Source organism: Suricata suricatta, chromosome 5, assembly GCF_006229205.1.
Source record: "Suricata suricatta isolate VVHF042 chromosome 5, meerkat_22Aug2017_6uvM2_HiC, whole genome shotgun sequence".
Lineage (NCBI taxonomy): Eukaryota > Metazoa > Chordata > Mammalia > Carnivora > Herpestidae > Suricata > Suricata suricatta.
Window position 1 is genome coordinate 111388539 of NC_043704.1, and position 72089 is coordinate 111460627.

At 40.2% G+C, this 72089-nt stretch overlaps 2 protein-coding genes and 1 long non-coding RNA gene across 3 annotated transcripts in view; 1 reads left to right on the forward strand and 2 right to left on the reverse strand.

The window, feature by feature from the left end:
- The first annotated feature begins 3667 nt into the window (after nucleotides 1–3667).
- On the forward strand, nucleotides 3668–35197 carry ERICH6 (glutamate rich 6). The gene is made up of 14 exons (XM_029940051.1): nucleotides 3668–4072; nucleotides 5180–5237; nucleotides 10778–10872; nucleotides 13745–13807; nucleotides 14087–14142; nucleotides 14232–14348; nucleotides 16962–17075; nucleotides 18018–18175; nucleotides 19089–19186; nucleotides 20280–20425; nucleotides 22897–22982; nucleotides 25241–25396; nucleotides 28596–28824; nucleotides 34926–35197. The coding sequence occupies exons 1-14, from the start codon at nucleotides 3724–3726 to the stop codon at nucleotides 35187–35189; spliced, it is 1989 nt and encodes a 662-aa protein (XP_029795911.1). The 5' UTR covers nucleotides 3668–3723; the 3' UTR covers nucleotides 35190–35197.
- On the reverse strand, nucleotides 4532–44071 carry LOC115292128. Its single transcript, XR_003908816.1, has 3 exons — nucleotides 43646–44071; nucleotides 10758–10851; nucleotides 4532–4621 (listed from the first exon to the last, which is right to left on the reverse strand). It is a non-coding gene; the product is annotated as an uncharacterized LOC115292128 (long non-coding RNA).
- An 11931-nt stretch (nucleotides 44072–56002) lies between these two features.
- The window catches only part of SELENOT (selenoprotein T), a 20167-nt gene continuing 4080 nt past the window's right edge, over nucleotides 56003–72089 (reverse strand). Inside the window, exons 2-6 of the mRNA XM_029940052.1 lie at nucleotides 63568–63678; nucleotides 62862–62988; nucleotides 60772–60859; nucleotides 59087–59240; nucleotides 56003–58573 (exon numbers count right to left, since the gene is read on the reverse strand). Coding sequence (XP_029795912.1) covers nucleotides 59116–59240; nucleotides 60772–60859; nucleotides 62862–62988; nucleotides 63568–63678 — 451 coding nt within the window. The 3' untranslated portion in view covers nucleotides 56003–58573; nucleotides 59087–59115. The remainder of the gene's footprint in view (nucleotides 58574–59086; nucleotides 59241–60771; nucleotides 60860–62861; nucleotides 62989–63567; nucleotides 63679–72089) is intronic.

The window sequence follows — 72089 nt, forward strand, 5'->3', positions numbered from 1 at the left end:
GCCACTAATGCAGCCCGGCTCATTCTTCATCAGCCCTGACCAAGGCTGTGGTTCTTTGCTATTGTTCCTTCACTGTGAATGAGCATTGCTTACCCAAAGCTTTCTGAAGAGACCCTGTGCTTTCTCTCTGAACTGAGAGCTATCTATCAAAGATTCTGCATGCAAATATTGTTTGCACTGGGCAAAAATTCTTCCTCTTGCCTTCCTCAGAGTGGATGTATTCATGGCAGTCTTCGGGGAGACAATGGTAAATAGAAAGTGAAATAATACACCAATAATTAGTGACAACAGAGAACAATTACATAGAACTCTATACTTCTGATAGGAAAAAAAAAGTTTTAAATCAACTCAGCATTGGAAGCACCTAAAACGTTTTACAGATTATAAAAGTGACAGTAGTTTCTAAACAAAACTATGGGGGTCCAGAGGTAAAATACAAGATTAGTCCTTAATAAGAAAACAATTTTAATAACATATGTATAACATAAAAAAATAACAAATTTTATCTCAGAGTAGCCCCATGAATAAGGCAGATCAGAAATCTCAGATCTCGGGGCGCCTGGCTGGCTCAGTAGGTTAAGCGGCTGACTTCGGCTCAGGTCATGATCTTGCAGTTCATGAGATCGAGCCCCATGTCAGGCTCCGTGCTGACAGTTCAGAGCCTGGAGCCTGCTTTAGAGTCTGTATCTCCTTCTCTCTCTGCCCTTCCCCAATTCACACTCTGTCTCCCTTTCAAAAATAAACAAACATTAAAAAATATAAAAAAAAAAAAGAAATCTCAGACAGAGGCTTAATAAGCTGAGTCAGTTAGCGAGGAGTGGTGCCTGCGTCTCAAATCCAGTGACCACTGGGGAAAAGGGGAAGGGGTGGCAGGGAACAAGAACGGCCTAGTGTCATCTTGTCTCTGACTGGCCAAAAGAGAGAATGATGTTCCATTAAGGAAAATAAATTATTCTTAGATGAGTAAGTGGATCCAAGGGAAGGGGTTCCTAAGACCTTCAGAATGGCCTTAACAGAGGGTCTAAATAAAGCTTCCTTAAAAATGAATTCACTACACAATTGCGAAGATGCTGTAGCAGCCACAGAACCAAGCCAGGGGGGCGGGGGGGCGGCAGTCAACTCAGAACCAAGCTGGGGGGGGGGGGCGGCAGGCAACTCATAGTAACTGCAAGCGTTTTTACCCTCTCAGCCCCTGAGCCACACCCACATCCTGATTTCCATTCTGCTCTCTGAGGACCCTGGGGACAAACAAGCTTGCTTCTTCTAGAACAAGTCACTTCCCCATGTACAAGTAGCTGGTCAATTTCATGACCTCTAAGGTCCCTTCCAGCATCAAAATGCTTTTATTGCTCAGAAAAGGGTTGGGCTTTTTTTTTTTTTAATACCACTTATCTTATTTGTACCTCGACCTCTCTACCGCATCTCCCTGTGCTGGCTCTCTTTCCCTGCCCTGAACCTGGCTGGAATGTTTTTGAATGCTTTTCCAACCACATTTTACCCTTCCTTCCGGAGCAGCTTGACTGTCTTCTCTCTGTACCAACTGCTCTGCTAGCCTATGAGATCTATCCTTCTTCTGACAATATTCTGTGTATTTTCTGACTCTCTGGAATACATGGCCGGTTTTGTGCCTTCACTGGCCCTGCTCCATCCCAGTGCCCCATAGCTTGCCAGACTCCTGCTACATCCACAGGTGCCCCAAGAGGTTGTGAGGGACCATGCCTCTCCTATTCACTGCTGTGGCGCAGAGGGCTAACTCATAGTGCTTGTTAAATACTGGACAGTCACAAAATATTGCTTAGTGATTCCAGACACCTAACTTCTCACTTCCTGCTTCCTGAGAGCCCTGTGAGTACAAGTCTCCTGGGCTGGAAAGCTCATACATGCAAGTCCCCGATGCCAGGAATTGACCTAATATTCACAGCTCGATCTCATTATTATTACAAACTGGTCTGACACAGCCAGGCCATTTGATTCTCTTGTTGGACAGAACCATTCTTGAAGAATCAACCTTGGACAAGATGCTATAGTCTGCACGTGTCCTCCTAAAATTCTTATGCTAAACCTCATTTACACTGTGATGGTATTTGGAGGTGGGCCTTTGGGAGGTGATTCGGTCAAATGGGGAGAGTCCTCATGAATGGGATTAGTGCTTATATAATAGAGGCCCTAGGAGTTCCCTTGTTCCTTCCGCCACATGAGGACAGAGCCAAAAGACAGAGGTGTATGAACGAGGACAAAGATTCTCACCAGACATAAAGTCTGCCTGATCCTGTTCTTCCCAGGTTCTAGAACTGTGAGAACAAATTTCTGTTGTTTGTAAGCCACCTCACTGATGGCTGCTATCCGGCCCAAACTAAGTAAGACACAGTTTACATAACACCATAAGATGAAACAAAGCCACTTCATAATTTTGTCTAAGCATAAAGATAAGATCACGGTGCCACCACCAAATACTGCATCAGAGAATTGCCCTGCTCTGACAGCATCCAATTTAGAGCCAAACCCTGCTTGCTTAGACCATCTCCCAAATCATGTAGCCAAAGCCCAAACCTGTCAGGTTCTTTCTACCATTCTCTCACTAAGAAACCTTGCTGTCAGAGGTGATAACTTATTTAACTACATGTGTGTTCCTGGTGGTGTTTGGCTGAAATGCATTGACAGTTGTAGGCTGTCATTGCACATTCACAGGTATCCACAAGCAAGTTAGGGGTAAAGTATTACTGTTCCCAATTTACACAGAGGGAAACTGAAGCTGAAAGAAGTTAGGTGATTTAAGAGCTCATACAAGGAGATTTTTAGGCCTAATACTGTTCACTTAATATAAGAATCAGTCCAGGCTCTTTTTACAACACCCTGAAATCCTCAGCTACAGAGAATCTTTGCTTTCTTTCCCTTAGAGGTGAAGCCAAACAGCACTAACACAATCCCTCCCGCCAGGAACATTTCTCAGTCTTGGGATGCCTTTGAAAAAAAGCTGAACTCTGCAATGAAGATGTACGTTCCAGTTTGGGTAGTAAGTAAACAGATGTCCATTATATATTATACTGTATTCCTCTTTGTGTGTATACAAATATTTTTACAAAATACAATGAACTGAAAACAAAGACCCAGATCGACATAGGTGTTACCTAGGTAGCCAGATGTCACAGACCTTGCAACAAGCTCACTGGGTTTAGAGGGAGACACCCATCTGGGGCATAGAATTTAAGGGGCATCAAAAATCTCATTAATCAAGATAAATATTTAAGGCAATATTAAAAAAATCAAATCAGCAAACTATACTGGTTTTGTAATAAGATTTTATTGTTAAGTTCCAAGAAAGATGTGTCTACTGAAAAACCAAAGTCCAGCATCCGCAATACCAAGTGGCCTAACAGGGTCCTTCTCTAGTAGCCCCTCCCCCTACCCACTCAAGCAAACAAACAAAAACGCTCCAAAGGAGCTAAGAGGAAAGGGAGATCAGTTCGCCACATGCTATTAGGGGTCTCTGTGACCCCAGAAAGGAGGTGAGAAAGAAGCAAGCAGAGGGCCTGGCTCCTTAGCAGCTCTCCGCCTCTTCCCACACCTCGGGTTCCGTCCTGCCGCTTTAAGTCCCCCGGGGTTGGCAGCGCGCGGCGGGCCGTTGCCCCGGGAGACAGACGCGCGGCTTGGAGCTCGGCGTCAGACTTGGTCTGGCCGCTGCACCTGCCACTGCGCTAGCGGCGACCCCGCTTCCCGCCAGCCATGGCCAACTCGCACCCGCGTCGTGGCTCCAGACAGCCAGCGAAGGAGGAAGGCCCGGAGGAAAAGGAGGAGGAAGAAGAGTTGTCGGTGGAGGAAGAGGAAGCGGAGGAGAAGACAGGGGACGCGGAGAAGACGCAGGTCCCGGGGACTTTCAGCGAAGAGTACTTCTGGAAGAGTTTGGACATCGGTGACATCAATGATGAAAACTCAAAGACCTTTCTTGCCCGATTAACCAGTGTCTCCAGCCCCAGTCTGAGCCCGACCCGGACGACGTTCAGCCAGACGTCGAGCCTGTCTTGCAGGGAGACACCTAACTTGAGCTCACACTCGAGCGTCTCCTCCCAGAAAAGTACAGCCCCTGCCTGCCCCTTCCTCTAAGGCTTCCCTGGCCCAAGGGACCGCTGGTCCCGCGACGCCGGAGCGTTGATCTACCCGGGTGTCTGATTTCTAAATACATGCACCACTCCACACACAACCCAGTCCATCTCGGTCCCTTTATTCAGAGGCACTAGAATCTTGGCAGAGCCGTTCTGTTGGCTCCCATTTAGGACATCGGTGTAACGCTTGGTGAGACTGGAAACTTGTGCTGTGCCTCACGGAGCACATTTGTAATACTTCTATGCGCATTCAGACCGTGATCGTGTTCACGCCCTCCTCTCCCCCTCTCTCCCTCCCTCCCTCCTCTCTCCTTCTCTCTCTCCCCGCTTCCCGTCTCCTCTCTCTGTCTAGTCCTCTCTCACCCCTCCCTCTCCTTGTGTCTACCTCTCTCTTCCTCTCTCTCCCTACCCGCACCCCTCCCCTTCCCTGTCCCTCTTTCTCTCTTCCTCAGAAACACACACTGGAACATGCCACTCCTGGAAGAACAGCGCCTTCAGGGTGTTGTGCTACCAAGACAGCCCTGTAAAAAACAAAACAAAACAAAACACCCTCATTTTTGTGTTTAAGTTCCTATGCTAAAACCACTTCAGTCACTTCCTTAAAAAGACAGAGCACTTATTTAGAGTATGGACATTTCTGTCAGGACCATCCTTTGTTGAGCAGACGGTGGGAGGGGGCTGCCCTGGCATTATAGGGTGTTTACCAGCATTTCTGGCCTCAAGCCCTGGCTAGGCCATGAGTTCCCTCCCCCCTCCACTCTGATTTGGGACAATCAAAAATGTCTTTGGGGTGCCTGGGCACCTCCATCAGTTAAGCGTCTGAATTCGGCTCAGGTCACTTGAGGCCCCACATAGGGCTCTTTGCTGTCAGTGCAGAGCCCACTTCCAATCTTCTGTCCACCCCCCTCCCTGTCCCTCCCGGCTCACGCTTGTGCTCTCTCTCAAAAATAAATAACCATGAAAAAGATAAGAAAAAAGTCTTCAGAGTTGCCAAATGTCTCCTGTGGGGCAGAAAGTGTACTTTTGAGAACCACTGATTTAGAAAGAGTGGCTAAATTTTTTTATGTTTCATTCAACAGGTTTTCCTAAAATATTTCAGACATTTAGGAAAGACATATCTGAAGTAAATTTAGATAGGTAAGAAAATGTTTTTTTCATATAATTTTTTAAAGTTGATGATGTTTACTTTTACCTCTTGGATAAATATGTCTGGAATAGAGTAAAAATAATTCAGGGCACTTACAATCAATTTATTAAAAAAGATTTTTAAAAACTTATACTGTTAAACACTTTGAGGATAGAGACATAGTCCCTGCCCGTCTACAGCTTATTATCTACCTACAGAGAAGCCATGGCCACTTGATAGAACATGAAATAATAAGCACGTGTGCAATAGCAAATGCCCTGAACGTTTAGGACATAGCCCTCTATTGGCGAAATGAGACAATGATTAGACACACTTCCTGTGAAGTAAAGTGAAAATTATGGTCTTATTTTTTCCCCCTCTCTCCTTTTCTTGTTGTTATTGCTATTGGCCTCCAAGAACAGAAAGACACGCAAGAAATATTTTCTGGAACATCTTTATAAATCTTTAAAAACCTGAGTCCACGTTCTTGAATTACTGTTCACCTAAGCATTGCTTTTACAAGCAACGTTTAAATTCCTAACCATAAGGAGGACTGTTCTGTCTCACTCTCCTGTTCTTATTTATCCTTTTAATTCCATGTTTTAATAAAAATAATATACGTACATGGTTAGGATATTAAAGTATACAAAGGTATAAAATTTTTTAAAATTCCATGCCCTTCTTCACCCCCACACTCCCACCCACCAGGGCTAACATATTGTTAGCAGTTTACTTTGTTTCTAATTTTATTTTTATTTATTTATCTTAAAGATTTGATTTGATTTGATTTTTTAATGTTTTTTATTTATTTTTGAGAGACAGAGAGACAGCGCGCGCAAGCAGGGGAGGGTCAGAGAGAGAAGGAGACACAGAATCTGAAGCAGGCTCCAGGCTCTGATCTAGCTGTCAGCACAGAGCCCGTCGTGGGGCTCAAACCCATGAACAGTGAGATCACGACCTGAGCTGAAGCCAGACGCTTAACCAGCTGAGCCACCCAGACGCCTCTAAAGATTTTATTTTTAAGTAATTTCTACACCCAACGTGGGGTTCAAACTCACAACCCCAAGATCAAGAGTTGCATGCTCTACTGACTGAGCCAGCTAGGCACCCCTCCAATATAATTTTAAGTAGCATATTTTTTTTATTTTTTAGCATATTTTAATTCCCCAATTTATCAATTTTTGACATAATTATGAAAGATGAGGAACATAACACACTATTTCCTTCTTCATTTTTGGTCATTATGTTATTTTTAGTTTTTCTAGCCTTTAGGACTTCAAAGTATTTAAACCTCTACCATCTCATTTATCAAGTTTAGTAACTCATATTAACTATATCATGAAGAAATAACACATTAATGCACTCCTCCTTCCCTCTATCTCTCCTCTCATCCTTCTTTGCCCAATTAACAGCAAATGATGTGCATTTTATAACAAACTATATGAATATATAATGTATATTCCTACGAAGTCATATTACTTTGCCAAGTTTATGTTTGTATTAAGTTTTATAATCACAACTCAGTACAGGTTAATTCTGAAAATGAAAACCAATCAACAATACTCACAATTTTATGCTAAGAACCCAATAATGTGATTGGATTCTGTGCAAAACCCCCAGAATCCTATGTCTGTAAAACTTGGCTCCTAAAAGGAGAACTTTTCAACTCTCAGTTTTTAATTGTCTTCAGCTCTCCTGAGTTGGGTTAAATGGCCACACTTTCCTGATTCCCATATTACTTCCTTTCTTTTATTCCTTTTCTCTTTGCTGGAGAAACTCCTCAGGTAATTATTTCATGTAGATCTCAGGGGTAGTCAGATTTCTTAGTTCTCGACTGTCTGGAGATTTCTTCATTTTTACCCTCATACTTAATCAATAACATAACCCAGCATAAAATACATTTGAAACCATCTTCCTCAGGGTCCTGGGGTGGCTCAGTCGGTTGAGTGTCCGGCTTTGGCTCAGGTCATGATCTCATGTTTCAGGGGTTCAAGCCCCGTGTCGGGCTCTGTGCTGACAGCTAGCTCAGAGCCTGGAGCCTGCTTCAGATTCTGTGTCTCCCTCTCTCTCTGACCCTCCCCTGCTCATGCTGTCTCTCTCTGTCTCTCAAAAATAAATTAAAAAATTTTTTTTTTAAAAACCATATTCCTCAAAGCTATGCAGACATTGCTTCTTTGCCTTTAGTATCTAGCATTGCTGGTCAATCTGATTCTCAAATACTTCTGATATTTATTTCCTCCCCTTCATGTGTCTTCTTTTCTTTAGAACTCCTACTAGATGGCTATTGGCCCTCTTGGATATCAAGATTTTTTTGTATTTATATAATCATATGCAGCCCTTCTACAAAAGTTTTTGTTTTGGTATTCATATTTGTAATTCCAAGAACTCGTTCTTGTTCTCAGATTGTTGCTGTTCAAATAGTTGTTTTTTTAAATCTCTTTTAAAGGTACTCTTATACTAATGTTTTTTTGTTGTTGTTCTTTGAAGTCTTTTTTTTTTCCCCAGAATTAGTTCTGTTTATCTTGGTCTTTCTCTTCTATACTATTGATTGCCCTTAAGCAACTGGTAATCCTTGGTTATCAATTTGTATTTATAAATGAATGAGCCGGTAGGTAACCAGAATGGAGTCCTTCTGCAGCTGAGCACAGGGCTTGCCTGGCAGGTTGGCTGTGAGCCCTATGCGGGTGGAGGAGGGATGGCAGAGGCGGCCGCTTGCGGAGCGTGGGTAGGAGCAGGCAAGCTGGCTACCCCACTGTTACTAGAGTTTGGATAAGGACACTTCGCTGTGTAGTTGGAGTTCTTCACGCGTTCCCCTTCTGAGTGGGGTGTCCCTTCCTCCTTTCTCACCAAGCCTACTGGGCAGCTTCTGTGCAACCTCATACTGTGCTCTGCTTCTCTTTCAGACCGACCACTTCCCAAGACAGAATACTCTTTGCAGGAAGCAGTTTAGGGGGCTTTATCTGAAAATAAAAAGAACAGCTGCCTGGCCAGCTGCTCTGAGGTGACTCCTTGAACTCGCCTGATGGCAGGCAGCCCCCTCCTCTCTGCTTTGGTTGAGTCTGAGGGAGGGACTCTGCTCTGGTTTTCCATCACACTAAAGCCATTTATTGTCGTTCTTGAGGGGCTTCAATATTACTTGTCTACCGATGACACTTTTCTTATTTTCCAGGGCTATTTTGTATTTGTTTGTTTTTGTTATTTCAGTAAGAGCTTAGAAAGGAAGGGAAGGAGAACTGGGTGCTCAACCGCCATCTTGACCTGGACTTCCTATTATATGGGAGCCTCCTTTTACTCCTCATAAATCTTCCTAAGAAGATGCTTCTTTTATATTTCAAAGCATTCTCATGGGGCACCTGGGTGGCTCAGTCGGTTGAGGGTCTGACTTCAGCCTCAGGTCATGATTTTGTGGTCCATGAGTTCCAGGCCCACATCAGGCTCTGTGCTGTCAGCTCAATGCCTGAAGCCTGCTTCAGAGTCTGTGTCTCCCACTCTCTCTGCCCCTCCCCTACTCATGCTCTGTCTCTCTCACTCTTAAAAATGAATAAATGGTAAAAAAAAAAAAATTTTAAGGATTCTCTGGTGAATTTGGTGAGGTTGTGTTTTTAAGGAAATCTGTCCTTAAAAGTCATAAAATGCAATCAATATTGGCTCACCTTCAAAGTTTTACTGCCCTATTACTATTCTGGTTGAAAATGGGGCCAACTATATGTGGCAGATAAATGCAGAGAAACACAGGTTTTAAAGCCAAACGGGTCCAGGCCCCATGTGCATCTACCACAATACAATTCTTCTAGGTTCCCTAGAGCCTCAGTGTCCTTGCCTGTAGAGGAGAGAATAGTGATACATGCCTTGATTAGTCTTTGTTAATATCAATAAAATCATGCGACTAAAGCAACCACTATGAATGTACCACTACATAGTCAGTCCTCAGTAGATGTTAATTTTGTTAGCCTCGGCCATCTGCCATCTTTCCGCAGAATTTCAGCAACAACCTTTGGTGTTGGTATAAGGAAGGCAGAGAGACCCAGATGAAAAATGTAGGTCTGATTTTGTTAACCACTGAATTGGAAAAAATGCCAAATGCTAAACATTGCCTAGGCTTGCTTCTTAATATTCTTCTTTATCCTCGGTCTTTAACTTGTTTCCCTGGGAGGTTAGACAAAAAGGACTCCCCCAGAGACCCACACAAGTGGCTTTGGTGGAGTCGTTCTTCACTTCTTACAAGATACAGTCACTTTGGAATTTAAAAAAAAATTTTTAATGTTTTATTTATTTTTTGAGAGAGAGCGTGAGCAGGGGAGAGTCAGAGAGAGAGGGAGACACAGAATCTGAAGCAGACTCCAGGCTCTGAGCTAGCTGTCAGCACAGAGCCAGACACGGGGCTTGAACCCACAAACTGTGAGATCATGACCTGAGCTGAAGTCGGACGCTTAAGGGACTGAGCCACCCAGGCGCCCCCATTTTGGAATTAAAGCACCCGACTGATGCAATGTGCTGAGGAACAAAGCATCAGAAAAGGAAGGTGGAGACAGAACTAAGAAAGGTGAAAAAGTGACAACCCTAAAATCGACTCAATCATTTGAAAAAAGATGATAATTTTAGAAGATGTCGCAAATTATTACAAAAAAATTGAAATTCAAAGAGGCAAAGTAAATTGAAGCACTAGTTATTACTGTTGCCAGTAACAGTCATTTTAACTAGTAAAAGTCAATACATATCTGCCTTCCTATCAGGTCAATGATAACTCAAGTAACTGATTGAACTACTTTTAGAAAGAATACAAATACTACAAATTGTTTGATTACAATGCATTTAACTTCAATCCTTTTAAAAAAATTTGGGGTTATTTTTTATTTCATTGGGTCACCTGGCTAGTTTAGTTGGAGGAACATAGAGCTCTTGAACTCGAGGTTGTGAGTTTGAGCACCACTTTGGGTATAGAGATCACTTAAATAAATAAAACTTAAAATGAACATAAAATGAATACTATGTCTCATTTAAATACAGGTAAGTGTTTTGGGGCACCTGGGTGGCTCAGTTGGTTAAGCATCCAGCTTTGGCTCAGGTCATGATCTCACAGTTCATGGGTTCGAACCCCACGTCGGGCTCTGTGCTGACAGCTCAGAGCCTGGAGCCTGCTTCAGATTCTGTGTCTCCCTCTCTCTCTGACCTTCCCCTGCTCACACTGTCTTTCTCTGTTTCTCAAAAATAAATAAAAAAACATTAAAAAAATTTTTAAATACAGGTAAGTGTTTAAACACACACCATCACCACCACCAGCAGCACACATGCACAGATAACTGTGGTAGTAATTTATTTGCTGGGGAGAAAAATATGGCATTGGGAGCCTCTGGGACTTAGAAAGGAGTATTTTCTTTGGGCTGCAAATAAACTATGCCTGACTTTACTGAGAGAGAAGAATGTAAGAAAATATTTCAAAGAAAATAGAATCTTCTATGGATGTACGTTAACTTGATTGTTAGATGTTCTGTATCTGGAAGTCATGCTAACAGCTAAATAGGCATACTCACAACATTTTGTCTAACTTCAGGACCACGTATCATGGTTTACATCCCGGAATCCCAAGGTCAGTACAAACAGAAGAAAGCTGGCTTCAAGAATTATCTGGCAAAAGAGAGAAGCCAAGTGAGTAGTTTGATTTCTTAGCTTTTGCTCGGAGATGGGATGGCACATTGGGAAGAGCATAGCTGGAGGAGCCGGGAAGAGGCAAGTTTGAATCCCAGACCCACCCAAACTGACACAGAGATGATGGCCTCCAGAATCTCAGGTTCTTCCCGTATCGGTAATAATAATAACAATAACAATAATAATAATAATACTTCTGTCACAGAATTGTTATGAAGAGCAAAATGAGATTAAATATCTAAACTCTTTGGCCCTTCGTCTGTAATAAATACTAATGTCTATGTTCACATAAAAAAAAAAGCTGCCATTCTATTTTGATACCTATCTTTTTTTTTATCAAAGTGGTAACATGCGCACTGTAGCCTAAATGGCAACCTTTGAGACAGAAAATACAAAAATTAAAATTTTACTTTATCTCAGTATAAGTAATTATGAATAGCCTTTCCTGTTAACTTTTATATTTGCTTTATGTCACTTATTCATCAGATGCTTACTGAGCACCTGTCACATGCCAAGCACCCATGTGCCAGTCTCTGTGATCTGATATTAAAGTATGGAAGGTGGAGGTGATGGTGAGAGTGAAAATAAGTAATAAGGAAAATAAGGAAATATATATTACATATAATTAGGTGATAATATATGTATTATATATACATTACATGTAATACACTAAGTGCGAAGGAGGAAAAACAGAAGAAAGGATGGAAAATGTTGGGTGGGGGGGATGCAAGTTTACACAGGGTGCTCAGGGAAATCTTCACTGAGAAGCTAAAATGTTTGCACAAAGACCTCAAGGACATGAGTGAGCCAGGATGATCTTGGGGAAAGATTATTCCAGGCACTCCGACTAGCAGGTGCCTCCTCCTAGAACAAGGAGACAGTCCATGCGGCTGCAGTAAAATAATCAGGAGGAGAATCTGAGGGGGTGTAAGGTCAAAGGAACAGCTGAGGACCAAATCTTTTTCAATGAAGTAGAAAGACCCCGAGGATTTGCACAGAAGAGTGACAAAATCCAGCATAAAAATGGACCAAATATCAAGAAGATGTTACGAATTCCCAAATTTGTCTACACAGTCAGTAGAATTCTGATGGGATGTTTCAGTGGAATTTGACAAGTTCATTTGTCGCCTTTGCTCAGCAGTGTTAAGAGACAAACAGGTATTTCCAGGTTTCTACACTTGAGCGAACATGAATGGAATGGAGCAGTGCCAAATGAGAAACGGGTAGGAGTGCTCCCCAGACAACAGCAAGGAGAGACTTTTACAAGGACACCGGAACAAAACAAGGACAGTTTTTGATCAGCTATAGCTTAAGGGGCCATATTACTTGGGAAAGCCTGCTTGGCTGTCTGTTCCTAACTGGAGGCATTTACAGAAATGGACTCTGGCTCAGACTTCAGTTTGCTCTTCGAGGCCACCAAGGAAGGCATTAGGACCCCCTCTTCTGATGGCCATTTGGTTTGATTCCTTTAACAGCAGGACCCTAGTGTACCTCTCCATTTCTTTCTGATCTTTCATAGTTTCCCCCACACCCCATATAGGATAATACAGCACTTGCTAATTTATTGTTGGATATTTTATAGTCTTGTATTGATGTAACAATTGGAAACTTTTTTCCTGTTATATTTACTAATTGGTTATTGTCAATGAATAGGAAAGTTATTGATTTCTATGTATTAATCTTGTATCTGACCCCCTTGCTGAAATTTCTTATTCTAATAATTTGTAAGTTGAAAGTCTACAAAACAATTCTATCTCCTGTGAGTAATGGCAATTTTATCTCTTCTTTAATTTTTTTTACTTAGCAGCATATTATGGACATCTTTCTATGTCAGGAAAGATTGCTCTAATTCAATGAAACAACTGCACAATAGTCCCTTATATACAGTTACTATACCTTATGTAATAAAACTGATTGCTAGACATTTCAGAGTTGTTTTCGTTTGGTTTGATGTTTTGAGCTCTTCCCTATAACAAATAACGCCTTAATAAAAATCTGTGTGCATTCAATTTTTTTATACCTGTGCTGGTATTTCTGTTGGACAAAATGGCTAGAACATATTAAAAAATCTTTCAGATACTCCATGTAGGAAGTGCATCACTTTCTGAAACCCACTCCTCCTCCGGGAGCCGTCCTTGCTGCCCATGGCCCTGTGAGGAAATGGGCCAGCCCCTCCCTGTACCTCTGCTCCATTGTAGGTTGATCTCATTGGTTTTCATCATTCCAGTTCTACCAGCTTAAAACTTCTAGACAGTTATTCCAAGTTGCTGATGTCCACCTCCCCCACTGTCTTAAACTAGAACCTCTAGCACCATTCTACCTAAAAACTCTTCTACAAAATAACAGATATAAGGTGGACAATGTAGTACTTATAAAAAACAGAAAATGGGGCACCTGGGTGGCTCAGTCGGTTAAGCTACCGACTCTTGATTTTGGCTCATGTCATGATCTCATGGTTCATGATATCCAGCCCCGCATCAGGCTCTGCACTGCCAGTCTGGAGCCTGCTTGCGATTCTCTCTCTTCTCGCTCTCTGCCCCTCCCCCACTATACTCACACACGCTTTCTCTCTCAAAATAAATTTTTTAAAAAGCAGAAAACAAGAGTCTGCAAACTGTGCATAGTCAAGTGAAGTAGGCATCTCTAGGATGCTAGAACTAGAAAGGAACAGGGAAACCTTTTTCAATGTGATACATCAGTGGTGACTTTCCTCTGTTCCTTATTGTTGATAAAACGTTATTTGGAAAGGGCAAAAAATAAAGGCCAAACAAACACAAATAAGGGCACTTATTTTTCCAAAAGGCATATTTTCTTTTGTATTAAACTTCTTTCCTACTTTGTCAGGATTGATAAGTGTACGCTCGTTTTACAGGGAAGAAAACATCCTCTAGAATTAAGGAAACTGAACATGAAAATCTGGCTTCTAAGCTAAGAGGTAAATGGATATTTAGAGTCCTTCCTTCTGCCGGCAAAGGCAAACCAGCCTTAACTCAGACTGAGCCCACCCACTTCTAGAAAAGCCTTCCCCTGAGAATATGCTCAAGAAGATGGTGGAAAGGCTTCACACTAAACTAGTGTGGTGTGTGTGTGTGTGTGTGTGTGTGTGTGTGTGTGTGTGTGTGTGTTTGAAACAGGGCAGTAGAGAAAGGAGAAAATGGAATACACTGTACAAAGGTTTTAAACTTTCTTTCTAAACGGATGCTTTTCTCTGCAGAAAAATGGGTAATTGATCCAGAAGAGCAAAAAATGAATGTTTTATGTGAGCTGGAGGTAATGAATGTTTATCAGTCCAATAGTGCATAGTGTTCATTGTAAATACCACTTATTCAAATGTCAATTTTCTCTTTTTAAAAATGTAGTTTAAAGAAGACTTCATGACACTGTTTGAGCCAGTTCTGAAAACGCTGCCTAGCATTGGGCCACCCTCCATTCTGAAATTCAAACGAGAGAGATCCAACATAGGCCTTAACTTCAAGGTGATTTTAATTAACATTATTTTTAAATTTTAAAATGTTATTTATTAATAAATGATGTAATAAGCCACATAATGATTTGCACAGAAGACAGTGAACATACTTTTAAAAACATACACAGGGGTGCCTGGGTGGCTCAGTCAGTTGAGTATCCGACTTTAAATCAGGTCAGGATCTCACGGTTCGTGGGTTCGATCCCTGCATCAGGCTCTGTGCTGACAGTTAGCTCAGAGCCTGGAGCCTGTCTTCAGATCCTGTGACTCCTCCTCTCTCTGACCCTCCCCTGCTCACGCTGTCTCGCTGTCTGTCTCGCTGTCTCTCTCTCTCTCTCTCTCTCTCTCTCTCTCTCTCAAAATAATAAAGACATTAAAAAAATAAAAATAAAAACATACACGAAGAGCTCAAGTATGTGGAATAGCACTTCAGGTGGCTGTGTTCATTTCCTGAGGCTGCTGCATCAATGTCCTGCAAACTGGGTGGCTTAAAACCTCAGAAACTTCTTGTCTCGTGGTTCTGAAGGCTAGAGGTTCAAAATCAATGTCAGTGAGTCCAGCTGACAGGGGAGTGTCCTTCCTTGTCTCTTCCTAACTTCCAGTGTGGCCATCAACACTCGGCCTTCCTTGGCTTGTAGCTGCTCCATCCAATCTCTGCTTCAGTCGTCCTGGCACTCTCTGCGTCCATTTCCAAATGTCCCTCTTCTCCAAGGACACCACTTATATTGTTATGATCTAATGACTTCGTCTTCACTTGATTACATCTGCAAAGACCCATTTCTAAATACAGCCCCATTCACAGGTACAGGGGTTAGAACTGCAGCCTATCTTTTCAGGGGACACAATTCAACCCAGAACAGTGGCCAAAAAGCCCGGAAACACAGGTGAATGTTTGCCATACTTGATTGTCTTAAGTGACCGATTTATGCCTGTGCTTGATGGGCAAAGGAAAGGCCACCTTAATAATTCCAACAGGACAGGACCCCACCCTGCTGCACCAGAGCAGTGGAGGACCGAGTGGGGGTAAGATTATTTCCAAACTTGGATGACCTGGCATGTGGAGAGAGCTGCATGTGCCCCAGAGCGGTACCCCGTTATTTCTTTTGGGCCTGCTAAAGGTGCAGGCCTAGTCACTGGAGATAAGAGCCGTCAATTGTGTGAGGCAGTGCCCCACAGATGGTAGGCACGGTTGATGGGAACACTGGACACACTAACGTGCTGCTGTCGCCACTTTGCATGGCACATTAAAGTGTGCAAGTCTAAGGGGACACACTAAATATGTCATGTAATATCAGTCAATATTTACTCTTTATATTTGTTCAGGTTTCTCAACTTTATGGTTACCCTATAGACTCTTCAGGCTGAAATTCTTTCATCCGAACCTAGCTCCTTCTTCTTTCTGAACCACAGAAGTTTGTGCCCAAGGAAGTTTCTCGAGTTTTCTTCCGCTGACACCCAGAGATGGTCCTACATATGAGAAAAGCCTTGTAGCCTTTCTTCCAGGGAGTCGTCCCTGCACTGGCACCAGGGCAGGGCTGGCTTCTCCTGGATCTTGGGCAGATCCTTCAGGCCCGCCTGGATGGGGCTTTGACACAAGCGTAGTTCAGGGGCGGCAGTACGGGCTTGCCGGCTCTCCTCTTAGCTACACTGTCTTCAGGTCCGGACTCCAGCCCCACTCGCGGTCATTGGAAGAACCTCCACCTTGCTTCCCCCATAGGTGAACAGATGAAGGCGTGAAGGGACAGTGGGCTAAGGAGCTCATTAGCAAGACCCTCATATGGAAGGGTCGTAGATGGCCTGGCATCGCTACATTCTCTTTCTGCCAGCTCTGTCACTCAGGAGATGAACTAGATGTGTCACCACTTGTGTTTACTCTCTAAGGGTTCTGCTCTCAGTGATGTGCAGTACTTACCGCTGGGTAGTTTCAGCAGCCTCAAGATATTGGCCATCACTCTAGTGGTGGTTGTCTGGCTGCACTGGCCACCTAACCACCCTTTGGCCCCACTGTGGCCATTTTGCTAGCCCCAGAGAATGGCAAATACTGTTGGCTTGGTAGTGTTTGTGACCTGCAAGTCATACGTGCCGTGGGTTTTTCCTGGAGGCTTGTGCTAAGGCTGCTTGCCTGCCCAGAAACCCCTGCAGTCACAGTCCTGACCTCAGAACATAAACACGGCCATAGTACACCAGCCCTTGAGCCCCTAACTCCCAAGTGTCCTGTTGCTTCCCCTGGTCTTCCCCCACTGCTTCTGAATTATGTTCACAGCACATTCAGAAGAATCCAGAGCCCCAACCTGGGGCTAATGCGTTATCCTTTGTCTCTTGCATCTAGTTACACGCTGTAGTGCCCCTCCCCTCTCCCCAAGGAACTCTGATGTCAATAGTAAAATCCTTTGTGCAACCTTTTTCTTGCAATTGAGGAGACATCCTAAGGATCCACAGCTAGTTCAAGGGGCCCCAGGGATTCTAACAGGAGTTCTCAAGCAGGTTGGCACATGCCGCACTCCACCTGCTCTCCTACTGGACATTTGCTGGCCCTGCCCAGAGTCCAGCAGCATCTACTGCTCCCAGAGGCTCTGGGCCTCCTTGTGGGCACTAATTCATTTTTGTTTCCCTCTCTCTGAAGGAAGAAGAGGAGGAGATAGCGCCCACATGTGAATTCTGTGGAAGCGATCTAAAATCATTTCTTTCCACTATGGATGTTTACTGTGATGATGCTAGCTCTCAACCAATAGAAGATGTGAGTTCTAATGCAGGTGTACTGAGGAAATGGTATTATGTTTAAACATACCAAGTATTTTCTCCCCTGCACTGCATTTCTTAAAAGAGCTACGTGTTAACTGTTGGAGAAATGCAAATCATCATCACAGTGGGATACCATTTCATGCTCCCCATGATGGTTATAATAAAAAAGACGGGTAATAACAAGTGTTGGCAAGGATGTAGAGAAACTGGTACTCTCATATACTGGAAAGGAGAATGTAATATGGTGCCACCACTTTGAAAAACGGTCTGGCAATTCCCCCAAAAGTTAGAGACATAGTTCCCTATAGCCCAGCAATTATACTTCTAGATATATACTCAAGAGAATTGACAACATGTACCTACACAAAAACTTACACACAAATGTTCATAGTAGCGTGATTCATAACAGCCAATGTGAAAACAACCCCAATATCTATCAACTGATGAATAGGTAAATAAATGTGATATATCCATACAATGGAATATTATTTAACCAGAAAAAGAAATGAAGTACACTTATATGTTACAACATAGATGAACCTTGAAAACAGTATGCTAAGCAAAAGAAACCGATCACAAAGTACCACAATTGTAGGATTCCACATAGATGAGCCGTGAAGAACAGGCAAATCTATGTAGACAGAATTTAGATTAGTGGTTTCCAGAAGCTGAGGGAGAGTTGGGGAGGGTTAATGGATAAGAGTTCATGTTCTAAAAGTTGGCCACAGATATGGTACAGCTCTGTGGATATACTAAAAACCATTGACTAGTACATTTGAAATGGATGAATTGTATGGTATGTGAATTCTAGCTCAATAAAACTGTTACCAGGAAAAAGCTACCACAGATTATTATCCGAATTTCATTAGCCAATTCCCTCCCTGTAATTATCATCATCTAGGACTGATGAGATAAAAATGACCTCTTTGTTTTTCAGGTCTCCTGTTGCAGTTATTTTCAAAATCTGATTAACTACATTTTTCAGGAAAAACAAAAAGCCCAAAGCTCTGAAGCTGAATTAATCTGTATTGACCCTCATGTAGCCCATTGCAATGAGGTTGATAGACTCAAAGCAAAGGAAAAATCCCTGAGGAGGTAACATTGAGCTTTTGATATTGAAACTCAGGCCAGCTTAAGTAGGGAGCTTTTTGTAAATGAACTTTGTTTTTTCAAAATATTTAATTTTGAAGATGTGTTCTCAGTAATGAAATAAAAATTGGTTGAAGAAAACCTATTAAAATTCCTGGTGGGAGCACCTGGGTGGCTCAGTTGGTTGAGCATTAGACTCTTGATTTCAGCTGAAGTCATGATCCCTGAGTCATGGGATAGAGCCCCACATTGGGCTCCAAGCTGAACATGGAGCCTGCTTAAGATTCTACCACTCTCCTACTGTCCCTTTCCCCAACTTGAGCTCGCTCGCTCTCTCTCTCTCACTCTCAAGTAAATTTTTAAAAATTTGTTAAATGAAAATAAAATAAAATTCCTGGTAGATGTTATTGAGATTCAGAAACTCCCAGAAACTCTGGAAACTCATCAGTTTAAAGTAGAAATTTACCGGGGTGCCTGGTTGGCTCGGTCAGTTATTGTCTGACTTCTGATTTGGGCTAGGGCTGTGATCTCAGGGTTGTGGGACAGAGCCCTGTGTCAGGTTCTCTACTGAGTATGGAGCCTACTTGGGAATCTCTCCCTCCCTCTCTCCTTCTCTCTGCACCTTCCCTACTCATGCTTTCACTCTCTCTCAAGACAAACATTAAAAAAAATAAAAATAAAATAAAGTAGAAATTTAACAATTGCAAATCCCCAAGGCAATGTGGAATTCCCATATTGGAGAAATTTGTTGCCTAAAGAGAGTAGAAACTTATATGTATGGATTAAATGCCTGAATTCACAAATAATAATAGATAAAAATAATAAGGGATGGTATTGAAACAGTTAAAATTTGTACTAAAATTGTTTTAAGCTTCAAATACATTTCAGATTTATACAGCAGATTTTTTTAATTTTGTAGAAAACAGGAGCTACAAGTGGCCAGACAATTTGCACTAATAACAAATGAACAGAGTGATTTATCTGAAGAGAGTGAGTTACTCAATGCTGATGTTATAGGTAAGTTGTACATCAGAAATCTCAGATGTATGATCAAGAGCTAAAATTGGTATTTAAAAAATAATATTTAAGATGTTCATTTTAGTTAATGCGTCCGTTAAAATGGCTCAGAAAGTCTGGTGTTTCAGTCATCTGACTTTTGAAGTTTTTAGTCTTCAGCTTACTACTACTAGTGACAAATAAATTAGCAACATCTATAGAATACAGATAGCTGAAAAGAGCTTATTGAATTCGTTGTCTTTTGTTTTATTAAGCATACATTCCCTTCTATTTTCAAGCTGGGATACGGAAAAATCTGTCAAAAATAAATCAGATTACTTTCTTCATATATGGACTAGTATGGCTACAGTGTGCGTGAAATGGAAAGAGCATTGATTTTTGGAATCAAGTTCTTGATTAATGTAGTTGCTTTTCTCCTAGATAGGCTGCACAATTTGGGGTAAAGTACTTAATCTTTCTGAGCATGAGGCTCCTCCTCTACCACTCAGAGCTATTGAAAAGATACTTAGAGGGGTGCTTGGGTGACTCAGTCGGTAAGTGGCTGGCTCTTGATTTGAGCTCAGGCCATAATCTCCTGGTTCATGAGTTTGAGCCCTGCATTATGCTCCCACTGGCAGTGCAGAGCCTGCTTGTGATTCTCCCTCCCTCTCTCTCTCTCTCTCTCTCTCTCTCTCTCTCGCTCTCTCTCCCTCTCGCTCGCTCTCCCTGTCTCTCTCTCTCTCCCCCATTCCATATACTCTCTCAAAATAAACTTAAAAACTTTAAAAAGAAAAGATACTTAGAAAAGATATACATTTGTTTTGGTTTAAACTAAATTTCTGGTATAAAGTTCCTTAATATTCAACTACTTCCTACTAAACATAAGGCCAGAAAATTCTACCTAATGAAAATTATCCTTCTTCACTTAACAAAAGAATGTTTTTATTTTTTAACAAAAGAAGACACTCACTTTAATTTAATGAAAAACCTCATTTTTCTGCCATTAAAAAAAAAAGTCAGACGAACTAATACATTTGTAATAAGATTTGAAATTTCATTTTAGAAGAGAGGATTTAGAAAATTTAAAACAAATATGTGATTCTTTTCCCATTAGAGCCAAAGCAGTTAAAAACAATATCTTATCAACTTTCTGTGGATATTCCAAAAAAGGAGATATCTGATGACAGCTTACTTGATTTCCAACTAGAAAACGGAAACATATCCATTGTCTGTTGTGATGCTAGAATAGCATGTGGAAAGGTAATTATCTTGTCATTATTTTTACTTGCGACTTTTTAAAATCAGTTTTACCTAAAGTTGTAAAAGCTGTCAAAATGAATAGAATAGATTGGCTACATGACACATTTAACTCTTTGTCAAGAGGAAATGGTACAGATGTGGATTTTTAACTTCTACTAGACTTTAAAACAATGCTTTTACATGTTTTATGATAGGCTATTTTGGTTAAAACCTTTTTATTTTAAAATATTACTGTTGTACATTAAAAACTGTTTGGAACCCTTAAAAAGAAGAGCAGAAATATCACCAAAAGCCTCAAGCACTTCCCCAAAATCACTGTTAATATTTCAATATTAACAAACTGTAGAACACCCAAGGAAAAAAATCTTGAAAGCAGCAGAGAAAAAGAAGTTCTGTTTATATTTAAAGGAAGAAAAGAGTTAGAGGGGCATCTAGGTGGCTCAGTCAGTTAAGCGTAAGATTGGCCCAGGTCATGATCTCATCATTTGTGAGTTCGAGCCCCGCATCGGGCTCTGTGCTGACAGCTAGCTCAGAGCCTGGAGCCTGCTTCAGATTCTGTTTCCCTTTCTCTTTGCCCTTTCCCCTCTCACACTCTATCTTCCTCTTCCTCTCTCAAAAATAATAAATAAAACATAAAAAAAAGAGAGAGACTGTCAGATAACCTCCCAACAGCAACAATGGAAGACAGAAGATAGTGGAATGTCTTCGGTGTTCTTAAAATAGTGGTCAATCCAGAAATTGATAACCAGCTAAAATATTTTTCAAGAAAATGTGACCCCCCCACAAAACAATGTCTGGTAAAGCCAAAGATAATTTGTCACTAGTAGCCCTTTATTAAAGGAAATTATAAAGAATGTGCTTTGTGTCATTGGATGGTTTGAGATTCAAGAAAGATGAAATGAAATTGGTACATAGTATAACGGATAAAACTAAAAGTTGACTAGTAACAATAATAATAGTTTGTGGCATTTCAAAAAATGGAAAATAAATTATATATTTAAAAATAGTGCATGATGGGAAGAAGGTTAAATGTAATTATAGTGCTCTAAAGCCCTTGGTTTGGGAGAAGGGCAAATATTAAAGCTTAACTCAGACTTGGATAAATTAAGTTTACTTGCTGAAATTTCTAGAGAAGCCTGAAAAAATAACAGAAGCAGAGAGTGTAAGTTCCAAATGTGTAGAGGTAAAACAAAAAAATAAAATGATGTATTTTAATTATTCCCCCCTCAAAAGACAAAAATGCCTAAGGGGGAAAAAAAACATAACAGGGAACAAATAGAAAATATCAAGGAATGTCAGTAATTATATGTAAATAGACTAAATACTCCAGTTAACAAAGAATGTCAGATTAGTTCTTTTTTTAAGGAAAAAATTCCAACTATATAGTTTATAAGAAACACACCTAAAATATAAGGATGCAAGAAGATTATAAATAAAAATGATATATCATGAAAGTACTAAAGAGTATTACTAGAGATAAAGAAGATTTCTTAATTATGATAAATGTTTTAATCCTCCAGGAAGATATAACATTACAAAATATTTTTCCCATATTAAGATAGGCTCAAAATATGTGAAGCAAAATTTCACTAAAGGAAACATTTTAAAATCCATAATCATAATACAATATCTTAGCCTACCTCTCTCAAAATTGCAAGGGTTGTTAGATCGAAAAAAAAAGTAGTAATACAATAGAATATTTGAACAACTCGTGTAATAAATTTGACCTAATATTCATGGATTTAAAGATTAAATATTTCAAAGATGACATTCTTCCCAAATTGACTTATACATCCAATGCAACTGCAGTCTATTGGAGTAGAATTTATATACAGTAAAATACACTTTTTGTGACATACAGCTCTAAGAATTTTGGCAGTTATATAACCACTACCACAGTGTATTGAATCTTTTCATTGAGCTAAAGCTGATTTTTAGTCTCCTGTTTTGTTTCTATAATAAGATGTGAATAAAATAACAATTTAAAAAAAGATTCAAACAGATATGTGATGTCAGATCTCTGCCTAAAAGGTTTTTTCAAGTTATCTACAGGGGTTAGGAATAACCTTTAATGATTCCTAAGGATTATTCCCTGTCACTGTTGCAGGGCCAAAAATTTATTTATTTTAAAACATTTTTTTAATGTTTCTTTTATTTTTGAGGGAGAGAGACAGAGTGTGAGTGGGGGAGGGACAGAGAGAGGGAGACACAGAATTCAAAGCAGGCTCCAGGCTCTGAGCTGTCAGCGCACAGCCCAACGTAAGGCTCAAACCCATGAACCATGAGATCATGACTTGAGCCAAATCGGACGCTTAATCAACTGAGCCATCCAGGCATTCCCCCAAATTTAAATTAAGAATTAGTTTGTATCACTGTCTAGCAGGCAAAGGCTGCCTTTTACTATCATAATTGATGCATTATATCTGGAACGATGAACAGTTAAGTGTCCTTTCATTTTCCATGGGGCACAGACCATGAAGAATGAGCTCGTAGAGAAGCACTACAAACATGGGAGCAAGTTTCTGACTTCATTTCCAGATGGAACAGCACAAATATTGTATCCTTTCTACAAGTTATTTTTATTAGTTTTATATCTTTACAAAAAAGATAAAGAAAAAATATGTGGAAAGCTATAAAGAAAAAAATATTCCCCAAATCCCACATCTTTTTCTAACACTTCCCTTACTTCTTTATATGAACATATATACATATAATTTTTTTAATTTTTATTTATTTATTTTTGAGAGAAAGAGAGAGAGCACAGGTAGGGGAGGGACAGAGAGAGGGAGACAAAGAATCTGAAGCTGGCTCCAGGTTCTGAGCTGTCAGCACAGAGCCCGACATGGGACCTGAACCCACAAACTGTGAGATCATGACCTGAGTCAAAGTCAAACATCCAAATGCCTGAGCCACCCAGGTGCCCCTATATAATTCTTTAAAAATCAATTCTTCAACTACGTATTCATATTTTACAACTTTCCCTCTTTGTATTATATTATATAATAATGTTATGAGTATATAATATGCAATAAATATAGAGATACACCACCATTTTTATAACCATAGATATTTAATGATATGGAGGTATTATAATTCATTTAACCTAACCACAAAGGTGATTTCACTTTTCTTTTTGCTATTATATATTTATTTTTGCTAAATGAACTGCTCTGTGCAAACTGCTTTGCATACTTATAATTTATTCCTTGAACTAAATGCCTAGATGCCTAGGGGTGGAAATTCTGGGTAAGAAATTACAAAGTATTTGGGGCACCTGCCTGTCCCAATTAGTAGAGCTTTTAACTGTAATTCAGGGATGTGAGTTCAAGTCCCACATTGGGTGTAGAGATTACTTAGACACACACACACACACACACACACACACACCCCTAAGGAAATCTGAATAAATTATTAAAAAAAAAGAAATTACAGACATTTTAAAGCTTTGATAGTCCCCCAGAAAATGTATATCAATTTACACATCTGTGAGCAGCACATTATTTTCTAATACAAAAATTCAACATCCATTTTATGGAACACTAAGTTATTCATCACTTGAACTTCCAATAACTTCCCCCATCTTTTATTATCATTTAATGCCCTGGCTTTCATTCTTAATTCTCTTGAAGGCCATGGCTACTTTTCAAAATGATTCAGAGTCAATCTTGTGTTTACTTTACCTCCAGGCTTCTGATCAGCTTAGATAGGACTGAGTTTTAAAAGTTAGTAAATTATCCTCAGTAGACTTTATTCTTCTTAATGCTGTTGTAAATGGAATTATTTTCTTAGTTACACTTTCAGAATGTTCACTGCTAGTATATAGAAATACAATTTATTTTAATGTATTTGTCTTGTAACCGACAAACCTGCTGAACTTCTTTGTTAGTTCTAATATATTGTTTTGTGGATTCCTTCAGATTTTCTAAATACAAGCCCATGTCATCTACATATAGAGATAATTTTACATCTTTCATTTCCAATCTGGATACCTTTCATTTCCTTTTCTTGCATAAAATTTCCCTGGTTAGAACCTTCAGTGTAAAATTGAATAGAAGTAGGGAGAATGGACATTTTTGTTTAGTTCCTGCTCTTAGGGGGAAATCAGTCTTTCACCATTAAGTATGATGTTAGCTGTGGGTTTTTGTTAAACACTCTTAGATTGAGGAGTCTCCCTTTTTTTTTTACATTTATTTATTTTTGAGAGACAAAGAGAGACAGAGCATGAACAGGAGAGGGGCAGAGAGAGAAAGAGGTACAGAATCTGAAGCAGGCTCCAGGCTCTGAGCTAGTAGTCAGCACAGAGCCCGATGCGGGGCTCAAACCCACAAACCGTGAGATCATGACCTGAACCAAAGTCAGACACTCAACCGACTAAGCCACCCAGGCACCCCGAAGGAGTTTCCCCATTTATTCCTAGTTCATTGAGCTGTTTATCATGAAAAGGGGTTAGATTTTGTCAAATGCTTTTTCTGTGTATATTGATATGATTTTTCTGGCTTTTTATTCGATCAATATAGTATATTTCATTGATAGGATTTTAGATTTTAAGCCAACCTTGCATTCCTGGGATAAATTCCTTTTTATCATACTAGATAATCCTTTTTATAGGTCACTGGATTCCATTTGCCAGTATTTTGTTGAGGATTCTTGTGTCTTGTAAATATACTTTGATCTCATAGAAAGCATAAAATCCTTTTTGTAGTAAGAGTGGCTCCTATTCTAGAATGGTTTCAAAAGGCTCTCTCATTAACTGAATTTATCCCTAGAATAGTCAAGGACCATTAGAACAACTTAAATAACCTTATTGAGTCTCAGCTACCCATCTGGAAACCTAGCCATCATCCGAGTCCCCAACAAAATAAATGGCTTCATTTGTATCGTCCAAGCAGACATGCCCACTGACCCTGCGATCCTAGCATTGCTGGATTCTTCTGGCACAAGCTCCTGCTATCATCCCAATGGAAATGTCTGGTAAGTTTCTAAGTTTCTCTTGGTGCCATTTGGGAGGGAGTTATGAAATTTTTTCTTTTCTTTTTTCCAGTTCTGTTGAGATATAATTGACATACAATGTTGTGTAAATTAAAGACATAAAATGTGTCGATTTGATATCCTTAATATATTGCAAAATGATTACCCCATTGCGTTAGCTAACATCTCCATCATGTCACATAATTACCATTTCTTTTCTGTGTTGAGAACATTTAAGATACACTCTCTTAGCAACTTTTAAGTATATATACAGTACTATTAACTATAATCTCTATGTTGCACATTAAAGCCCTAGAACTTATTCATCTTATAACTAGAAGCTTTCTTTTTCCTTTTAAATGATAAAAATGGCTTTAAGATTTAAGTTAGTCTTTGGTAGCAATGTTCAATTCAGAGAAATTTTTTATTTATGTCATTCCATTTGCTTTCCAGGCAACTAGGTAAAACAAAGCTCATCATATTCTTTCTATAAGCAGCAAGAAACGAACTATGTTATTTCAGTATTAGGGAAAAAAATCTCCCAATAAATTATACGGTCACTCTAAGGATTTGGGATATGAATCCAGTGGTCTTCCTAGAGCCCATGCCCTGATAATATTATACTGATTCATCTACGGAAATAATTTACAATGGAAAGCTGCTACACTGTGTTGTTATAGTTTGTGTGTGTGCGTGTGTATGTGTGTTATTATAATTTGAGATATATTTATAAGTATTCCTATATTCCTATAGCCACAATCAACAACAATAACATACAAACAAAATCTCTAGAGAAATTAAGATCCTGATCCAATTTTGACCTACTAACTTATTTACTCTATGACTTTACATTTTTTCATTTACCCTGAAACAGTGAAATTTGGTTCTAACATCATTTAAAAATGTTTTATTCTAATATTTATTTGAGAGAGAGAGATATAGACAGAATGTGAGCAGGGGAGGGGCACAGAGAGAGGGACACACAAAATCCAAAGCAGGATCCAGGCTCTGAACTGTCAGCACAGAGCCCAGTGCAGGGCTCGAACCCACGAACTGGGAGAACATGACCTGAGCTGAAGTCAGAAGCTTAACCAACTGAGTCACCCAGGTGCCCTGGGTTCTAACTTCAAATGCAGTTCAAACTTTTTGAGTTTTCAGAAAGAGATATTCTTCCCCCTTTAAGTTATTTACAGGAATAACAATCTCATCTTGAGAAACTCTGTCAATAATTGACAAAGTTTGGACATTTTGCCAGTATTTGAGAAACTTAGGACATTTGTGTTTTTTAGGTCCAAAGTAGTATTCAGTCCATTATCCCTATATGTATTACTGAAGAATTTCTACTCATCCTTCAGCATTCGATAACAATGCTCTATTACATCTGGTGAGGTTCTGTATTAATGGTCACCAAATATTCATTGGTTTCTAGGACTTTTCCCTTGTCTATGAAGTCCCCTGACCCACCAGCTGAACTCATGGCCCTCTGATGAGACTTCCGTACACTCTGACAGGCCCCCTCTAGCTGCCTCTTGGGCAACAATCCCCTCCCCCTGCTGGACCGATGTTCTTTGCTTTTTGTTTTTAAATTTTTTTAACATTTATTTATTTTTGACAGAGACAGCGCAAAAGGGAGTGGGGTAGAGAGAAAGGAAGACACAGAATCTGAAGCAGGCTCCAGGCCCTGAGCTGTCAGCACAGAGCCTGACATGGGGCTCAAACTCACGAACAGCAAGATCATGACCTGAGCCAAAGTCGGACGCTTAACTGACTGAGTGACCCAGGCACCTCTAGACCAATGTTCTTTGAAGCCACATTCTGAATTTTTACTACTACCAGCATGTATCTGCACTCACAGAATGTTTATCAAATGAACAATCTATCTAGATAATTTTAGCCAAATATTATTTTCATTCACATTTCGAGATGAAACCAAACCTTCCTCCTCCCAGATACAATAAGATAATTACCTCAATTTCTCATTTGTACTTTTGTTATTAGATTACTACCACTAACTGATAGTGGGGAAAGAAGATGTCAATTATCTTACTCTAGGGGTCCTCATGGCCAATTTATCTTGTTAAAAAAGAATAATTTATTATCAAATTCAGCCAGCCCTCTTTCTCTTTTTTAAATGTTTATTTTTGAGACAGAGAGAGACAGAACTTGAGGCAGGGAGGGGCAGAGAGAGAGGAAGACACAGAATCCAAAGCAGGTTCCAAGCTCTGAGCTGTCAGCACAGAGCCCAACGCGGGGCTTAAACTCACCAACCATGAGATCATGACCTGAGCCGAAGTGGGACGCTTAACCGACTGAGCCACCCAGGCGCCCCCCAGCCAACTCTCTCAATACCCAGAACTGTACCTATTCCCTCTCCTCAAGAGAGGGATCATGATTCAAGTTGGAAGAAGGTGAGAGAGCCCGAGGAGGAGATAACTAGCAGAAGGGCAGTCATTGGTGCCATCAGACCCCACACTGGGCCAGGCCCGAGATGTACGTAATGACATAAAATGTAGCGTCAGTTGTGCTGAGACTGCAGAGGCCAAAGCAGCCTCACTTCCACCTAGTGCTCCGTCACAGGGCTCTTCAGCCACGCTCTGAGCCATCTCAGAGACGTCCCCTGGGCCACTCGTGCTCACACCCAGCCCTGACGAGAGCCCCTCTGGAGGGACTCCGGGCTCCCAGTTGCTGGGTGCTATGGGAACACAGCCATCCCATACTGAGGCCAGTTAAGTTTCCCCCAGAACTTCTACGTGCTGGTCTTCATTTTGTCCTGGGGAAAATCCAAGCACTGGTCCTCTCCCCTCCTTCAGGGATAGCCGGTCTCCTAGATGTCTGCTTGTCCAGACTAAACCTTCCCGGCCCCACCTTCATCCTTCCCAACACATAGTTTTCCAGACCCCTTTACCATCCTGGTTCCATCAGTTTCGATCCACTACTTGAATTTTTATTATTTTAAATGTTAGTATTAAATTTACTAAAATTTACTAAATTTAAAAATTTAGCATAAAATTTATTATATTAAATTTTAGCATAAAATTCATTCACGGTATGACCACGCCAAAGATGACCTGCGGTTTTGCACTCTCCGTACACTACTTGCTAGCAGGAGCTGCTGCTCCCCTTGGCAAGCGAGTGACAGGGCTAATTTCAAGGTTGAATTATAAAGTTATCATTTATCATTTTGAATTTCCTTTCTGCCCAGGGTATACATCAATATCTTGGGAGGTCAATATTCAGATCAAGCTGGCAACAGAGTAAGGGCTTGGAATTGGTCCAGTTCTATGCCTTCCTCACCCTTTGTTTCATTTAAGCCTGTCTTTCTGGCTTTGAATCATTACATTGGAGTTCACATCTTAGAACAAGACAAGATTTCAATCACTTTTCTAGCAATGGGCCAACAGGCAAGAATCAATGTCGGGACCAAGGTGAAGGTATGTACATTTTTGGAAACAGTTCAAAGCATTTAGAATAAGAATAAATGGCTTTTGTTAGTGTTATTACTCAGATTATACTTCTGTGTAATCTACCGTCTACTAAGAGTTTTGGAATTCAATGAAAAAAAAACCCCACATAGTGAAAATTTCATGTGGAAATGAGGCAGCCTTATGGTTCATTCTTCAGAAATTCCTTATAGTTTCAACTTAGATCCAACTAACATTTGCTATGTTTACTCTGAGACCAAGGAGTGTTGCTTTGGGGGGTTGGTTTTAGAGTTCTGTACTGTTTTTCCACTATGGCCTGGACTGAGTCAGGAGACCTGGGTTCTCGCCATGTTCAAGACCACACACGAGTCCCATCTCCTTGGAAATGCTTCCCAGACTTCCTAGTCCTTTGCCCAGTCAGGGTCTTCACAGCCTTCTCTGGGTCGTCCATATACTGTCCTCTGTCCCTATGCTTGCTGAACCATGATGCCTTCTATGCCCTGATGGCTGCCTTTCCCACTGGATAGTGATCCCAGAAGCACAAAATCTTTGCCTTACTGATTCCTCTAACCCACCCAGGGCAGAGCTGAGAGCATACTCTCAGTGACTGGCAATGGTTAACAGCATGAAGTGTCATACCTCAACACCGCCACTTAGCTTAGTGGGTGAACTTGAACTTCACTGCCCTCATCTATTAGATGTGGATAATGATTCCTACCAAATAGATGGCTGTGAAGATTCAAGGGGAATGCAAAGTACTTAGCGTAGTGCTTGACACTTAACTACTCAGAAAATGATAGCTCTGTATGTTTGTTAATTATACCTCAGTAAAATTGAAATGTATATATAGGTACAGAGATAGAGATAAATAGAGATCTACGGGGGAACCTGGGTGGCTCAGTTGGTTAAGCATCTGACTTCGGCTCAGGTCATTTTCTGTGTTCGAGCCTCCCATCAGGCTTTTTGCAGTCAGTGCAGAGACTAGGAGACTCCTTCCTCTCTCTCTGCCCCTCCCCCGCTGGTGCAGGCTCACATTCTCTCGCGCTCTCAAACATTTAAAAACATACATTTAAAAAAATAGAGATCTAGGTAGCATGTCTAGTGTGTGGCTCTGAACACGCCCCTTCAATTCTGAGGCCCTTCGTTTCATCAATGATTAAAGGAAGAGATTGCTCTAGACTTCAAAGGTGTTGTCAACCTCTGAAAATTCCACACTTTTAGGTAAATGGAAATATGACCTCAATATTCAGCACAGGCAGGCATATCTCATAAACACCAAACAGAAGGGAGACTTCAGATTCAGCTAACAGGGACGGAGGGGTCTACAAGGTGCTCAGCACTATTCCTGCCACTTCCCATCAGTCCGGCTACTGCAGTCAGCTGTTCGGGCTCCATACAAGCCTCTTTATTAGTTAGGTGTTTACAAGATAGCCTTCTTCTGGTACATCATATTCATGGTAAATGTATTCTTACCAAAAATGTAAAAGATGTTCTCTCTCCCCCACTCCCTCCTTAGAAATGAATTTTAACCAGAAAGAGTCATTTTGATGCAAAAATTAAAAAAAGAATTCAATGTCAAAAGTTTTTCCATTTCTCATTGTCATCATGATTACCCTTTTAGGTTTTTAAAAACAAAAAAGTAATAAATACATTCTCATATTTGAAGATTCAAGTAGTACAGAACAAGAGATTCCCTCTTTCATCCTATTGTCTATTCTAATACCAAAGGTAATCACCACCCAAAGTTGGTGTGTCTTTCTCTTTTAACATTAATAATTTATAAATTATTCATATACTTTTTCAAAATAAAAATTGGATCATATTGCTTATATTGTTGGGGGGATTCTATTTGTTTTTGTTTTCCATTTAATGGGTATTAAAAGTTTTTCCACATCTACATTTCCAGGCATATTTATTTAATTTTTAATTGCTACATAGCATTTCATATGAACTAGAGCTAATTTCTGCTACACCAAGTGACCTCCCAGGGACCCTGGACAGTTCCTCACTTCCTCCTCCTGGAACCATTTCTTGCCTTACTTCCAGGACCCTGATCTCCTTTGATTTTCCTTCCACCTCAGTGACCTTCTCATTTTTCTTTGCTGACTTTCATCACCACCCCATTTTCTAAATATTAAGAGGCTTCAGGCCATATCCCGAGGCTCATCTTTATCTGTACCCACTCCCTGGGTGATCTCACGGAGTCTCCTGTCCTTAAATACCATCTACATGTTGATGACCCTTTCATTCTATCTCCCATGAACTTATAACCTTCACATCTCTGATTCAAACCCCATATCTCCATTTGTGTGTCTAAGAGGGCATGAAAACCTTAACATTCCATTTCAGAGCTTGCTCCAGCCTCAGTGTCCTCCATCAGAAAATGGCATCTGTATTATTTCTTTTGAGTTTACTTATCTTGAGAGAGAGAGAGAGAGAGAGAGTGCACCAGAGGGAGAAGCAGAGACGGGGAAGGGAGGAGAGGGAATCCAAAGCAGGTTTCACTCAATGAATGCGGAACCCAACACAGGGCTGGATCTCGAGTTCATGATCTGAGCTGAGATCGGGAGTCTAATGCTTAACCAACTGAGCCACCCAGGCATCCCAGCAACTGTATCCTGTCAGTTGCTCAGGTCACTCTGGAGAAACACTCGCCGTCTCTGTTTCACGGAGGCACACCTGTTCCCTGCAGGCTCTATCAACCCTACCTCCAAGACACATCCAGGCTCCAGCTCTTCTCACACCCCCCAGTACTATCCCTCTTGTCTGCCTCTGGTGCCTAGTCCATCTCTTGTTTAAGTTTTCACAGTAGCAGGGCGCCTGGGTGGCTCAGTCGGTTAAGCTGCCGGCTTGGGCTCAGGTCATGATCTCACGGTTTGTGGTTCGAGTCCCACGTCGGGCTCTGTGCTGACAGCTGGCTCAGAGCCTGGAGCCTGCTTCAAATTCTGTGTCTCCCTCTCTCTCTGACCCTCCCCTGCTCGTGCTCTCTCTGTCTCTCAAAAATAAAAGACAAAAAAATTTTTTTAAGTTTCCACAGAAGCTTTCTAATGAGTCTCCCTGCTTCTGGTCTTCCCAGAGTCTAACACAATAAGTACCATCCTTGTACAGCCTTTGCACTAATGTCTCTGTCTTGTTCCAATTTGAGTATATGTGCTGCCAAAAAGGGCGTGAGTGATACTATGACAACAAAAGCCTGGTTCCAACTATCCAGTGGCTTCTAGCCCTACTCAGAGTAAAAGCCCACAAGAGACCTGCAATCTTGCACATACTTTGGACTTCCTTCTTTTAATGTTCCCTCTGTACTGCCCTCTCCTCCCTCACCGTGCTCCAGCCACGCTGGCCTTCTCACTGCTCCTCAACAATACCAGGCATGTCCCTGCCACCGGGCTTTTGCACTTGCTATTTCTGCAACCTACAATATTCCTCCCCTATTTAGCACATAGCTGCTGCCTCACTTCCTTCAGGCTTCTGCTCAGAGTCCTCTCTCCAGCACCCAATCCAGACTAGTAGCACCTCCTCCCCGCCTCCACCCTGCCCTCTCTGTGCCTCTTTGGCCATATGGAGTGCTCTCGTTTTCTCTCACTTCTAAATAGTCCTATTCGGTTTCTTCAACTCCATAGAAACTGAATTTTCAAATAGAGTTTTAAAATTTACTATCCTTTCCTTGTTCATTTCTAAATGATCAAGGAATATGGCTGGCACTTTTCCCCCCTGCTGTTCAAAATGTATTGATATTTTATTTTTGGCTTATTACATAATTTTTGGGACTGTTGCGTGTACATTTGACCCTCCAAAAAGTGTACTGCTGTCACAAGCCTCCATTTGCTCTTCTCTAGCCTTTTCTTTTTGTATCATTGGTTTGGTTCTGAGAAATGTATGAAATAGGACTGTGGACTTATTCGTTTTTCCCACTATTTCTATGAGGTTTTACTTTCTAGATCTTTATAAATATAGGTTAGCAAAGTAAAGATGCTGACCCTTCTTGGTGTGCCGTACTTCCTACCTCATGCCAGCTCCGTCTTCTGCCTCACTTATTTGCTCTTCAGCAGTGCCCATTATGTGACTCAGTGTATCAGTGAAGGTTTTTCTTTAAAAAAAAAAATTGTAACATATAAATAGGTGCTGTTCCCAGTTTCCCTGCTAGTAACATTTGCCTTAAATGCTATTCTAGATGATGTTAAATTGCCACACCTGCTTTCTTCTTAGTATTTGCTTGGTACATTTTTTAAAAATTCTTTTATACAGTTTTAGATATGTCTCTTGCAATCAATATATAACTGGATTTTGTTGATTTTCCTCAACCTATTAGACTTGATCTTTTAATACTGCATTTTAATAGTCACTCTAAAATTATGTTAACACATTTTTATATGCATAGAATTAATTTCCAAGTCCTCTAGTTATTTCTTTCGACAACAATAATTCTCTCAAATCCCTCATAAAATATTAATCATATATATTCCAAAGCCTCCCTCTGGCTACTAATGCTGTCACCTTGAGTACTAGTATCCCTGATAGGTAAATCTGGCTTCTCTTTCATGGCCCCAATTTTCCTCAGATATTTGGTGATACCTGGCCGTGTGTTCATTTTGTATTTGAGAATACCGGCCTTCTCGCATGTTCTGCTTACTGAAGTTTGTTTGTGGGACTGTGGGAAAGTGGTATGTCCCGCTGAGGGGTAGGAGGCTGGCTCCAGGGCCAGACTTCCAGCCCCAGCCTGGGGGTGCCATGGTTCAATGAGGAAGGTAGGTGAGGGGCTGCCTCCCAGCTGGTCCTAATATATACCTCAGGGCCCCTCCTGCTTCTCACTTTTATTAACTTTGATCTCAGAATGTGTGTGTTTTGGGTTAGTGGTTTCATTTGGTCTTTTATCTCTCTATGGATATGGTCCTGTCTGCTTTATGATTTTCAGGAATTCATTAAGATTGTTCCTGCTGATCAAAGTCTCTCCTATTTCTTTCTATTTCTTTCTTATTAAAAGTTATTTATGTTTATTTTTGAGAGAGAGAGAGAGACAGAGCATAAGTGGGGGAGGGGCAGAGAAAGCCGGAGACCCAGAATCCAAAGCAGGCTCTGGACTCTGAGCTGTCAGCACAGAGCCTGAGATGGGTCTCAAACTCAGGGACCATGAGATCATGCATGACCTGAGCAGAAGTCAGACGCTCAACCAACTGTGTAACCCAGGTGCCCCCAAATCTTTCCTATTTCCTAGAGCCATTATTGTTTTACTCTCTTAAAAAGTTTTCTGTCATCTTATGGAATTTGATATTGAAGGGAAGGTAAAAACGCTGGTCCATTCTTGTTATCCCTCTGTCCCTCCCTCCCTCCCTCCTTCCCTCCCTCCTTACCTTCTGATTCAGGGAGGGATGAAAATGCTGGAGTTCTTGTGTCTCTTACAGGTAAGTGGTCACTCTGCTCGCAGAAGGTAGTAGTTGAGCTTGTGTTTAGCCCACCCCACTGAGGCTGGCCCTGAATCCACGCCCTGGAAACACTGCCCTGGAAACACTGAGGCAAGGCTGTTTGGACAGAGGCATCCCCTTCCCGCAGCTGCAAGGAGACCCCATCAGCCTGAATCAGCAAAGGCTGTGAGGGAGGGGGAAGGGCAGAGGCCAAGCAAGGGTCATGGAGAGATTAATGCAGAATGGCTTCCTGGTAGTAGGGGCACATTCTAGAAGGAAAGGCATTTTAGCCACTCCAGTCCTTGAAAACTCAACTCAGGTGCTACCATGTCTGAGGAAGGCCCCCGGCCCCGGCGCCCCCCCCCGCTCCCCCCAGGGCCTTCCTAGCTCCAATCCAGCACGGACCATGCCCTCCCCACAGGGCTTCCCCGGGGAAGGAACTGTGTTTGCAGCGTCTTTGTGCTCCCTCATAAATTACTTGAATAAGTTGTAAGCACTTGGAAGTATCCAAATTCTTTTTGGTCTGGCCTGCTCTGGGCTCTCAAATCTCCACAGCATTCCAGCCCATTCCTCCTCCAGATGAGAATAAACTGCCACTGCCGCCTTTTGTAGCTAATGAGACTCCAAATTAGCACCTGCACGCGATGGCCCCTGCCTCCCTGCTTCCACAGATGGACCCTGAATGCCCTTCTCTTTCTCTCTGCTGCAAAGCTGACTCACCCCGAGAAGATTCCAGCTCTCCGATACCTGAGTGGGGATGACCTTCTTCTGCTGGCCAACTTAATAAAGATTCGACGCCTGTTTCACAAACTTGAAGGATGTGTGAATTTTCCCTCCAGCCAGGTTTGGGAAAAATTAAAGCAACCTTCCTACCTTTCTTCACTTACTCTAAAACTAATTGCCCTTTGTCACAATTCTGGTGTAAGGCAAGATATAATAAGAACAATAGCAGCTATAATAAATGAAAACATTTAATGCTGGCACTTTCATTTGTTTTGTTTATTTGGGGGGGAGGGGTGTGAGAGATTTCAAGAAAGTAGAATGACTATGAAATACCAAGAAATATGCTAATATGCTCTATTATAAATTGAGAACACATCCTGAAGTCATCAGTGGTTTACATTCGGTGTAACTCCGTCACTTTTCAGGACGCCAGAGAATGAGCAAATCGCTCGTAAGCGTCCATTATCGGTTAGAGTTCTGTCAGGACACAGAGCAGGGAGGAGGAGATGTCTCCCAAACCACCTGAGAGGCTCAGGAAGGAAGGTCAAGGAGACCCCCTGCTGGCTGTCGGGACATCTGGAAGGGGAGGAGTCTCAGGAAGCCATGAAGCCAACGGCACCAAAGTGAAGGCAGGGGTTCTCGGGAAGGGCTACAGCCTCGTACCGGAGTGTCGGGTCACAAAGTGCCATGTGCCCCACACGCACCCCTCCTGCCTGAGCCAGGCTGTCGCTTCTCTCCCACCTAGCAAACCTGAGACCTCTCCCCGGAAGTCAACAGAGGCTTGATCAATGTTAGATGTCTCTCTTTTTTTTTAATTTTTGCCTTTTCTCCTCTTCCTTTTCACCAATGAGTGAGCTTTCAGTTTCTATCAAGTGAGACAAATATTAGACGAACTGAAATAATATGTATCCACATAGCTCTGGAAAAATAACACACAACAGTACCACACAACAATCACAAAAGAGCCTTAACTGAATCTGTTTTTGTACACAGTAAGAACTATTTTGGGGTGCTGAACCCTTAGTGGATACTGAATAAAAGCCTAATTGGAGACTGGAGAGATAACGAGATGACATCTTTTACCACATTGTTTCATGTTTAGTGACATAATGTTATTTAAAATTATCTTTACTTTAGGGACACCTGGGTGGCTCAGTCGTTGAGCGCCCGACTTTTGATTTCGGCTCAAGGCATGATCTCAGGGTGGTGTGATCGAGTCCCCCATTGGCCTCCATGCTGAGTGTGGAGCCTGCTTAAGATTTTCTCTCTCCTTTTGCCCTTTCCCCCTCTCACGCTCTCTCTCTCTCAAAACAAATTCTTTTCGAGAAAGGACGCCGTCGTCATTTGGACTTGCGGTTGCTCAGGAATCCAGATAATTTGATGTGGGGATCGCAGAGGAGCCTCACCTAACAGGGGCAGTTGACACTTTCTTTGGGGTACTTTACTTGGCAGGGAGAGTTGGAAAAGTGGGTGACAGATGCTCTTTTTGTGAGTTAAGTCTGGAGGTTTAGAGCCTTGAGCACATAGGACTCCTATTTAAAACTACCCTTTGGAGAAAATAGAGGAACAGTAGGGATTTTAAGTTTGAGAGAGCAAGTGTGTGGGAGGGAGGGATAGAGAATCCCAAATTATATGGAATAAAGAAATGGATGTTGCTTCTTTAAAAGTGTATTAAAAATAAAAATATTTCCAAGTGAAAAATATTTGTATTTACATCTATTATTCTCGTAGGGTCATATTTCAAGGCAGTTTTATTTTAAAAATTTTTAATGTTTTATTTATTTTTGAGAGAGAGCATGAGAAGGGGAGGGGCAGAGAGAGAAACACACACAGAATCCAAACACAGGCTCCGGGCTCTGAGCTAGCTGTCAGCACAGCGCCCAACGCAGGGCTCGAACCCACAAACCGTGAGATCATGACCTGAGCCAACATCAGAGGCTTAACGGACTGAGCTACCCAGGCTCCCCAAGGCAGTTTTTTTTTAATCTATTTTTAATATCTATATTTTGGGGTATGCCATAGATTTTATACACCAACATCTGCTTTTCCATATGTCTATTTTACATAATCTCAGTTTTAGTATATGTGTTGCCTAAGATCACAAGATAATCTCAGTTTTGAATAAATCCATTCTGCTAACTCATGGGTAGTTTTTTCTTTTTTGTTTTTCACAAAACCTCTTCAAAAAAATTAAATTCTTACAGCCAGAAGGTTGTCATATACTAGTTCTGCATAAATTGAGGGAGAAGAAAACACTTTAAATGTGTAGGTTTTTCCAGATGTAAACATTAAAGAAACTACTGATGTACTTAAAGCTTAAAGTAGTACTACTCCTCTTTGCTCTCGTTATTCCTGACCTCAGGATGATGACTTTATTTTGTTCGTGCATATTTCAGATTTTGTACATTTTTTGACAGACAAAATGATCATCTTTTAAGAAGATACACGTATGCACTTCAATGTAACCGATTAAGTAAAGGAATTAAAACTCTCTGCTCCAGGTAAAGTTGGTACCAAAGCATGTTCAGTGAAGCCCTGCCGGGATCAAGATGTAAAACACATGCCCAGTGTATCAGCCCGAGCAAATCTTTTACACTATGTGAGCCAGATATTTTAAAGTACATTTCGTTGGTGGCCTTTTATGCTAACAAAAGTAACACCAACTCACTGTTGAAAATGTGGGAGATTACAGAAAAGTATAAACACATCTTAAAAGTGCTCATAATCCCACCCCATGGTGAAAGCCACCCCCAATACTGTGCTCTATTTCTTTTCAGGCCCTTATCTGTATTTGCGTATGGTCTGCTTTGGGGGGGGAAAAATTTAAGCAGGGAAATTAGTCATTGCCAATAAGAATTTTGAAAGGAAGAAAATAAATTTCTACTCCCCAAAGAAAGTTTAGAAAATTAAGTGGTATTAAACAGAGAGCTTATCAAATAAGCCAAATAAATTAAATACACATTATGTGTTAGTAAAGAAACAAGTATCTTCTGGAATTGGTAGTATTTCCATTTTCACATATAAATTTTCTATCAGCTTATAAAAAATAAATGAACAAATAAAGCAAAACCTTTTAGAGTAATGGAGATGCTAAATAAAACTGGTAACGTGGGATGCCTATCACATATTTACAAGCAAATGTGCTTAACAATTTTTTAAAAACACAGAAAGGCACTGTATTTTCCTCTACATTAGATAATACACAAAAGGTTTTGAAAAATAGATTTTAATTCAAATTAATTTATTATGGTTATTGTATTGTTTCATTTTCCTACAAGACAACAAATATTGCGTGTGTGTATTTTATGCTTTACTTTATTCCAGATGCAAGGTATGGAATCTTTCAGGAATATAGTCAGCACAGAAAAAATAAAATAATTTTAAAGAACATAAATACAATGGAGGCAATATGAAATGAGTTAAATGGTTTCAAAGACACCTCCCTTAATCCTCTTGCTAAAGTTGGCACAGGATGATCTATAATGAAAAGATAACTCTCTTCCAACTTTACACATTTCTTTAGAGGCCGTGTCTTATCAGATACTACACTGCACCTTAGCCCAGAGGCCGAGAAGCAAAGGGGGCTGTCTTTTCAGTTTTTCCCCTATGACACAGAGTGAAATCCAGAAATTAGGAACACCCAGATTTGAGCCAAACTAGCAAATAAAAGCAGGTGATAAAAAGACTATATTTGGAGCACGTGGGTGGCTCAGTTGGTTGACTGTCCAACTTACAGCGCAGGTCCTGATCTCACAGTTCATTGGTTCGAGCCCCACGTCAGGCTCTGTGCTGATCGCTAGCTCAGAGCCTGGAGCCTGCTTCGGATTCTGTGTCTCTTTCTCCCTCTGCCCCTCCCCTGATCATACTCTGTCTCTCAAAAATAAATAAACGTAAAAAAAAAAAAAGACTGTATGTGTGTCCACAGCCAGAAAGAGAACCACTGAAGTTCACCTCTCCTGGTGACCCAGCGGTAGACAACGCACACAGGAGTCTAGGCCGAAAACACCACCGCTATTCGCATCCACTCTACACCCCTCCCTCGGGGCCAGCACTGGGAAACAAAGACAGCAGTGCATCCTCTATCTGGATTCTTCAGAGATGATGCTCAATTGAGACATTGTCCGAATAACAGATGTGTCCTCTGTGTTAAACTATTAAGCAAAGTGACAACACCCTACTTCTTGCTCCTTTGTTCACGGGAAAACATATAAACACTTGACAAAAGTTGAATGAATACACACAGTGAAATCTCTACCGGGGATATACATGGGTGTGGAGCAGAATTCTGGGTGTCTGGTCGCTGCCCTATCCATGCTTGACAGTGCGGGTTGAGGACAGACCAACGGTGCCTCATTCAAAGTCTGACTCTTGCCTCAACAGTCTGTGGAGAACCTGGTTTTCTCTGTGGCTGAGCTGACACGGGTTACAAATTTCCATCAGATACAGAGCTGGCACTCTCTCTATATATAAATCAAATGTCTTCACAAGCCAGGTTTTCATTCCAGGTCTGGAATTCACTCCATCTACTTATTTGTTCATCTGCTTAATAAACATTTATTAAATAATTATTTTGTGCCAAGTACTAATGAAACAGAGCTTAAAACCATATTTCCTTCTCCTCAGGGAGAAAGAGACCATGACGAAGCAATGAGGTAAGTACAGCAACTGGACGGAGTACAGGGAGAACCCAAAAGAGACTTCCTGTCCCAGCCCAGGAACGAGGTGTCGCGAGGGGTACAGGGCCTGAAGGTGAGTGAGTCAAGTGATCAATCTCAGACTAATCATCGGATTTTCTCCCAGAAGCAACAAGTAATCCTTTAGTAGGTCAAGTGGATGCAGGAATCACAGGTGACTCAAATGCTGCTCACAAAGTCACCACTACCCAGATGACGAGTGAATAAATACATGCTCAACCCCTTGAGGAGTCTTCCACACCATCATTTAGCAAGAAAGGCCAGAGGTGACTCAGACAAACCTCATCCTCTACCAAGCACTTACGGAAGCCACAATGACCTCGAGAGATGGAGAGGGAAGGATGGTAGTCATTGGTTCCAGGCACTGAGGGTGGGGGGATGGCCTCATTTTAGTCCAAAGAGAAAGGTTCAAGGGCACCTGAGTGGCTCAGCTAGTTGAGAGTCCAATTTCATTCTGGCTCAGGTCATGATCTCATGGTTCATGGGGTCAAGCTCCACGTCGGGCTCCATGCTGAGAGTGTGGAGCCTACTTGGGATTCTCTATCTCTTCTTCTCTCTGCCCCTCTCCTGCTAGTGCTATCTCAATCTCTCTCAAAATAAACATTAAAAAAAGAGAGAGAGAAAGTTTCAGCTGTGGATAGATTCAATGCATGAGATCCTGGGACATCTCAGAAGGACATAAATGTTATAGTTCAGCTTATGGAATGTAATGGGTTAAACTACTTATGGAATGTAATGGGTTAAACTACTTATGGAATGTAATGGATAGTTTGTTGCAAACTGCTCCCCCACCCCTCTTCTATGGTTGCTAAGATCCAGCCAAGACCATGCCTCGAGAAAATTTGCTCAGTCACTGTCTATGACTGGTCATCTTAAAAGAGCAAAGAACTACATTGAGAGGTTCCTGCCAAAACTATTGTCTGTGTATTACAATGTAATTGGCTACCATGGAATGCGGTGTATGTCTATATAATCTCACTGCAACCGTTGTGTGGGGCCATTCTCTGCTCCTTAACACCAGGGAGATCAGGGTTGGCCTGGCCATAAATAAAATTTTGCCTCGCTTCAATTTGGCGTTTGGTGGTCTTTTCAACATCACCCTGTAACAATAAATACCACTGGACATGGTGTCTATACAGGATACTATCAGGGTCCTCTACATCCACCCTAGTCTCTACACCAGTGTTCAGCAAATTCTGGGACGGTGACTGCAGGAGAAGTGACAGGAAGGGGCAACGAAGCATCAATGTGCCCATTCATTCACTCAGCAAAGATATGGCACCTGTCAGGCATTGTATGTGGCTCTCATGGCACTTACCTTCCAGTGAGGGAAACTAAATAATTTCAAATTGTGACAAATAGAATGAAAAAAAAAACCCCACAGAGTAATGTGAATGAGAGCCATGGGGTAATTAAGCAGACAAAGAGAGGGGCTACTTTATAGTGTGGCCAGAGGAGGCCTCTCAGAAGGGCTGATATATAAAGGCTGAGAAGAAACCAGTCGTGCAATGAATTGGAAGAGTGTTCCAGGCAGACAGAACATCGAGTTCTGAGGTGGGAATGAGTTTGCCTGCATGTTCTAGTCGTAGAAAAAAAGGCGACCCTGAGTGAGGGGAGGGGAGGCCGGAGAGGGTGGCCAGGTAAGAGGAAGCCAGATACGGCAGGGCTGTGTGTGCCCTGGTAAGGATTTTATTCCACCAACCTTTTTCCTTTTCTTTACGGACAATTTCAAGTCTGCAGAGTTGATCTAACTGCTCATCGTCCTGTACTTTCCCTAGCTGGGAGCAAGAGTGAGAAAGCAACACTCAAATAACCTTTGGAGAAAATGTAAATGGGCGGCATCACTTTGGACAATCTACACTATCTAGTAAAGCAGAGGACATGGGTACTCCACACATGGAAGTTCCAGCCCTACACAGGTAAGTCCTAGAGGAACACGCTTACACAAGGAGACTGAAACAAGCCTGTGCTTGCAACCCTGCTGGTAACCACAGAACACAATGTCCAGCAACAGAAGAACAGGTCCATTGTGTTGTGTTAGGGACTGAATGTGTTCCTCTGAAACGCCTATATTGAAATCTAATTCCCAGTGTGGTGGTATTTGGAGGGAATGGGGGCTTTTGGAGATAATTAGGTCATGAAGACAGAGAGCCCTTAAGAATGGGAATAGTTGGGGCACCTGCTGGCACAGTCGGTTAAGTGTCTGACACTTGATCCCAGCTCAAGTCAGTCTCACGGTGGGCTCTGTTCTGTCAGTGCAGAGCTTGCTTCAGATCCTCTGACTTCCTCTACTCTCTCTGCCTCTCCCCCATTCTCTCAGTCAAAAAGAAAATAAATATTTTTAAAAATGGGAATATACCCTTATCAAAAGAACCCAGAGAATTAGCTCACATTCTTTCCTCCATGCGAGGATAAAAGGAGAAATCAGCAGTCTGCAACCCAGAGAGCTCTCACCAGAACCTGGCCATACGTACACTGTGATCTCAGACCTTCCGGCTTCCAGAACTGTGAGAAATTAACTCATATTGTTGATAAGCCATCTCGTCTCTGGTGCTTTGTTTTACCAGCTTCAACTAAGAAAGGTGTATCCATAGAGTGGAATTTCATACAACTGTGAAAGCGAATGGACTAGAACTCTCTGAATCAATATAAATAACCCTCAAAGATATTCTCACTTTGAAGGAAAAAATCAAAAGGGCAGAAGAATACTTCGGTATCATGCTATTTATATAAAGTCTTAAAGCATGCAGAACAATGCCTTATATCCTTTAGGTAGGCACACCTATGCTGGGAAAATAGAAAGGCGAGGGAGGGACGGACGTCAGGTTTCAGGCTGGTGCTCCTACGGGGGCGGAGGGGACGGGAAGACGGGATGGGAGGTTTGACTATGTCTCAAGCAAGGTGCTAAGTTCATAGGCCTTCGTTAATTATTCTTTACATATTTTTTCATATCCAAAGTTGGTCTTTTTTACTTTGTTTACATGACTGGCCAGAAGCAGGTGAGCAAACACAGAAGGCATTTGAAGCAATTCTTTAGGAGAAACAATCTTTGAGTCAGTAGAAGCCGTAGCTGGATTCTTGAAATTAGAGTAGGGAATCAGGCTGTGTGTACTGGAGTTTAGAAATTTCTTCTCTCCTCATCTGAATGAAGTGATGTCCCTTTAATGCAAATGGTATTCTTGTTGTAGTTGTTGTTTTTAACTCTACCCTAACAGCATTCTCCAGAGATAAACAGATTCAGAGCTTAAGGTGAACAATTTAGGCATTCTCTACTCAAGATCGTTCAATTCATGGATTATCTGGAATGCACGCAGGTAATATATTTCTATCTAAAATGATGTGCTACATCTTTCTGGGTCCACACTACCCGACTCCTTTCCCCAGGGCCAAAATCAGGCAAGGACACTATACATATCCATGCACGTCCAAGCTTTGACAATCCATTCACGGTAGCATTCAGCAGAGATGGGGGAAAACAATCTCATTCCCAATTCCACAAAATCCAGTGATGTTTCATGAATGCCTCTGTGATCAAAAGGTGATATGATGGTTTTTCACTAATTCTGCAACAAAATAGGAACTAGGAAACAGGATAAATGAATCCTGTCATACTCATATACTGCCTACAGGATATATTTTTAACTTTTTAATGTTTATTTATTATTGGGACAGAGGGAAACAGAGCATGAGCAGAGGAGGGGCAGAGAGACAGGGAGACACAGAATCTGAAGCAGGCTCCAGGCTCTCAGCTGTCAGCACAGAGCTCAAAGCAGGGCTTGAACCCACAAACCATGAGATCATGACCTGAGCCAAAGTCAGACGCTTAACCGACTAAGCCACCCAAGCACCCCTACTGACTACAGTTTAAATCTCACATGATCCTGCACATTTCGAACAAAAACACAGACTGCAAGATGCTAAACGACTTACTTAGCTCACACAGCTGACCAGGCATTGAAACTAGAAAGCGAGCCTGGTCTTTAGATCCCGTCCAGTGTTCCTTCTGTTACTCACCTGGATGCTCTCTGGCGAGAGCCAGAGCCCGGAGAGCTGTGCGCTGAGGGACAAATCATCGGTGAGAGCACACAGGGGCAAGTCCTCTCCACCAACTAGCTCTGTGCCCTTGGGCTAGCTCCTTAACTTGCATAAGCCTCACTTCTCTCAGCTATGAACTGAAGTAGATAAAATCAACTTCCCGCACTGTAGTGACCACTAGAGAGAACACCGGTACAGCTGCCCGGCATGCAGTGAGCTGTGCTCAGTGACGGGAAGGAACCACGTGATGGTTACAGAGACCCAGCATTGCACGTGCACAGATCCCAGCAGCCCATTTGCACGGGCCTTCCCAATCCAGGATAGGACCTCACCTCTCTTCTGAGGATTAATGGAATTAGATCAGAGTTAGGTGAGATAATTTTATTTTTTTAAAGATTTTGTAAAATGTTTTTTATTTATTTTGAGAGAGAGAGAGAGAGAGAGAGAGAGAGAGAATCCCAAGCAGGCTCCATGCCGTCAGGGCAGAGCCCAACATGGGGCTTGATCTCACAAATTGGGGGATCATGACCTGAGACACAATCAAGAGTCAGGGGCTTAACTGACTGAGCCACTCAGGCACCCCACAAGATAATTTAAAGTACTAATAGGAAATGAACACTGATTTCAGAAGAGAATGATTTCATTATCACTATTAAAGTAAGCTATATTAAGAAGTATTAACAATAGTAAAAGTAACTTTGGGCCACACAGACATATGTGTTTCTCCATTGCCCACGGATTATATACAGAAAGTGCCAGGTCCAACACAGCCACACAATTCCGTAAGCACACATTTAAGTTTCTGCAGTGCCTAGTGCTCATCAATCCTAAAACGGATGCAGTTGTAAATTACAGGTCCATTTCTGCTTCACTGACTATAATGACAAGGTTTGAAATAAACTATATCCTAGTGAATGGCCCTCAGCCCTCCAGAAGGAAGAAAGCAATCCATCCAGGCTGGTGACCTTCGAACTCTTCCCTTCTCATGCTCTTAAAAAATATGTTCTTAATACACGTTCTCCCTTGCACAATTTTCATCTCATACCTATGAGGACTCATACATTTAAGCGGTTGTGAAGAATGTAATTTCTCATGTACTGTAAACCTTGACATTTTGAAGTAAAACATTACTTTCTAATGAGATTGATGGGACTCTAAATGCCACAACAATAGGATGCCCACCTTTATCCTTTCAAAAAATACATAAACTCACTCTTCTTTAACATACTACCTGTTCAAAGATCACTATTCTTTTCACTTTGCTATATATTTAAAAGTTCAATGTGATAAGTAAACACACACACACACACAGAAAAAGAAAAAACAGGGGTACCTGGGTGGCTCAGTCAGTTAAGCATCAGTTAAGCGTCCAACTTCTGCTCAGGTCATGAGTTTGTGAGTTCATGCCCTACATCAGGCTCTGTGCTGACGGCTCAGAGCCTGGAACCTGCTTCGGATTCTGTGTCTCCCTCTCTCCTTGTCCCTCCCCTGCTCATGCTCTCTCTCTCTTAAAAACAAATAAAAACATTTTAAAAATTAAAGAAACAAAACAAAAAACAACACATATCTATACATCCATATTTTATATATGCATATTCTTTATATTTATACACACACATGCACACACAAAATCAGAGGGCCTGGACCCACCAACAGATTCTAAATTTAAATTGGCCTGGTATGAGGATAGGATTTGGTATTTTTTTAATGCTTCCCAGCTGATTCTAAAGAATGGCCAAGCTGATAATGACTGGATTCAGGCTAAAATAATGGAGAAAAAATATTTCCCTGCAAGCATCATGATCAGCACAGACTCGTGCCTACACTGTAGGTGGGATGAGCAGGACCTTAGTTCTGTCCTTCTTTGCACTGGAAAGAAAAATCACCACCTCTACTCTGAAGAACTCTAGAACACAGTGGCTGTCTAGGAATTCAGGGACAGAAGGGTTTCTGCCTGGTAAAGCACACTGTCTCATGCAGACATCAAACTGACCATCTCAGACTCAAAGGAAATTTTTTTGTTGTTGTTGTTTAATCAACTTTTAAAAAGAATCAATGCATCCATTATAAGTGTAGTGCTATTCCATTATCTTCTGTATTGCAGGGTTTCCTCTTCCTCTGTAAGCAATGTGTCTTGTTTTCCATTGGCTGCTTTAAAGACATTTCTCTTTATTATTGACTTCCACAAGGGGGAAAAGCAGTAGGGGGAAAAAAAATCAATGAGACCGAAATCTGATTCTTTAAAAAGACCAACAAAATTGACAAAACTTTAGCTAGACTAGCCAAGGGAAAAGAGAGAAGACTCAAATTACTTCAAACAGGAATAAAAGAGGGGACGTTTACCAAACTTACAGAAATAAAAAGATTATAAGGGAAAACTATGAACAACTGTATACTAACACATCCGGTAGTTTCAACGAAATGGAGAAATTGCCAAGAATACACAAAATACTGAAACCAACATAAAAAAAAGGGGTGCCTGGGTAGCTCAGTCGGTTGTGTCCGACTTAGGCTCACGTCATGATCTTGCCGTTCATGAGTTCAAGCCCTGTATCAGGCTCTGTGCTGACAGTGCAGAGCCTGGAGCCTGCTTCAGATTCTGTGTCTCCCTCTCTCTCTGCATCTCCCCCACTTGCAATCTCTCTCTCAAAAATAAATAAACATTAAAAAGATTTTTTTATAAAGGAAGTGGAAAATGTGATTTGGTTTATACTAAGAAATCAAATTCGTAATTTTTAAATTTCCACAAAGCTCAGGCCCAAAGAAAAGAAAGCACTGATGAATTTTTACCAAACATTCAGAGAAGAATTAATATGAATTCTTCACAAGTTGTTCCAAAAAAACAGAAGAGGAATAGACACTTCCTAGCCCATTTTATGAGGCCAGTATTACCCTGATAGCCAATTGGAGAAAAAATGCACAAGGAAAGAAACTAAAAGGTCTATGTTGCTTGTGAATACAGATGTAAAATTTCTCAACCAATGCCAGCAAACCAAATTCAGTAACAGATAAAAAGATTATACACCATGACTAAGTGCAATTTATTCCAAGAATACAGGCTGGCTTAACATCTGAAAATCAATTAATGTAACAGCAATAATACAGAATAAAGAGGAGAAAATACGACCTAATTATCATTGTATTGCAGGTTCTCTTGGAGGTGATCAAAATACTCTGTGATTTGAGGGGTTTGAGGGAGGACAAAAATGATCTAAATTTAAGTTGCACAAGCCTGTAAATACACTAAATGACATCAAATTGTATACTTTAAATGAGTGAAGTGTATGGCATGTGAATTATTTTTCAACCAAACAGAAACTTTTTGGAACATTTTTTCACCATTATTTCTCATGTTTTCTTCTCCCTGCCCCCTCTAAAACTTGGTTACTCAAAAATTCTCTCATGATATTGCCCCACAGATCACGGATGTTCTGTTCATTTGTTCAGTCTTTTGTCCCCTCCTTCAGTTTAGTTACTTTTGCTATGTCAAATTCACTAATCTTTTCAACATCTAATCTTCTTATAAGCTTTTCCAGTGAATTATTCATTTAAGAGATTGCATTGTTTCACTGCTAGAAATTCTATTTCATTCTTTATTTTATACATCCAATTTCTCTTGTCATTGTATTCATGTTTTAAAATATTTGACCATATGTATAAAAACTGTATTAAAATCTTTGTCCGCTAATTCCATCATTTTAGTCATTTCTGGTTAATTTCCCTTTATTGGTTTTTCTCCTGGCTGTTACTCACATTTTCCTTTGTCTCTCCGCGAACAGTCATGTTTTGTTAAATCAGCACAGCAAACTCTATATTGGGGAGAGTTACACTTCATTGTCTCCTTCATAGGGCACTATGAGTGTTCTGTGAGGTAATTAGGTTAATTTTGGGTCATGCCGAGCCTCTCAGGGATTGTTAGGAAGCTTACAGGTGTGAAGTGAGGGCAGTCTTCACTCTGGGCTAGTTTAGCCCTCCTGCCAAGGTGTAACTCTTCTGCAGTCTTTACTCAACACCCTACACAGAGAGCTCCCCATTCTAGCAGCTCAGAACATGGTTGATTCTCGGCCTTTCTGAGCTCTGCAAATTGTGCTCCCTACAACCCCCCATTCTTTCACAGCCTCCTGGGGTTTCAGCAATACACTCAAGAGAATGCCCATGGAGACTTCCAGAGGAGCTCCCACCTCTGTGGTTTCTTTCCTAAAATTCTAGCCAGTTCCTTGAACTCCAATCTGCCTCCTCAGCTTAGTAAAATGACTGTGCTCTGCTTAGGACCTCTGCATGTTGGTCTGGAAAGTGCCTCTGTTATGGACTGAATTGTGTTCCCTCCGATATAGTGAAGCCCTAACTCTTAATGTGACATAGTTAGAGACAGGGCCTATAGTAAGGTAATTAGATGGGGTACTAATCCTATAGGACTAGTCTTGTTTTTTTCCTTTAAAGAGAGAGAGCACACACACGCAGAGGGGTAGAGGGAGACAGAGAATATCAAGCAGGCTCCACACTCAGTACAGTCCGACATGGGGCTTGATCATGACCCTGGGATCATGACCTGAGCTGAAATCAAGAGCTGGATGTTCAGCCAACTGAGCTACCCAGCTGCCCAGGTTGACGTCCTAAGAAGAGACACAGGGTTCTTTTTTTTTTTCCTCTCTCTCTCTCTCTCTGTGGGCACAAAAGAAAGATCCTGTGAGGCCACAGTGAGAAGACAGCCATACACAAGCCAGAAGGGAGGCCTCACCAGGAACAAACCCTTATTGCTCCTCAATTTTGGCCTCCTTTTTCATAACTGTAAGAACATAAATTTGTTCCACCCATAGTCATAATCATAATCACAACATTTTGTTACAGCAGCCTGCACCAGTACAGCCTCTAAGAGAAAGCCTAGACCACTGTATGCAGTTCCTGGTTATTTTCCTCTTAGGGATCAAGGTCCTGCACTGTCTGCTGTCCAATTTCTGATGATCGTCACTTCACATATTTCATCTTTCTCTAGTTTATTCAGGAAGGTTCAGTCCCAGTTAATCCCAACTAAATGAACTTCTGAGAAGAGAAGAAAATGGGAGAGTCACAACCCCACCGTGCGGGACACTTGAGAAACCTTCAGTCGTCACCCACTATTCTCCAAGGAGAAAACAAGTACATTACACCATTCTGATTGGGGTGGGAGTGAGGATTCTATACCCCTCAGGTGGCCCAGCAAGAGTCCTAGCAAGGTTTCAGATTTCATCAAAATCACACTTCTGGCCCTGTTCATACTTGTATCAACATGGAGTTCTCATTCAGTCCAAGAGAGTATAATCAGTTTACTTTCCATCATACAATTTTCCTTGGAATTAATAAGAAAAATGAACTTCCCAAGTGAATGTCTAGGCTCAGTGTCCTTCCTGAAATCAGTGATCATAGGACATAGATTGTAGATGTTAAGATTATATCCTGGGCTGGGCCACAGAGGGCAAGGATGGCATCTCAGAAAAACAAGAAAGAACAATCACACTAAACCACTATGCACTTTAATTACAGTGAATTTCATGCTCTCAGGGAGAAGGGAGGCGCCTTAGGCAATGAGCAGAAAGATACTGAGAGGAATGTAAATGATACCCAAGGGTTAAAAGCTATATTGTAAACAAGAAACTTTAGATTTAAAGGAGGAGAATTCTGAGGGAGTCTAGTTTCAGCAGGACACTGAACGCTGAAGTAAAAGAAAACTCTGGAATACAAAGGGAGTGTAACCACAAAAGCTCACATTGCTTTTTTAATTGAATACATTTCTGTATATATTTCCAAGGCCAAAGATGTCTAAAGAAATGCTAGAATGCCAGAATAATGTTTTTGTTAGAGCTTCTGGATATTTCTTTTCCTTCCCCTGCCTCCCATCCATTCCCACCCTCGTATCCTCACTACAGCCAGAATCCCTTCATTTTTAAAAAAAATTTAGTTATTTAAATTCAAGTGAGTTAGCATACAGTGTAATATTGGTTTTAGGAGTAGAATTTAGTGCTTCATCTTTTACAGAGAACACCCAGTGCTCATGCCAACTGTGCCCTCTTGTAATGCTCATCATCCACCATCCCCCCGCCCAACCCCCATTACCTTCCCTCCAGCAACCCTCAGTTCGCTTTGTACCTAAGAATCTTATGGTATGCCTCTCTGCTTTTATCTTGCCTCCCCTAAGTTCATCTGTTTTGTTTCTTAAATTCTACGAGTGAAATCATATTTGTCTTTCCCTGAATTATTTCAGTTAGCATAATACACTCTAGTTCCATCCATGTTGTTGTAAATGGCAAGATTTCATTCTTTTTGATCGCTGAGTAATATTTCATTGTATATACATACCATATCTTCTTGATCCATTCATCAGTCGATGGACATTTAGGCTCTTTCCATAATTTGGCTCTTGTTGACAGTGCTGCTATAAACACTGGAGTGCATGTGCCTTTCTGAATTAGCATCGTTTTATCCTTTGGATAAATACCTAGTACTGCAATTGCTGGGTTGTACGGTAGTTCTACTTTTTTTTTAATGTTTATTTTTGAGAGAGAGAGAAAGAGCATGAGCGGGAGAAGGGCAGAGAGGGAGACACAAAATCTGAAGCAGGCTCCAGGCTCTCAGCTGTCAGCACAGAACCGATTCAGGCTTGAACCCACCAATAGTACAACCATGACCTATGCCAAAGTTGGTCACTTAACTGACTGAGCCACCCAGGTGCTCGGGTAGTTCTGTTTGTTTTCCAGAGTGGCTACACCAGTTTGTGGAGAATGAGAAATACTTTTTGCACTCTTGGTGGGAATACAGCCAGACTCACTTCTTAAAACCCAGATCTAATCTCACTGCTCATCCACACAAAAACCTTCTGTGGCTATCATCCATAAAATGCCGCCCAATTCCTCAGCTTTTAATGCCCTCAATTATCTTCCCCCAACCCCCCTTCCAGCCTATTTCCCACTATATCATCATCCCTTGTTCCCTGTCCCTCCCCCATATGCCGTGCGCCAGTGCCCTTCCCTCCAGGAAATTACCACAGAGACCCTGTGCCTCTGTGCTTTCTGATCTCTAAAATGCTGTTCCTTCTGTGCCTTCACACCCATCCCTCTCTGCTCCCACGGCTGTCTTGTGAGGCTTCTTTTCTCAGGATTCAACATGCTTTGCCATGTTTAACATTTTGGGCCTGCCTCTCCTGCTCTAAGCTCCCTGAATGCAGAAACTGTTACACATCTTCACAACTCTGCTCTTCCATAGAAACCCCTCCAAAAAAAAAAAAAAGCTTTTAAAAAACTAAATGGAAATCTTATCATGAAATTGGAAAATTCCAAGAACAGGACTGACTTACAAGTGTGGATTTGCTTGGCTCTCAGTGCAGATTCCAAAGCTACTTCCCCTGCCTCAGTCAGCCTAAGGAAAGGTAGAAGCCCAGGTGATTAAAATACATTTTAACTGTCGGAAAACAGTTCTGGACTCCAGTGGTCTGCAATGTTATCACTTCCTACCATCCAAATCATTAATACAAATGCTTCAGGAAGGGGGGGGATTACCTCAAAGTCAATCTCCCCCTTAACCCTCCTCCCTTTGGTTATGTATTTCAAAGTTTCACTGTCACACACATTCCAAGGAAACAGGAACTTCCATAGGAAACACTGAAGCATTCTGTACCCTCTTCTGTCCTCTGGGGTGGCCCACTACTAACAGGAAGCAAAGTTCTGGGACATCTTTCCCTATTCAAAGAGAAAAAGGATTTAATAAGAGCAATTTCTTTTTGTTGGCTTGTTACATTTGACAGTCTTTCCCACGAAAATGTTCGTTACTTTCAATTTAGCCTTTGTCATTCTTGGAATGAAAGGCTTCCTCTGTTAAGGTAATTTTAAACGTTAATACACAAAAACTTCTCAAAGAGGCAAAGGGGATGCTTTGAGACTACATTAAGACCTCTCTGACAGCAAAGCCCTTTCAGGCCTGGTTAGAAAAGAAGCGCTGCCCTCCCCCACCCCAGGGGCAGGCTGAGCTAAGGCGCTTCCCCTCCCAGGTCCCAGCTAGAGGCGGTGGTTGTGAGGCTCCATTGCAGGACTCCGAGAGGCCACTCTGCACAAGAAGGGGTCACTGTTCAAGCACATGTCTGAGCACGTGTCTCCAGACAGTTAAGTCTCTGTCGCTCAGTCTTCTTCCCCTTTCCCAGCACCCTGGTCCCAGTCCCCAAGTTCTCAACACCAGCCCTACTGACATTTTGGACCAGAGAGATTATTTGTTGTGGCGGGAAGCTAAGACATGGTAGGTTATTCTGCGGACTCTCTGGCTCTGCTCACGGCTGCCAGGAGCAACGCACCCCTGCCTCCCAGCGGTGACCGTCACAAGCATCTCGTCACCAACGTCCCCTAGAGAATAAAACTCCCACAGCTGAGAACCACTGCTTTAGAACCCATTCATTCATCCACCCACTCGTCCACAGGCAGCGTCACTGGGCTACCATTTTTGCCTCCCTCAAGGCTTTGAGAGGCTGCTTTTCAGTACGTTTGTCATGACTTTGTACGGTACTTACTTAGCTGTATGGCATGGTAACTCTCTATCGTTTTACAACTCAGTTGGGCTTCACGTGATCTTTCCACGTGCATCTTCTGGGTACAAATTTCCTGGAACATATTCCTTAAGTCACTATAGTAATTCTTAAGCACAGTGCTTTAGCACAGATGATACAGAAAGTTTATAGAAGTTTAAAGGAAAGGAGCCTATGATATAGCTCACTTTGTTTCCTAGGAGGATGTGCACACAAGCGCGCTCCCCCAAGAAAAACAAATGGCATGGAGAAGTTATTACACAGCCTCAGGAGAAACATGATTTTTTGAGAGTATGAATTTCATTTGAAGCTTTAGGAAGTTAAAAATAAAATGTTTTATGGTACAACCAACATGAACAATTTGGAGGGAAATGAAATTTTTCACATGGATTGTAAACTAAAAGATGTCAACAAAATTGTTTTGCAATGGGTCACACTGAGCCCCATCCCAGACAGACCTGTTCTTCAGCAGAGGAACTAAGAAACCTGAGTTTCATGGAAGGAAACATCTTCCCTGCATTAAAAACTCAAGAACTTGAAGAAAACATAGGATCCAAACTCCAGCCCAGAGGCAGGGGTGGTGTTTTTAAACTCATCATAGACGAGGTAACCTCTTTGTCTAGGACATGTTAATGGAAATCCCTCAACATGCTTTACAATGAGCACATAAGCAGTGAAGGGTAAGTGGTCAGAAAAACTGCAATTCATAAATCCACTTTTAGGGAAGGGTCTTTCCAGGTGGGGAAACAGGCTGAATCAATCTGTGGCTTTCATTTGCTTATGTGAGGATAAGAATTTGTCATGTAAACTTGCCTTTCCTCCTGGTGTCTCCTGCACTCCCTCGCCTTTTTTTTTTTGGTTTGGTTGATTTGGAAAATTCCAATTCATCCTAGTAAAAGCTAAAGTAAAAGTAACTAAACAGTTGTGACATGAAACGGAGATTAAATTTTGAAGTTTGCTTTGTTACTGTCTCTTCTCTTCTAACCTGGAGCAATCTCTTAATGAAGCCCTCTCTGCTTTTCACTACTCCTTCCCCAAGCCTCACCCAGGATAGAGCTGGGGATGGGGGTGGGGAGGGGGTTTCTTTTTGTTTGCTGTAGCACTATCACAAGCTAAAGAACCATGGCCAAGATATTTAACCTCTCTTGATCTTCCTTTGAAGTACTGATGTAGATCTGAAAACCTTTCACAACACCAAGTTTCCATATATCTGTACATTAGAGAGTTTTACTGGGAGAATCAACAATAGGTATAACCTATTGTTCAAATATATTAATACCTTATGAAGTAGTGTCTCATCTCTGAGTTCTATGGGCTATCAAGAAATGAAATCCAGCAGATTTTCATATACTTAGAAAAAGAATGTGTAAGGGAAAATGGCATCAGCACATTCACCTGCAGCCAGGCGTGCTCTTAGCAACTCAAGAGTAACAATAAACAAAGGAGCAGTAGTTGTTTTTTCCCTGGTAAGAGTTGCTAGTACACAGGGTAAACGAGCGTTGCCAGTGGCCTGAGGGAATACGGGGAGCAACCTGTAGCACCGGTATTCAGCAAGCCTGGGGACACAAGGCTGGCTCTATCCATTCCAGATTAACTGCCAAACAGCTAAGCACTTCATCTGAGCAGCTTATAACTACAAAGCCATAAACTCATCTTAAACAATTATAATCCTGAATAGGAAGGAGGTTGAATGGAGGGAGAAAGGTCACTAATTAGAGGAAAGGACAGGTTAACAGAGGACAGTATTTTTAGCCTGTTTTTCAAAACTTAGGAACGTGAGGCGCCTGGGTGGCTGTTGGTTAAATGGCTGACTTCCGCTCAGGTCATGATCTCACAGTTAGTGGGTTGAGCCCCACGTCAGGCTCTGTGCTTGGAGCCGGTTTGGGATTCTGTGTCTCCCTCTCTCTCTCTCTGACCCTCCCCCGCTCACGCTGTGTCTCTCTCAAAAATAAACGTTAAAAAAAGAAGATAGGAACGCGACCCAAGCTCCACAGAGCAGCTTCTGAGGCTCCATCTGTGCTCTCGCTCCTCCCTCGTTCTCCCCAGCCCTGGAAATCTCCCCAGTTCCGGGGAAGGCTCGTGGCTTAGGCTGAGAGTTCTGGTAACCACATTCTAATCCCTGAGGTCAACTCTACACTGGAGTTTTCAGTTACATGAACCAATAAATGCTCTGCTTTGGTGGAGGGGCTTAATTCTGATTAGATTTATTATGGTTTGACGAGTTCTATTCTGATTACTGTAATAAAACAAAAAGTATCCATTTTCTCTACTCAGAATTATAAGAATTTAAATAGATTTATTTTATGTAAAAAAATGAAGTTGCCACTACTAAATATAAGCCTATTGCACTCACGTTGCCGGTTTTGTGCTAAGAAAATCCAGCAATTAGAATCAATCATAGACTCAAAGATTTAATATTTTCTTTTAAAACATCCATCTGAAAAGTTAAAAAAAAAAACCATTTTTAGTATTTATTTATTTATTTTTGAGACAAAGCATAAGCAGGGAAGGGGCAGAAAGAGAGTGTCACACACAGAATCTGAAGCAGGTTCCAGGCTCTGAGCTGTCAGCACAGAGCCCAACTAGGGACTTGAACTCACAAACTGAAAGATCATGACCTGAGCTGAAGGTGGATGCTTAACCAACTAAGCCACCCAGGTGCCCCTACAAAGTTTTAAAATATGAACCCAACAAAGGATAACTACACAAATATGCTGTGATAAAACAGATTACTTGGGACAATGAAGTCCTCGATGTTTTTTAGAAACATAATCTTTCTCTCTTCACATTGTTTCCTCTTTGACTTCCAATTTTACTGAATTCTTACTGAGTCATTCAAAAATGTGAAGCAAATGGACACCATTTTCTTCTGTTTCATGAGGTACACTTCTTCCAGGTAGAGTCTTAAGTCTTTTGCATCTGCTCTATGGGGCACTGCTTCTCAGGGTGGACCACGACTGACAGCACCAGCATCACCAGGAGCTGGTCTGAAATGCAAAGTACTGGGTCCCATCTCAGACCAACTGAATCACAATCTCTATGGATGGAATCTAGGAATTTGCCCCAATGATTCTTAGGCACACAAAACGTTTTAAAACTAAGGCTGCAGTATGTTTACATAATTACCACGTTCCTTTTTATTTTGCTCAAGCTTAACACAGACAACAGAAAACATTCTAAAAGCTTTGATAGAGAGCAGGCAACACTCTTTCCACTCTATCTAAGACCAGGTCATATTTTTCTTCAAGATAAATTCAGAATGGAGTCTGTATCTATTTGCTTTTCTGAAACCAAGGGAAAAAGAGCCACAGACCATGGAATGGAAAAAGCCTCACCAGAATTTAAAAAAAATATCTGAACTTTGCTTCCTCTTGTGAGATTGTTAAACTGTCTCCGTCAAGAGGGAAGGTCCTCATATTGTTTTTCTCCAGATTGGGGAATGTCAGTTTACTTTCTCAGGAATTCTGGAGGTTGGGGTAATGACGGACAATGATGTAAACTGTTGCTCTCTGCTCCAACCCAGCCCAGAACTGGACCACAGACCTGCTGTTAGCTCAGCCACACTGAAACACAAGGGGACCAGAAGGCTTGAGAAGCAGCTAAAAGTCCAAGAGCAGTAAGACTTGAGTGCCAGACCGAGAGGGAGGAGGTGAAGTGTTAGCGCTGGTTGGGTTAAAAAGGCGTTAGAAAGAGAACATACTCTTCGATACCAACAATTTTTACAGAATAAAATTTCCTAAATACAGTCATCATGTGAAATGCCCTAGCATAGATTTAATTCCACAAAAGAGGGGTTCCTTTCACATCAGCTCAATATAAGTTTATTTTCACAATGCTATTGTAGTAAGCCACTAAACTTTACAATCCCTTGCACTTTTCTCAAGAGAGTTTTTTTAAAGCCTTAGTATTAAATATCATCAAATCATGCTTTAAAAATCTGCAGGCTAGTTTTAAAATCCGAATTACTTAAAATTATGACAATGATAAAATACCAACCAATCAAGGTCCCAAACTAGTAACATTCAAAGTAAGAAAGAATCATCATTGGAATCTGTTGTGTTTTGGTAACGGTCAAGGCTGACCAACTCCTTTCATTAATATTAATGCCATAAAAAACGGATTTATATTCTGAAGCATATTTTTTGTACATCTTGATACTGAGGTATAAAGCATGTTTTGCCAACATTTTTTTAAATTAATCTAACAAGTAATTTCGTCCACAACAGCAACTGTGGGAAAAACCCCAATAACATTAGCCAAGCTGCTGTAATGTTCTATGGTCTTCTAATTAACATAGCACATAAACATTTATAAACAACACAGTCACACCAATTTGTAAGCAACTAACAAATTCTGAAATGTTAGGAATATAATAAACTAATTCTAAATACTTTCTTTTTAACTTTCCCCTTTGCCTTACTGTGTTTATATTCATGCTTCCCACATATTTTTTCACTAGACTATTAAATCCTAGATTTAAATAAGGTCAAAGATAAAACAATATTGAGATGAGTGTCAACAAAATAAGACACTGAGTTTTATAGCGTCTAAGCCACTTAAAGCTATTCTCCAAAAGACAAGTTATTCACCCAAGACAAACATGAAAAAAAGTTAAAATTTAACCTCAGGTTCTTCAAGGTTGACCTGTCAGATACATGGGAATACCCAAAAATTGAGCCTGGAAAGTCTAAATGCCAAAGGTTAACATGTCACTAGTGGAATGGCCATCAGCTGAAGAAAGACCTTAAACACACTGAGCACGGTGTGCATCCTGCAGAAGACAGGAAGTCTGGGCTAGTACCAATTAAGTTAACAAGGTTTTAAGCCCTAGGCAAAGGTAAAATATTACACCTGAATAATAACCTCTTAGAAACTTCCAGCTTGAACTGTATTGACTCTTGCCATTATAGGAACTTAGGCTAACAGTTCTGCAGTCTTAATTAAAAGGATAAGCCATTAAATCAATTTCCTGAAGTGAATTATCAGGCTAACTTCCCATTAACTAGAGATTACAGTATGTTCCACCTTGAGGCCATAAAATCATGAGGATTACCAGACATTAGTTCAGTGATAAAAGAACTATAAGGTTGTGCTAAGTGTTTGGTAAACCAAATGTTGAATTATCTCATAATTGTTCCTCAAATCACTTTATTTCTAGTAACAAATCTAGACCTACCATTCCTATTCCCATATGGAAGCTAAGATATGCTAAGACCGTTGCTATAGGACTATTTTTCTACATTATGATGCTATTTCTGCTTAATTACTCTTATAGTCTATCAGTTTAAGTTTTTTGTTAAAAAAAAACCTATCTTCTTATAACTCTGGAAAGATATGAAAGTCACTGAATAAAAAATTTTTCAATTTTGTTCCTTAAATATAATAAAACTCTGATATATGATGGTAAACAAGTTAAATTATTAGGCAAGTAATCTCCATTCACTTAAAATTAATGTTGTAAAGAGGTTCAACTGAACTTTGAAATGAGTGAGTTTCAATTATCCTAAAAAGGTAAATGATTTATTATTTGTGTGTGAATCTAAAGTGTGTTCCTTATGAAATAATAAAAAATGAGGGAGACAATTTTAAATATAAGGTTAATAGGTACGCTGGGCAATAAATTCAAACTTTTTATTTAACTTACATCTGCTTAGTTTTTTTTATTGAGTTAAGTATAAAGGCCCAGTTAATCAACTCATTAGATTGGTCAAGGCAAGACACTTGAACTACATAACAGTATTTAAAAAGCAGTTGGTCTTTTAGTAATTCTCTGGTGATCACACACACACACGCACATACACACAAACTGGTAGAGTACTCTAGATATAGGATTTCCCCCCATAATCTCATATAATGCACTGTTCACAATCTGCAATGTTTTGAAAACTATATAAATTGTTCATGGCCAAATTAAAGATGCCTGATAAACTCTTATAAAGTTTTTGGGAACTTCAGCTGTATTCCCAAAAAGATCGATTTTTAAACTATAAAAAAGGAAAATTCATATAAAATCACAACAGATTTAACAGACATCTTTGAAAAGCAAGTCAAATTGTAACTCAATTTTCTATTTTCCCAAATATGACTAAGGAAAAAAAGGTACAAGTGGTAATGTCTACATTTTTTCAAAAATATTAACTGAGCGGATTTGGGGAAGAAAAAAAAGCTATACAGTATTATTGCACTCCACGAATGTGCAGAATTCCAAAATGTGCCAGCACTGAAAAACTGTCTTGCATTGAGGTTTTCCAAGAGGTACAACGAGCCTGCCAAGAAAGCATCTGGTCTGTACTAACAGCTCGCTGTCTTCAGTACAGGCCTTCATAGTGTCAGCCACGCTGCTCTTGCAAAAAATCCCTTAATGTCTGAAAGACATAGACAGAGAAGAATACTTTATTTCAAAACTCACTCTTATAAAATCAACTCATTAATAAGGAAAGAACTGAGAACATCTCTGCTAAGCCAAAGTTAACCAACATTCACCTCTGTGTTCACACACATTTGCTTATAAATTTTCTATCTTGACCATGTTAAAAGAATCTGCATACTCTTAGCAGCTAGTTATTTGCAGGTAAAGGGAAGATATGCATATAAATATTCTAGCGTAATATACCAATTCTGACCACTAGGCATTCACAGTCCAAATAACGTTATAGGCCCAGCTATTATGCCTTGAAGATAAAATTATTAGCACAACCCTACCTTGTTTTGGCAGGTCTAAATGCTCTTGATCACTTAATAAATCTTAATGAAGAAAACATCCATCTATTAAATCTTAGGCTGGTAACTCAGGTGATAATAGATACTACAATATCTAGTATCTTGCTGATTTGTGATGAGAATGATACCTATAGTTATTATATTTTTAAACTACTTACAAAAGAGTTTTCAGTGCTGATAGGTGGGGCTATGATCGGTGATGTGGGATTGAATCCATATGCACATTGAGCTTCATTTCATTGTCAAGAATTTGAACAAGCTGTTGCATGGATGGGAGGTGACCAGATTCCAGCTTGGACCACACAGGAACATCTACAAAAATAAACAGTACCACCCCCTAAAATTAAAGATGCGTCTATAATAAATGTTCATTCTACAAATATTTATTGTCTACATATGCAGCTGGGGATCCAGATGTGAACCCAAGAATTACACTTCTGTAATTACACTGTTACATAATTTACATTCCAGTAGGGGAAATAAAGTGCTATACAAAACAGCTACAATCCACAACTATGAATTAAGAATTAAAACCAGAAGATGCTGAGGGACACAGTGGAGACTAGAAAGACTAGAAAGGAGACTTGCACTTTATTGTTATTAAAAGTGAGAAGTATTATTAAAATTGAATGATACCACTAAAAGTAAGAGCTGAAATATAGGAGAAGGGTGGTCCAAGAGAGGCTGGAAAGGTGAGTGGGGACTAGATCAGAGACAACAAACTATAAAGAGACAGGCAGTGAACATTTTCAGCTTGAGAAAGCATACAGTCTATCACAGCTACTCAGGTCTAATCGTAGTCTGAAAGAAGCAAGAGGCAAAAACCATGTTGGCATGGTTGTGTTCCAATAAAATTTTATTTAAAAAACAGGCAGCAGGACACAGAGTCTACACGGCCATGGTTTGCTAATCCCTAGGCTGCATCATACAGGACCTTGTGGCTATTTTAAATGTTCTGGTCTTTATCTTGAAGACAAAGTAAAGCCACTTAGTGAACAACAGGCAGTGAAGCAATGAGATGAAAATGATGTACATTAAAAAAAAAATCATTCCACAGTTTGGAGCAGGTATCAGCAGATTTTTCTGTAAGAAGCCAGATAATAAATGTTCTAGACTTTACAGATCAAGAGGCAAAACCCAAGATATCACAAAAGTCACCAGAGAACTAAATTTCCACAAAATTTTTGATGAAACTCAAAACCTCAGGTATAATAAACACTAAATTTTGAATTTTATTTATTTCCATGTGTCATGAAATATTCTCTTGATGTTTTGGAACCGTTAGAAAATGTAAAAACTGCTGTCTGCTCGCAGGTCATATCTGATCATCTCTGGCTTAGAGAACATATCGGAGGGCAACGAAGCAATTACGGCTTGGACTGGGATGGTGGTGATAAAGATAGAGAGAAGAGTTTTCAGAAATGTAGAAGGCGGAATTAAGAATCAGACTTAGTAATCCATTAGATATGGGGGGTAAGGCAGAAACTGAAGTTACCCCAGGATTCTGACGTCAGTAACTGCCTAGGAGGATAATGGTGCCATTATAAATAAGTGAGAAATGCCATGGAAGGAGCAAACTGGAGTACACAAGATTTGCAGGAAGCAGAGACAATCAACAGTTTGGGAGTAGGAGTTTACGATTCCCAAGTACAGCACCTAGAAGAAAGATCTAGAGCTCTGTAGAGGACATTCAGGAGTAATCATATGGATATAATTCTCAAGCCAGGGGAGATGAGGCCCATATAAAGTGATACTTCTGCATATTATGGAAAACAGAAAAGCCTAAAGGTCATTATAAATCATTTACAATGTGTTAACAGAATGCAAATTATTCAGAACCCACCATTCAAAGTTATCTCAAATGCACCTGTTGACATACACTGGTTCTCAATCATGTTGCTCAAGAAGAAAACCATCATACATGCATAGACCTAAAAGAAAATATAATTAAGTACAACAGGCAACATTATTTTACAGACAAAACATTACAACTGAAGATACAGTAATCTTTTAAAGATACCATCTCATTTTCATTTAGTAATGGTTGTTTTTAAATCTCTTTTAAATCTATTAAATAAGACTATTATTGCTCTTCTGTATGTTCAGGTAGCATATACAGAATGAGAAAAATGCAACATTAATTCACAGCTTTATGCACACTGAAGAATATATATCCAAAACGTAGAGACAGAACTTCTAGAGATCTCATAATAGCCTTAATAAGTTAAACAAAAGAATACCAGCAGAAGAAGGGTTTATTTCACCTTTTTATAATAAAAGGTATGAATTCACAAGAGACTAGTGATGCAATAAACAGCAACTCCACATATTCAATACAACCTGTCCACATTCCAAACAAATCATTCTGAGTCAAATAAGAAAAAATCGTTAAGAGAAAGCACTCGCATATTGAATTATATTCACTTTCCTTTTGAAGGCGTATCTATACCCTTTCCAAAGAGACTAGACTTTCCTTGGTGGACAGAAAAGTTTAATAAAATCATCTCACTAAATAGCAGGGCAGTGAAAATAACAATTCACAGCAAGCTGTTTCAAAAAAAGCTAATAAAAATGCCCACTGCAAAAGAGAAAGAGCCCTCCTCCCAGTCCAACTTGAACTAGGTGGGCTTTGATTTCATAGAGGTTACTCTCACATTTGGAAACATACGTCTACTTTCATGGGAATAATACCCAAGGAGGTTTCATGAAAGCTACAGCTTTCAAGTATATTCCTCTTCCAGAGATCAACAATTTATATGTCTTCAGAAGTAAAATGCACTAAAGACGGAATCAACAGAATTAATAAATATAACACAAAACATTATGAGTACTTAACTTCTAATTCTTAGTCTTATGCAAATCAATCTTACTAATAACGGGGCAGAGACACAGTTCAGTGAGAGGTGGCATCTGATGATGTTTATTTTAAGAAGCCTTGCCTTTTACTGGAAATAAGTGGGTCCCTAAGAAAAAAAAGTATAGCTCTGTAGGGGTCCACTAAAAGTAGTTTCAGCCTAAGAACTAGAGAACAAGACCAGAAACCAGACTACTTCTTAGAAGGAACCTTAAGAAGCAATCTCATCCAAGAGAGAAATAACACTAGTATTTCTCATAGCAGAAAGACCCTCCAGAAACAGCGATTTTAAGTAAAACAAATGAAAGAAATCTAAAAAGAATGTATGCTACAGCAAGACCCTGCAAAGGAAAAAAGAAATAGCACAAGATTTGTATGTATATTTATACTGATTGAACAGAAGAGTCAAAGGACAAATAAAAACAGAAAATTTTAGTAAGAACAAATCAGTGGAAATCCCATTTTTAATGTGTATAAATCCATTAATACCCATATTGTTTGGTATAAAAGACTTACAGTCTATGTATGTTTTTCTGGATATGATTTGACCTAACCTATATAATCAATATCAGGTATTAAATTATTTTGTGCTGAGGTTCTACTAAAGTCACGCCTCACTATCCTTCAAACAGTAAAAAGATGTGGCGCCTGGGTGGCTCAGTTGGTCAGCATCTTTCGATTTCAGGTCAGGTCATGATCTCACAGTTTTCAAGTTAGAGCCTTGCATGGGGCTCTGTGCTGACAGTGCAGAGCCTGCTTGGGATTCTCTCTCTCCATCTCTCTCTGTCCCTGACCCTTACCCTCTCTCCCATCAAAATGAATAAACCTAAAAAAAAAAATATTAAAGAGATAAGAGCTAGTCATTCTTAATACATAAACATAAAACTAAGGCCAAGAAAAGAAAAACAAATACAAACAAAAAACTAAGGCCAAAAATGGGTAAGTGTCTTGCCCAAAGATTAAATAATGATGGACGCTGAAATAATACATGTAGACAGTGAATCAGCAGTAAATACTTAAAACAAGCCAACAATCCAGTAACTATTTCCACTGACAACCCAAACTATTAAGGTACATACCTTATTTTCTTGGCCCCACTGCCAGATGCTGGGAGCTTGCATGCCAAAGAAAGCAAAAGGATCCTTGCCAACGATTATTAAGCCTATTAATACTAGTTTGAAGACTGACAAGAAAGATGCTATGTGTCTATCAAAAGAAAAAAAAATACACATTCATCAGAAGCCATATTTCTCACCTAATTCAAAAACTTCCTAACCCAAGTATATGGATACAGACATGTTTTAGACACCAAATCTAAAAGTTACTCATTACAACTAGTGAGAAAGATAGTAACTAAAGTTCATTGTGGAGTTTTAAAACAAAATGCTGAATACCTTTTAAGTCAATCAAAAATTAACTTGTAAAATTATATAGCTTTAGCCTTTAAAAATCCTATTAACGCACAGAATTTTATACCACTGACTTTGTATAATAATTTGGGAGTTCTTCATCTACTTCCAAAATAAAAATTATATAATAAGACACATCTTTAGAAGGCTGCTACCTCTGAAAAAAATCCTCCTCTTTTCCTTCTTTCAGTAAAATTCTTCTGTATTTGGATCAAGTAAACTTGCTATTTATAAAAGAGTTTCTCTGTACATTATAACCAACTAAGAAATTATAATAACCAAGAAAAGTTAATTGAACCAATTCACAGAAGTTTACTCACAGAAGTGAAAAAAATCCACTTAAAAATTTTTTTTAAAGTTACTGAAATTTACTTACCTATATATGGGTTGAGGGAGGTAATTTTCTCCTTCAATGCGGATGTCTGGGTACCGCTGGCTTATAACCCGCATGTACTCCTCAAACACCCGCCTGTAACCTCAGGAAACACTGCAGAAAGATAAAAGTGCTTCTGTTAAGTGCTTCAGAATATGCCTACACTTATTTTGCATTTAGACAAAGTCTACATATTGCCAAGGTTAAAAATGTTTCTAACGAACAGTGACAAAGTAATAATGATTGATGTTGGATGACAGCAACATGGAGGTGTTTTCCCAAATCCCATATATTTAAGTCACCTTCCCCATGTATATCCAACTATTATAGAACATTAAACGTTACAGATCTGGGTTACTGTTGGGCAGTAGCAAGTATCTACTCACATATGTCGGCATATTCCGAGCTCTCAAATCACCTTGCTTTTTGGGGGGCTATCAATAAGTATAAACACAGAAATGAAAACAACTCATACGTCTGAAATAGAGACTTGTACAACTGGGGCACAGAAAGCTTACAAAATACCAATGCATGAGACATAAAACTTTGGTTCTCATTCCCACTCTGCCCCTAATGGGCAAACATGCCTGCTCAATCACAATAAAAGTAACCTAAGGAACTCTTAAATCACTTCTTAATCTAAATTTGCTTCTACTTTCCAAAGGAAAATAAAGATTGGGAAGATAATTTTCAGCAAAATGACAGCAATCCATACCATTACTCTAGCAATTAAGTCAACAACATCCAATACTGCCATTAAAATTTCTGAACACTACACTGTGCATATATGACAGACTTTTCCAGTAAGGGAAAAAGACCACCAGAGTGCATATATGGGGGAAAGGAAAACGTTAAGACATTGATGAAAAACACTGAAGACACAAATAAATGAAAAGACATCTCGTGTTCACAGATCAGAATTCATCTTGTTAAAATGTCATTACTACCAAAAGCAATCTACAGATTCAATGGAATCTGTGTAAAAATTCCAGAAATAGAACAATCTTAAAATTTGTATGGCATCACAAACAGAACAGAACAAAATAAAACAAAACAAAAACACCGAATAGCCAAAGCAATCTTGAGAAGAAAGAACAAAGCTGGAGGTACCAAGTTTCCTTATTTCAAACTATCTCACAAAGCTACAGTAATCAAAATTGTACAGCAGTGGCACAGAAACACACACACAGATCAATGGGACAGAGTCAAGAGCCGGGAAATAAACCCACACAAATATGGTCACTTGATTTACAACAAAGGACCCAATGCTGACAAAAGGATAGTCTCTTCAACAAATGGTGTTGGGAAAACTGTCAGCAATATACAAAGAATGAAACCACTATCTTCCACCACACACGAAAATCAACTCAAAACGGGTTTAAGACCTGAAACCATAAACCTCTTAGAAGAAAATATAGTGGGTAAGCACCCTGACATTGGTCTTGGCATGATTTTCTGGATTTGATCCTAAAAGCAAAGGTATCAAAAGCAAAAAATAAACGAGTAGGACTACATCAAATGAAAAAGCTTCTGCACAGCAAAGGAAACTATCAACAAAATGAACAAGTAACCTACAAAATGAGAGAAAATACTTGCAAATGTGGTTATCTGAAAAAGGAGGTTAATATCCAAAATATATAAAAAACTCATTTAACTGAATAGTCAAAAGTCAATAATCTGATTAAAAATGGGCAACCAAGGACAGCAAAAAAATGGCCAACAAAGGGGCACCTGACTAGTTCAGCCGGTTAAGCGCTGAGCCCTTGATTTCAGCTCAGGTCATGATCTCAGTTTGTGAGATGGAACCCCATGAAGGGTCTTGGTATTCTCTCTCTCATCTCTCTCTGCCCCTCCCCTGTTCAAGTGCACCCTCTCTATAAAACAAACATACAAACAAACAAACTTTTTTTAAATGGCCAACAGATACATAAAAAGTGCTCCACATCACTAATCAACAGGAAAATGCAAATCAAAATCACAAGGAGATATAATCCCACACCTGTTAGGATGCCTGTTATCAAAAAGACAAAAGATAATAAGTGTTGGCAAGGATGTGGACAAAAGGGAATCCTTGTGCATTGTTAATGGGAATGTAAATGGTGCAGCCACTATGGAAAACAGTATGGAAGTTCTTCAAAAAATTAAACCCAGAACTACCTTATGATACAGCAATTCCACTTCTAGGCAGATATCCAAAGATATTACTATCTTTAAGAAGTGTCTACATCCATCTTCATTTTAGCATTACTTAACAATAGTCAAGACATGGGGGCCTGGGTAGCTCAGTTGGTTAGGCATCCCACTCTTGATTTCGGCCTGGGTCATGATCTCACAGTTCATGAGTAAGACTGAGCCCCATGTCAGGCTCTTTGCTGACAGTGCAGAGCCTGCTTGGGATTCTGTCTCTCTCTCTCTGTTCTTCCGCCACATGTGTGTGCTTCCTCTCTCTCTCTCTCTTTCTCTCTCTCTCTCTCTCTCAGAATAAACAAACATAAAAAAAATAGTCAAGATATGGAAACAAGTGTCCACTAACCAGATGAATGGATAAAAAAAATGTGGTATAAATACATAAAGGAATATATTCAGAAAAAAAAAATTCTACCATTCACAACAACATGGATGAAACTTGAGGACATTATACGAAGTGAAGTAAATCAGAGAGAGAAACACAAATTGTATAATCTCATATTTATGTGGAATCTAAAAAAGCCATGCTCAGAGTCAGGGAGACTGGGGGTTGCCAGGGGCTGTGGAACAGGCAAAATGGGGAGATGTTGGTCCAAGGATACAAACTTGCAGTTGCAAAACAAATAAATTCTAGGGGTCTAATTTACAGCAACATGACAGTAGTTAACAAGACTATATTGTATACTTGAAAGTTGCTAGGGGAATAAATATTAAATGTTCTCAACTAATAAAGAAGGTAATTATATGAAGTAATGGATGTGTTAACTAACCCTATTGTGGTAATCATTATATACATGTTTATGACATTATCACAAATATACATAATTTCTATTTGCCAATCATACTTCAATAAAGCTGAGAGAAAAAAAGGAGGTAGTACCACCAAGTCAACAGAAGAGCTTACAAACTCAGGTACGATTGTTAAGCATTTAAGTACATTAAATTCTTAGGTAAGAACACAGAAATATAAAGCAATGAAAGTACAGAGGAAGCAGAATCAGTAATTAAGTGATAGTAAAGTAAAATGTAAGGTGCCAGCTTTGCTAAGGAAAACCACTGTCATCAAGAAAAAACATACCAACCACCACCACAGGCGTCAGGCATTAACAGTACATATATTAGTAGATCTCAATTTAAGAACACTCATTTTTCAGGGGGGAAAAAACACAGAAATTCACCTGTTTTCTTTACAATTAATACTTCCTGTACATTCAGAATAAAAATTTCACAAGTGATTAAGTCCCCTAAAAAGAATGAAATTTTTGCAAAAGGAGACAAATTTCTAGAGCTATACTGAAAAGAATTTAAAAATCTCCACATACTTTACTAAACAATTACCTTATCTAATATTTTATAATTACTGTTGTTAGATTCACCAAATAGTAATACTTAGTCACAATTGCTTTCTCTATAAGAAACTTTTAGGGGCACCTGGGTGGCTTAGTCGGTTGAGCCTCCAACTTCAGCTCAGGTCGTGATCTCAGAGTTTGTGAGTTCAAGCCCCACGTTGGGCTTTATGCTGACAGCTTACAGCCTGGGGCCTGCTTTGGATTCTGTGTGTCCTTCTCTCTCCACCCCACCCCTGCTCATGCTCTCTCTCTCTCTCGCAAAAAAATAAACTTTAAAAAGAAAAAGAAAAAAAGAAATCTTTAATAGTGCTTTTATTTTGAGGATATTACAAAAATAATCTAGCTCACCTATATACCTATATGCCTAACTACCTCAAAACCAAGATATGCCCCCTGATTTCAATGCTCTCAACTTTGCATCAATGTTTACAATGGAGTTAATTATCTAAAACGATATTCTCTAACTTTTAATGAAACATTCTGAGAGCAAGAGACAGAGTTAACTGAGTTCAATCTTCCTTTTTTATAGACAAAGGGGAAAATATGAAGCTCAGAGAGATGAAGGAACTTTTCCACAGTTATACATTCATATACTATTAATTCACCCACTCAAATGCTTACTGAATGCCTACTACACATCAAGCACTGTATCAGGCACTGGGTATGGGATTACGAGTGTCACAGATATGGTCCCTGCTCTTACTCAGGGCTGAGAGGCTAGAACATAGACTGTGATTGGAGATCCTAGACCCTTCCACTCGACTCCAATAGAACAGGCTAGATGACACAGAGCTATCCTTCCCTAAGTCCAGGAAACAATTCCCTGTGGTGACAAGGCCACGAGCAAATACCTATACAGTCCAACTCCTGGTGACACAGATCTCCAAGGTTCTTCCATGATGAAGACCTATAGATTCTCCCTCTGAGAGAAATAAAAACTTGTGAGCCCCAAGAAGTCCCTCATATTGCTTTGGAGTTCCAATCCTTAGCCAAGGGAAGCCTAAAGGGGCCCCGCTAGAGAGGTGTACTTAAGTCCAGGCAACATTTCCGGTCAGATGCCTCCTCACCCACTTTTCTGTCTAATGTGCTCAGAAGCCTAATTCTATCCTTGGTTCTTCCAGTCCCAAGTCTTCAGTATAGTCTCAGACCTTCAGATCAAAAGCCAAATAGAGTCAGCTCATACTCTTGAAATCTAAAATGAACTGTAAAACTGTACCTTTCTTCAAATTTCCAGTTATGAAATGCATAAGCCATGAGGATGTAAGGTACAGCATAGTGACTACAGTCAGTAATGGTGTACGGCATATTTGAAAGTAGTTAGGAGAGTGGATCATAAAAGTTCTCATGACAAGAAAAAAATTTATAACTACACATAGGGCGATTGCTTTAACTGGACTTACTATGGTAACCCTTTTGCAATACATACAAATAAGGAATCTTTATGTTGTACAACTGAAACTAACACATTATGTCAATTATACCTCAACAACAAAAAACCCATATAAATAAAATATAAAATAAATAAAATAACATATTTCTGAAAAGTGAAGTAGTTTACAAAACTGACACAACATAGTTTTAGATGAGTTTCCTTACATCTAAGTAAACTTTCTTCTCTATATTTGCATCCAAATTGTAAAAAAAGCTAAGGAAATTTTTTCCTATATAATTGTTTCCCCCAGAGAATTTTTGTTTTGAAATAACAATCTCTACAGCTGACAAATGTTTTCCAAAACAAAATACAACCCGTGTTTATCGAGGTGGGCAAAATGTTAAATTAAAGGCTTACATGGTGAGGAGCCAGTACTCAGTCTACTTCTACTACCGATTTCAGCTCTTTCAACTTATTCCATTCTTTCTGCATCCGTGAGTAAAACTATGACTTCCAGGACACCTCCAACATTTAAGTATGTGAATATGCTAAAAATATGCTGCAGCCAATGTCTCTTCCTCCTGGTTCCTCCTGGGACCAAAGGTCCATAAGAAGTAGACTTAAACTTTGAAATCTTAACATTAATTCCTAATCACTTTGCAAATCTCTTGTAATGTAGAAATATCTTACTATCAATTTAAAATATTTTTTCACAGTACTTTTCTAAAAGAAAACAACGTGCATACAAATGAGATGATCTACATGTAATGAACAGAAAGGGTATTTAGGAAGTAAAGAAAAATGCTTTGTCTGTGCTACTTCAAATAGATTCTGTGCTTTACTACATGTTTATGGTGTCCAGACTCATGAGGGCAAGCACCCCACGTCCCCCCTTCCTATATTCTGTCTGCCCCTAGTTGTAGTCAAATGTTTGCATATATCAAACTTGAGCCCATCACTTGGTTTCAGCTCAGGGTGTGAGCCCCATGTCGGCCTCCGTGCTGACAGCATGGAGCTTGCTTGGGATTCTTGCTCTCTTCTTCTCTCTCTGCCCTGCTCGCTCATGCATGCATGCACTCACTCTCAAAATTAAATAAATTTTAAAAACATTTTTTAAATGAAATGGCAAAATCTCATATATTTATGAAATAAATGCTTATGAGTTCTATTTTTAGGATCTCTTGAATAAGCCTTTCCCTTTTATTTACAATAACCTCCTTGGGCCACCTGGGTGGCTCAGTCGGTTGGGTGTCTGACTCTGGCTCAGGTCATGATCTCATGCTTGTGAGTTTGAGCCCCATGTTGGGCTCTGTGCTGACAGCTCAGAGCCTGGAGCTTTGGATTCTGTGTCTCCCTCACTCTCTGCTCCTCCACCACTTTTTCTCTCTCAAAAACAAACATTAAATTTAAAAAAGATAACCTCCTCTCCAACAGTCCTCTCACCACACACAGGGCTGGATCCTGTTTATATAATGAAACCAACCCCTTGCCATTGTTGACAGTCCAGAAAAATGCAAACCTGTCACAGGAAGCCTTGAGTTACCTGACTGAAAGCAAAGAAATGGATTTTAAAAAGTGACTAACTCCACTAAAGGGAACATTTACCATGTTTAATCTTTCAAAAGGATTGGTAAGTTAATTTTCAGAGAAAAAGAGAAAAATAAAGTACCCTTTATTGAGAAAAAAGTACACGTGAACCAGGGAAGAGTGAATGACATCTCAGACTTTCCAGTTTTCTATTTTAGCCCAACTTGAGGCCCTGCTGCCTCCCTGCCTTTAGGGTCAAGGACTATTCTTTTAATAATTTAAAAAAATTTGTTTAATGTTTTTAATTTATTTTTTGAGAGACAGAGACAGCGCGAGCAGGGGAGAGTCGGAGAGAGAGGGAGACACAGAACAGGAAGCAGACTCCAGGCTCTGAGCTAGCTGTCAGCACAGAGCCCGACGCAGGGCTTGAACCCACGAACTGTAAGATCATGACCTTGACCCAAGCCGGACGCTCAACTGACTGAGCCACCCAGGCACCCCTTTTTTAATAATTTTAAAACGCATTTCCAAAGTTATTGTTCAAACCAATTCAAAAAAGTTTCTGCTACTTGCATTCAACTAATATTTCTCCCATGATGCACCAATAAAATCAGGAAGATATGTTTGTAAATACTGTCCTTTCTAATTGTCTACAGCATTGCTCAGTCCAACAACTCACTGATCATTGAAAGGTGTGTCTTTAAATGTATACAATCTTTACTTCTCTTCGTTCTATTTAGGAGATGAAGTGCTGTAATAATAAACATGTGTCTGCTGCATCACCTGCTCAAAGCGCTTTAAGGAATGAAATCTGCAAGCTATTCTGGATTCTGTGCTTTACTATGTCCATCATGTTTACAGGGTCCTGACTCATGAGAGCAAGCACCCCACTTCCCCCTTTCTATATGCTGTCTGCCCCCCAGTTGTAGTCAAGAAACTACACAAGAAACAAGGTATTCAGGGAGTGAAAAACAGAGTAAAGTAATAAATGTTTTAAAATTTTGCAAACAGGAGTGCTTATACACTATGAAGACCAAAATGTGGCCCAGAACTTGCTCAGTTTTTTTTAAGAAGCTGCAAAAGCAGTACTAAAGAGGTAACAGCATATCAGATTAAAGATTAGTACTGTATGAAATCAAGGGATTTCCCTCCCAGCTACCTTACTCTTAGAACACTATGGTGGCAGTTGCGTGGCACCGGGGTGACTCAGTCAGTTGAGAGTCCGACTTCAGCTCAGGTCATGATCTCACAGTTCGTGGGTTTGAGCCTCGCGTCAGGCTCTGTGCTGGTAGCTCAGAGCCTGGATCCTGCTTCTGATTCTGTGTGTCCCTCTCTTTCTGCCCCTCCCCTGCTCATGTCTATCTCTCTGTATTTCAAAAACAAATAAATGTTAAAAAATTAAAAAAAAAAAAAAGAACACTACAGTAGCCACCACAGTAAAAACACATACACAAAATATGCCTAATGTGGCTTCTAAGATTCCTGGCTTCCTTATGGAGTTTATTCCAAAGATTTGACAAACCTAAAATGTGATTAATATTTCTACTCTCTTCCTTCTTTTGTCTTATTGTTGAGGTCACTAGCTTCTAGTTTCTCTAGACCTTTGGCATAACATTTCAGGCGTTCTGCTGCAGACTATCCCACCAAAAATTTATAAACTGCTTAGTTCATCCGCTCTTCCTGGGTAAGGAATTTAACCTGTTTACTCTTGAAAATACTTTTTGTAAATAGATTTATAAAGTATGTAGTCTCTCAATAAAAATGACTTTACCAAACATTCAATAAATAGTGACATCTGAATTTTGTAGAAATTCTTTGTCTCATCTTAAAATACTTTATATATGATGTCAAGCTTTTATTCTTTTCAATACAGTTTGTAAATCAGAGGTATGATTCACATGCCACAAAATACACCCTCAGTTTATTCTTATCAGTTGTTAGAGAGACTGACAAAAAAATATATTGTGTCCTATGCTGGTTCAATGGCCAAACTAAAGAAGTCTCTGGGCTGCTTTATTGCTTTCCTGTTTGACCTGTATATTCACCTGTTGGTTGTAGACTGATTTCACATGACATTAGAATAAACTCAA

Bases quoted from the DNA above. Each gene is read 5' to 3' on its own strand.
- ERICH6 (XM_029940051.1), top strand. From the start codon at position 3,724: ATGGCCAACTCGCACCCGCGTCGTGGCTCCAGACAGCCAGCGAAGGAG. The intron at 17,076-18,017 runs GTGAGTTCTAAT...TTTGTTTTTCAG, and splicing joins GCTCTCAACCAATAGAAGAT to GTCTCCTGTTGCAGTTATTT. The intron at 20,426-22,896 runs GTAATTATCTTG...CATGGGGCACAG, and splicing joins CTAGAATAGCATGTGGAAAG to ACCATGAAGAATGAGCTCGT.